This window comes from Dendrobates tinctorius, unplaced genomic scaffold (genome assembly GCF_039654945.1).
Source record: "Dendrobates tinctorius isolate UK_male_01 unplaced genomic scaffold, ASM3965494v1 ptg000366l, whole genome shotgun sequence".
Lineage (NCBI taxonomy): Eukaryota > Metazoa > Chordata > Amphibia > Anura > Dendrobatidae > Dendrobates > Dendrobates tinctorius.
In genome coordinates this window covers 3,294,135-3,366,223 of record NW_027362032.1, presented here as the reverse complement: position 1 = coordinate 3,366,223, position 72,089 = coordinate 3,294,135, and the positions used below count along the sequence as shown (strand labels likewise).

The 72,089-nt window shown below is 46.3% G+C and overlaps 1 protein-coding gene across 1 annotated transcript; it reads right to left on the bottom strand.

Annotated features, from left to right (window-relative positions):
• Positions 1-35,768: 35,768 nt before the first annotated feature.
• Positions 35,769-41,568, bottom strand: LOC141075665 (uncharacterized). Its single transcript, XM_073562773.1, has one exon. It carries the CDS (start codon positions 41,391-41,393, stop codon positions 39,135-39,137), a length of 2,259 nt encoding a protein of 752 aa, XP_073418874.1. The 5' UTR covers positions 41,394-41,568; the 3' UTR covers positions 35,769-39,134.
• Positions 41,569-72,089: the final 30,521 nt, after the last annotated feature.

Below are 72,089 nucleotides of genomic sequence, written 5' to 3'. Positions count from 1 at the left end.
CCATCAAGTGTACCTGCAAGTTAAGCTTACCCCCTTAGTCTGAGGGGCAGTTCAGGGGCCCAGGTTCCTCGTCCTGTTTTCACACTACTGCCCCGTGACAGCTGAGGTCACTGCAGTTTAGTCAGGCTGGGAACGCATCCTCAGTGACCTGCCTTAACCGCGATGAGGTCACTTTAGTCACTGATGCTGTGCTCACAGCAGCTCATTCCTCAGTAGTTCTCAGCCTGGATAGTCTCACCTTGGGACCATCCAAGCTTAAAATTATTTATCCCCAGACATGGATTGCAGAGTGGGACAGAATGTCAAACAGGTGAGGGTTTTTTTTAAATTATTACAGGAGACATTCTGTTCAATGGAATGGGTGTTAGGTGAGTACAACTGTGTTTATTTTAAAGTAAAAGTAGAAAAGTGTGTTTGTTTTGATTTATTCTGGCTGTCTTTATTTACACTATAAATATACGATTAGTAAAGGATAAGTTTCTAAAGGTAACATCAACTCCACAAATATTATGTCATGATCCAGACCTCGTTTTGAGTCCTGTATTCCCTCTTTCCCGGTCTGGTCATGTCAGGGGTTAACCTTTCTCATCCTCATCCTCTGGGTTCAGGTTGGCTATTTATTGCCACAGATTCCTGCAGGCTATGTCAGTTATAGTCTTTGCCTAATGATGCTGTAGTTGACTATGATTGCTCTGATTTGCCCTGCAGTGTTTACTGTCTGAACCGTGTCTCTGTTTTCTCCTCGTCCCGTCCTGACTCAGTGTTTCCCTATAAGTGTGTTTGACTCCCTGGTTTTGACTTGGCCTGTATCCAGACCTGTTTCTATCCTTTGTCTTTGGCTTATTTGCTCCTGACCGTCTCTGAGCTTTTCAACTTGTTTGTGACTGTTTGCCTATTCCTTCGGTACCGCGCTACAGCCTGGCTTGTTTGACTATTCTGCTGCCACCTGGTGGTAGCCTTCGCTGCTGCATTTTAGCGGTCTAATACATTACCCCACTTGCCACTGCCTGGCAGAGCCCAAGATTTGGCACATCTTATAGATATGCCTTTTCTGGGTGGCTGCATGCTGCTATTTTTAGGCTGGTTTCACATTTGCGTTTTTTAGCGCTGGAAAAAAACGCACACCTGCGCATGCGTTTTTTCCCCTATATTTAACATGGGTGCGCATACCTGCGCACTGGTCAGCGCAAGTATGCGATTTTCATGCGCTGCGTTTTTTTGGGGTGTGCGATTGGATTTTCCAGACGCAGCATGTTGCATTTTTTGGCCCTGCAAAAAAGCGCATGCGCACATATGCGCACGTTTTGCGCTAAAAATGGCCATTATAGCCTATGGATGCGCATATGTGCGCACTGGCATGCTCATGTATGCGTTTTTTTGCATATGCGTTTTTTTTTTAAACCATGGAATTTAGGGGTTTGGGTTAGAGTTAGGGTTAGTTAAGGGGGTTTAGGGTTAGGGTTATGGTCAGGGTCAGGGTTAGGGTTAGGGTTAGGGTCAGGGTTAGGGTTAAGTATGGTTTTGTTAAGGATTAGGGTCATGGTTAGGGTCAGGATTAGGGTTAAGTATGGTTTTGTTAAGGGTTAGGGTCAGGGTTAGGGTTAGGGTTAGGGTTAGGGTCAGGGTTAGGGTTAGGGTTAGGGTTAGGGTCAGGGTTAGGGTCAGGATTAGGGTTAAGTATGGTTTTGTTAAGGATTAGGGTCAGGGTTAGGGTCAGGATTAGGGTTAAGTATGGTTTTGTTAAGGGTTAGGGTCAGGGTTAGGGTTAGGGTTAGGGTTAGGGTCAGGGTTAGGGTTAGGGTTAGGGTTAGGGTCAGGGTTAGGGTCAGGATTAGGGTTAAGTATGGTTTTGTTAAGGATTAGGGTCAGGGTTAGGGTCAGGATTAGGGTTAAGTATGGTTTTGTTAAGGATTAGGGTCAGGGTTAGGGTCAGGATTAGGGTTAAGTATGGTTTTGTTAAGGGTTAGGGTCAGGGTTAGGGTTAGGGTTAGGGTCAGGGTTAGGGTTAGGGTTAGGGTCAGGGTTAGGGTCAGGATTAGGGTTAAGTATGGTTTTGTTAAGGATTAGGGTCAGGGTTAGGGTCAGGATTAGGGTTAAGTATGGTTTTGTTAAGGGTTAGGGTCAGGGTTAGGGTTAGGGTTAGGGTTAGGGTCAGGGTTAGGGTCAGGATTAGGGTTAGGGTGAGGGTTAGGGTTAGGGTTAGGGTTAGGGTCAGGGTTAGGGTCAGGGTTAGGGTCAGGGTTAGGGTTAGGGTTAGGGTTAGGGTCAGGGTTAGGGTTAGGGTTAGGGTCAGGGTTAGGGTTAGGGTTAGGGTTAGTTAGGGTTTAGGGTTTGGGTTAGGGTTAAGTATGATTTGGTTAAGGGTTAGGGTCAGGGTTAGGGTTAGGGTTAGGGTCAGGGTTAGGGTTAGGGTTAGGGTCAGGGTTAGGGTTAGTAAAGTCATGGTTTGGGTAGTGTGAGGGGCCACCTAAAAATCTTGGAAAAAAACGCAAACGCGCTAAAAACGTGCTAAAAACGCATACAAACGCATAAAAACGCTGCGTTTTTTTCATGCATGCTCATAAAAATGCTTGAAAAAAACGCAGCAGTTGTATGCTTATGTATGCGTTTTTTCAATGCGTTTTTTTGCGGGAAAAACGCGCTGCAAAAAAAAGCAAGTGTGAAACTAGCCTTAGCCTGATAATACCATCCCCCAGCTGTCTGCTTTACCTTGGCTTGTTGACAAGAATGGGGGGACCCCATGCTGTTTTTTAAATTATTTATTTAAATAATAAAAAAACAGGAAGGGGACACCTCTGTTCTTGATAAACAGCCTTGCTGAATCTAACAGCTGAGGGTTGCAACCCACAACCGTCATTCTTGCCTGGCTGGTTTTCTAAAATACAGGGGAACTCACAACATTTTTTATAATTTAGTGAATATAGTTGTGCCGGAAGCCTGCCTATCTTAATTACCAGATAGGTGATATGTGTCTTTGCAATATGTAATTCTAAACCTAGTTTCTTCCATTGTTCCGCAGGCATTTTGTCCCCAATTCCAAGAGTTCACTCTTGGCGATATTGACCTTATAACCTGAGTATTCCCCAAATTTCCGTATAAACTGAAAAATATTTCCTAATTGTTACAGTGGCAGGGACAAAAACAAGATCATCTGCAAATAAGCTATCTTAGTGCTGCTAGCGCCCACCTCAATTCCCTCAAATAAATCTGACTCTTCCAAATACCGAGCAAAAGGTTCCAATGCCAAGTTGAATAGCATTGCTGACATTGGGCACCATGCCTGGTCCCTTTATATAAATGAAATGGCTCAGAGAGGAAGCCTGGCATGAGTATATTCTAAAATTGCCCTTTATGTTGAACGAGTCCAGAGTCTCCCCAAGCCAGTCCAGCAAATATCATATTCTCTGCATCCAGAGCCAGCAGAGCCGGTCTCTATCCTGACTGGCTGCAGTGACCCACCCCATCTAACACAGTTAGTACCTTTCGTATGTTTTTCACCGCCATCCTACCCTTAACGAATCCCACTTGTGCAGGGTTCACCAGTTGGGGTAATACTACTGCCATTCTGTCTGCCATTATTTTTGACATAATCGTCTGGTCTACATCAATAAGGGAAATGGGTCTATAAGAGCAGGCCTCAAGGGGATCCTTGCCTAGTTTGGGTATGACTTTAATTTGTTTCTTTAGATCTTTCTGGTATGACCCCCATTAAGAGAATGGTGTTGTAATAATTTGTTAGCAGTGAGGCGATGTTCCCTGAGGGTCCTATAAAACTCCCCACTAAATCCGTCTGGACCTGGTGCTTTCCCATTTTGAAGATGACTTATGGTTTGTCTCACCTCTCCTGTTTTTTCTACATTAATTACATCTTGTTCTTGTGTTGGCTTTCGAAGAGTGACTTGTTGGAGGCATTTTTTACCTTCTGCCAAATTAGTATGTGAGGGTTTATATAATTCTTTGTAAACATTTTGTAGTTTCTTTGATTTTTCTGGGGTCGGAGGTTACAGTTCCCTGACCATCTCGTAATCTATCTATTGGATTCACCTGCAGACGTCCTTTTGCCGGCCTTGCCAGCAATTTCTCCGCTTTGTTCCTTTCATGAACTGGGGGTGTTGGGTTGCCCCCAGTTCGTTAGCGGATTTATTGTATCCCACTTTCCAGTTCCGGTTTGGAACTTGCAGCTCTCTGGTGCCCCCTTAACCTCAGTTCAGTCAGGGAACTACACCTATGATAAGTAATTGCCAGAAGGGCCGCCTTGCTGTGCACTGGCTATTGGGTACCCTGCAGTGAGGGTGCTATAACTATTCCCAGTCTCAGGCGGGAAATCCACTTATGAATCTCCGTCCATCACTGCCAGAGTCTCCCCAAAGCCCAGAACACTTCGCTGCCACCAGCTCCTGATTTTATGATTAATAATGGGTCAGGAGCCAACCAATCAGTAGCACTGACTTAGTCGGAGGTCGTGGCAATAAGTTATTAGAGCAAGGAAAACAAGGCTAGTAAATATTATAGCTTTTACTCCAAAAAGAAATAGGCAGTGTTTACAAAATGATATTACTAATGAGACAATTACAATATATACAGACAATTATAAAACTAAAGGGATTAAAGTGAAGACTTACATAATTCAGTTACTGGCAAGCCATGAGGAGTGCGGGAGGGGAGACGTCCCAATGCACCAGGTCAGGTTGCACAGCCTCTGGTAGGTGACTTCCCAGGAAACGACCCCGTCTTAAGTGAGCTTCAATATCTTATGCCCTCTGTCCATGACATCACTGAGGGGGGTGGAGCTATGGGATGTACTCCCCATTTTCCAAAGTTACTAAGAACTTGCTAAAATCTCATAACCTGTATAAGTGATCTCATGTGTTTGATGTACGCTATGCATATACACGGTGGATTCTGTGAACTTGTGGAGGTTTTCCTCTATTTATGCAGTGGGTACAGAAAGTATTCAGACCCCTCTAAATTTTTCACTGTTTGTTTCATTGCAGCCATTTGGTAAATTCAAAAAAGTTCATTTTTTTCTCATTAATGTTCACACTGCACCTCATCTTGATTGAAAAAAGCATAAATGTAGAAATTTTTGCAAATTTATTAACCCCTTAACCCCCAAGGGTGGTTTGCACGTTAATGACCGGGCCAAATTTTACAATTCTGACCACTGTCACTTAATGAGGTAATAACTCTGAAACGCTTCCATGGATCCTGGTGATTCTGACAATGTTTTCTCGCGACATATTGTACTTAATGTTAGTGGTAACATTTCTTTGATATGACTTGCGTTTATTTGTGAAAAAAATGTAAATTTGGCGAAAATTTAGAAAATTTCGCAATTTTCCAACTTTGAATTGTCATGCCTTTAAATCACAGAGATACAGCACACAAAATACTTAATAAATAAAATTTCCCACGTTTACTTTACGTCAGCATGATTTTGGAACCAAAATTTTTTTATTACGAAGTTATAAGGGTTAAAAGTTGACCAGCGATTACTCGTTTTTACACCATTTTTTAGGGACCACATCACATTTGAAGTCACTTTGACGGGTCTATATGATAGAAAATACCCAAAAGTGACACCATTCTAAACACTGCACCCCTCAAGGTGCTCAAAACCACATTCAAAAAGTTTTTTAACCCTTCAGGTACTTCACAGAAATTTTTTGAATGTTTTTTAAAAAATGAACATTTAACCTTTTTTCACAAAAAAATTAATTCAGGTCCAATTTTTTTTTACTTTACCAAGGGTAACAAGAGAAAATGGACTGCAAAAGTTATTGTACAATTTGTCTTGCATACCCCATATGTGGGGGTAAACCACTGTTTCGGCGCATGGCAGAGCACGGAAGGGAAGGAGCAGTTTGACTTTTTCAACGCAAAACTGGTTGGAATTGAGATCAGACGCCATGTCGCATTTGGAGAGCCCCTGATGTGCCTAAACAGTGACAATCCCCCACAAGTGACCCCATTTTGGAAACTAGACCCCCAAGGAACTTATCTAAATGTGTGGTGAGCACTTTGAACCCCCAAGGGCTTCACATAAGTTTATAACGTACAGCCGTAAAATTAAATAATATTTTTTCCACAAAAATTATCTTTTCACCCCCAATTTTTATTTTCCGAAGGGTAACAGGACCCTAAAAGTTATTGTGCAGTTTCTCCTGAGTACGCTGATACCCCATATGTGGGGGTAAACCAGTTTGGGCGCATGGCAGAGCTCAGAAGGGAAGGATAGCCGTTTGACTTTTTCAACGCAGAATTGGCTGGACGCCATGTCACATTTGGAGAGCCTCTGATGTGCCTGAACAGTGAAAACCCCCCCACAAATAACACCATTTTGGAAACTAGACCCCCTCAAGGAACTTATCTAGGTGTGTGGTGAGAACTTTGAACCCCCAAGGGCTTCACATAAGTTTATAACGTACAGCCGTAAAATTAAAAAATCATATTTTTCCACAAAAATGATCTTTTCACCCCCAATTTTTATTTTCCCAAGGGTAACAAGATCCCAAAAGTTATTGTGCAATTTGTCCTGAGTACGCCGATACCCCATATGTGGCAGAAAACTACTGTATTGGGCACACAAACTATCCCTGACACTGGAGTGGCTTATAAACTTACACAGTATATAGTCTGAGGTCTGGGATCTGCCAATATGGGGCTAGTTTTCTGACTGTTTCGGATAACACGATACATGATTTTAGTTTAGTTTTTGTCTAGTCTCGCTTGAATCTAGGTCAATATTAAATAGTCTCCTGATGACGCCTTTGGTGATCACAATGAAACCCATAGAAATGAGAGGCTTGGAGAGTGAGTGTGTATACGTCACCTCACCCTATATACAGTACTGAACTTTGTGGCAGGGATGTGGAGTCGGAGTCGTGGAGTCGGTGCTGATTGGAACAGTGAGGAAATTGGTTATTGCCGCCAGAACCCCTAAAATTGATTCCATTTTGAAGAGACGTGCTGGAAAAGGGCAATTGTTGATCAACTAAAACCGTTTCTTATAGATATGGCGAACCCTCAGGTAACCCTAAATGAAGGTCAATGGACACAGGTGGCTGAATTGAAGGAATTGCTTAATCACCCATTTACTGTGACTAAAAAATTACAAGCTGAGGATTTAACTCCTGGCATTTTCATGAGGGAGCGGAAGAACTTGCTATTTTGCTGTTTAATCGCAGATGGCATTTCTGCTTCAATGAAACGGAGAGACACAGCTATTGGAAAATAAAATTTTTCTGGCAGCTGTTTATGTGGACCCAAGTCATCATATATTGCTTGATGATCAACAGCTTACTAAAGGAAAAGAAGCTCTGACTGAGGTAGCAGTTAGGAAGAGTGGCCTACAGGAGGACTGCTAGGCGCAAGAGGACTCGGGTCCTGACAGTGCTACTGCTGCCATATAGTCTCTTATTGCACTACCAGCCTTCTCTTTATATCTTCATCCTCATCAGATGAGGAGTTTGACTTTGACAAGTATTTGTATGACATGGAGCAGGCAAAGCGTTGCCGCAAGGAAAAAGATTTCACTCTGTCTCCTATAGCAAGCAGATTGACCATATTTCAGCAAAATGTTTCACTTGCTCTCAAAGGAATAGAAAAATTCAACCATTCATCAAAACTGACTGTGCATGAGGCAATTCCTTTATACCCGGAAATTGTTAGAGATGTTCCCATGTGGTTACGGCTTTGCCTCCAACCCAAGTTACTGTAGAGAGGTTGTTCTCTAGCCTTAAAATTATTAGGTCAGATTTGAGGTCATCTATGAAGGAGGATCTGATGGAGGCAATTCTATTTCTTAGAACAAATTCATAGACTGCACAAATGTTATTTAGTATGTTTTTGTTGAAAACTGTTTTTTGCCACTTATAGTTTATTACATAGTGTTATATATATATGTAATCGATATTACATAGTGTATTACATGTTTACAATTTATTACAGTTTTTTGTGTTCTAAAGTTGTATTCCAATAAATATTATGTTCTATCTAAATATCTTGATTATTGTATCATAAAAATGATTTAATGTCTGATGTTCACATTGTACTAGAATACATTTTTCACTTAAATATAAGCAATATATGTGGGAGTCGTAGTCGTGGAGTCGGAGTTGGAGTCGGTGTAAGGGAAATTGTGGAACCGGAGTCACAGGTTTGGCTTACCGACTCCACAGCCCTGCTTTGGGGTACATGTTTTTTTCTATTAGTCACCTACTGACTAACCTTCAGGGGGTGAATTATGGGTATAGTTTTATATTTGGAATTAACCCTCAACTGTTGAGGTGGGGTTTTTGTCACGCAACTGGTCATGTGGGGTTTCCTATACCCCAGTGTTTAGAAATCTCTTATTTTTACAGAAAATGCAAGGATCACGTTTGTTTTAATCGTTTTCGTATTGATGATTGATTACACATGAGTAGTGTTGAGCTTTCCGATACCGCAAGTATCGGGTATCGGCCGATATTAGCTGTATCGGAATTCCGATACTGACTTCTGATACTTTTTTCATATCGGATACCGGAATCGGAAGTTCCCATAATGCTATCAGCCCGCTCACTTTGATTCAGCAATTGGGAATCCTCAGAAGTGTGGGCACATCCTGTTAGGCATGTAGACATGTTAACTATTGGCATGGCTGTGATTGGCTGCTGAAATGATGTCATGATGCACTATAAAAGCCACCGCCGCCATTTCTGGTCACTCTGCTGTGAATTCAGTTAGGGACAGGCTGCTGTTGAAGACTGTGAGGGACAGTTAGAAATAGCGATTCTCAAAACAATATTGTGCTTTACCCAGGCTACATAAATCACCACTGTAGCTTGCTTTTCCCTAGCAGCAGTGTTCACAGCTGTCTGCAAGGGCTGTGTGAGTGCAGCTCACGCTGTGGAGTGGGTCCTGCAGCCACGTCTGGTTGTAGGCCGCCCAGCGTGCCTCACTGCTGCCTCATACATATTTTTCTTTTTGAGCTGCTAATTTAAAAAATTCTATCTAGTGTGCTTCCATCCGTATCCATATACGTTGGTTGCAAACACTAGTAGTAGACAGCGGAGCCTTTCTGCTGCCTTTCAGTGCTAGTGCCCACTTAGCTGCACTGTTCACGGCTGTCTGAGAGGTCTCTGACTGTGTGTGAGTGCAGCTCACGCTGAGTAGTGTGTCCTTCAGCTACGTCTGGTTGTAGGCCGCTCAGCGTGCGTCACTGCCTCACACATATTTTTCTTTAATTGCAGCTCATTTTTTCTTCTCCTATTATTGTGCAACCATCCATATCCATCTACATTGGTTGGTTGCAAACACTATATAGGGGTAGATAGAGGAGCCTTTTTTCTGGCTTGTGCCCTTCAGCTGCAGCCAGATTAGTATTACCCAATTTTTTGGAGCCTCATCTTTTGTGTTGTAGGTTACCTGCCTGCATTGTTATAGCTCCAGAAAGTTGGTGATACTCTGACTTTCAAATCTTTGGTCACATCCTTTTAGTTTTTTTCCCCCAAAAAAACAACAAAGTTCACCAAACACTACATTTGAAAGTTGTGTAGGCCACATTAGCTCCCATTAAAGTGTAGTCGACACACACACTTCATAAAATTAGTGTTTCTTATACCTGTAACCAGCTGTTCAGGAATAAGCACACTAAGGCCCCCCTTTGTACTTTTCTACCTATCTTTCTCAGTCTAGCAAGATGAAGAAGGCAGAGAGTAAGGCACGTGGCCGTGGGCGTGGAGTTTCAGCAGGGAGAGGACGTGGGGATTCTGCAGGGAGAGGATGTGGGGATTCTGCAGGGAGAGGACGTGGGGATTCTGTGCCTGCTGTTGGCACCAGTGAGTCAGCATCCCCCAGTTTTAGCAGGCAACAGTCCTTTATGCGCAGCTTTGTAGGACCTCACCGTACCCCACTGCTGCGGGAGGAGCAAATTGAAGCCGTTGTCGGATGGATGGCAGCTAACGCATCGACTTCAATTACTTCCACATCCTCTCAGGGCCAGAGCACCGAAGAGCAACCATCTGCCTCTTCACCACCTGCCAAAGTGCCCAGGCAGTCAGAGAGCCCTGGACAGGAGCCATCACAGTCTCTACTTCTGTTCTCAGAATCTGTTGGTTTGGAAAGAGGGGGCCAGCGAAGCAGCATTCCAGAATGTGAAGAAGAGGGAGTGTGCAGTGATGCGCAACTTCTTTGTCCCTCTGAATCTGAAGAGGAGGGTGGACCAGTGCCTATGGTCAGCACACCTCAGTACACATCAGATGATGACGAGACTCAGTTACCACTTTCTGGTGTGTACGGTGCTGGCGAGACAACCCAGGAGAAGCAGGTGTTTGAAGAGGGGAGTGTAGATGATGAGGTCCTTGACCCATCATGGCGTGAGGAACAGGAAGGTGGTGGGAGCAGCTCTGAGAAAGAGATTCCCCGAACGGCCAAAACCGGAGGGAGAGGGATGGGGCAGACTTGGTTGCCTGTAGCCTCCACTTCGGCACCCGTTAGGAGCATTCCACTTTCAAAAGGCAAAACGGGCGCTCCCAAGACTTGAAGTGCGTGGTCCTTTTTTGACACAGTTGCAGATGACATTTGCTTTGTCAAAAGCAAGCTGTGTCATCAGAGTCAAAAGAGGGAAAAATGTCAGCAACCTCAATACCACTAATATGTGGAAACATGTGCGGACCAAGCACGAGGTGGAGTAACACAGACACACTGAAGACGTAGGCCAACGTACAGCACCACCTACCACCTCTTCAGCTTGTGTTGGGGCCTCTTCCTCCAGCTCACACACAGCTGGTTCGGCTTCCTCACAGGATCACCAAGGAAGAACCTCTGGCACTGTTGTCTGGAGACCCTGTGACATTCCACCCACAGCACCACGTTCCAAGTCATCCTCACACTCCCAGGCCACTCGGCAGCCATCGGTAGCACAGGCATGGGAGAAAAGGCGGCCATACTCGGCAAACCATCCCCGAGCACAGGCTCTGAATGCTGGCATTGACAAACTACTGGCCCTTGAAATGCTGTCATTCAGGCTGGTGGAGACTGACACCTTCCGGGACTTCTTGGCATTGGCAGTCCCACAATACACCGTGCCCAGCCGCTTTTATTTCAGCAGGCGAGCCGTCCCTGCCCTGCAGAAACATGTGGAGGCAAACATAAAACATGCGCTACTAAACGCCGTCAGTAGCAAGGTCCACCTGACCACTGATGCGTGGACCAGTAACCATGGACAGGGACGATACCTTTCCCTCACTGCCCATTGGGTCAATGTTGTGGAGCCGGGTACAGATCTGGAGAGTGGCGCTCTACGTGTTCTGCCAACTCCACGGATTGCAGGAATCCAGTCTGTACATATTGACTCCTCCTCCTACTCAAGTTCCTCTGAAACAGCGCAGCAGGAGCCTGTTACGACCGATATGAGCACAGCCGTGGCCAAATGTCAACAGGCCGTACTCAAATTAATTTCTTTGGGGAATCGAAGCCACACAGCGCAGGAGCTCTGGAATGCCATCAAGCAGGAGAGCGACGTGTGGTTTGTGCCAGCGAATCTCCAGCCGGGCTTGGTAGTGTGTGACAATGGCCGAAATCTGGTGGCAGCTCTTGGCCTAGGCAACCTCACTCACATCCCATGTCTGGCACATGTGCTCAACTTGGTCGTGCAGAGCTTTCTGAGGGACTATCCGGATCTTGATGCACTGCTGCACAAGGTCCGCATAGAGTGCGCTCACTTACGTCGTTCCAGCACGGCAAGATCGCACATTGCTGCTCTGCAGCGCCGATTACACCTTCCGGAACATCGCATCATATGTGACCAACCCACCAGGTGGAATTCAATGTTACATATGTTGGAGCGGTTGTGTGAGCAGCAGGCAGCAGTCATGGGGTACCAGCTGCATCAGGCGCAAACAAGTCGCAATGTGCGCCGGTCACACTTCAGCACCACTGAGTGGGCCTCTATGAAGGACATCTGCCTCGTTTTGCGTGCCTTCGATGATTCCACGTGGATGGCGAGTGCAGATGATGCACTAGTCAGCATGACTGTCCCCCTTATCTGCCTTCTTCAAAAAACACTGCAAGCACTAAGGGAGGAGGTTTTGGAAGAGGTGGAGGATGAGGAGTCCCAAATGCCATCTGCTTCTGGACAGTCTGCGCTACGTGCTTCCTCACAAAGGCCTAGGCAGGGGACACTTTGTGAGGAGGACGAGGAGGAGTCGATGGAGGAGGAAGACATCTCTCCACAGGAGGGAGGTACACAAAGCTCTAGTCAGTATTTACAGCGAGGGTGGGGTGATGCAGAGCAGGCAGAGATCACGCCTCAAGCAGGGGACAGCGGTTCTTTGGCAGTTGGGAGTCTGCAGCACATGGTTGACTTCATGCTGCAGTGCTTGAGAAACGACCGCCACATCGCCCACATTCTCTACACGGCTGATTATTGGGTGTACACCCTCCTAGATCCTCGATACCGGGACAACTTGCAAACCCTCATACCAACGTTGAACCGGGAATGTAAACTGCGGGAGTACCAAGACACACTGGTGCAGTCCATCATGTTTTCCATTCCACCCGACAGCAGTGGTGCTAGTGCTTTACAAAGCACCTCTATGAGTCAAGCCAGTGGAGGAAACTCGGCACAAAGCGGGAGCAGAGGCAGCGCCTCAGCACAAGGCAAGACCAGTATGGCCCAAATGTGGCAAAGTTTTGTGTGTCCGCCACAATTGTCTACACCATCACTGACGGCTCCAGTCAGCAGGAGGCAACGTTTCCGTCAGATGGTGACAGACTACATGTCTTGCCCTGTGACTGTACTCCCAGATGGCTCTTCCCCCTTCAAGTTTTGGGTCTCTAAGCTGGATACATGGCCAGAGCTTAGCCAGTATGCATTGGAGGTGCTGGCTTGCCCTGCTGCCAGTGTATTATCGGAATGCGTCTTTAGTGCTGCAGGTGGTGTACTAACAGACCGTCGCATGCGACTTTCTTCCGATAACGTCAACCGGCTTACTTTTCTGAAAATGAACAAGGCCTGGATCTCCCCAGAATTTGCCAGTCCTCTTCCCGACTAAATAATTGGATGGCAACTGTATCCAGGTCTCCTGTTGTGTTCATGTTTCTACCACCTGAACTATAATCCCTGGGCTTCAACACAGCCAGTTGTCGCTCAGATGTGTCGTCTGCACAGAGAAAAACACTAGCTCCTGTGTTAGTGGGGTTCAGTAACGCCAGCTGCTCCCCTGCTGTGTGGACGGCAAAGTCTCCTGCTCCATCCACCTTTAAACTACTACTGATTTTTAACCCTGCTCCACTTAGGCCTCTGGCTCCACTGTCTCTAGTATTTCCCTTGGCCTCCAACCCCACCAGTGACAGCTCTTAAGTGGCGTCTGCATAATCCACCCTTGTTCCAGTGTTACTTGGCCTCAGTCACGTCAGTTGATCCCCTGATGTGTGTCCGGCAAGGTCTCCTGCTCTGTCCACATTCCCATTACTAGTAGTGTGAATGAGGACAGAGCAGGAGACCTTGCCGGACACACATCAGGGGATCAACTGACGGGCCTAAGCCCAAGTAACACAGGAACAAGTGTGGATTGTGCTGACTCCACTTCAGAGCTGTCACTGGCGAGGTTGGAGGCCAGGGGAAATACTAGAGACAGTGGAGCCGGAGGCCATAGTGGAGCACGGTTACAATCAGTAGTAGTCTACTACCTCTATAAAACGTGCTGCAAGTTGGCCTCAGCCTGCTCCATGCCTTATCCTGGGCTCCAACAATGTCAGTTGGTGTTCAGAAGTGCCGTCTTCACAGAGATAAACACACTCGCTACGGTGTCTGTGGGGTTCAGTAATGCCAGCTGTTCCCCTGCTGTGTAGACGGCAAAGTCTCCTGCTGCCTCCACATGCCAACACCATCAGGCCTCAGCCTGCTCCATGCCTCATCCTGGGCTCCAACAACGCCAGTTGGTGTTCAGAAGTGCCGTCTTCGCAGAGAAACACACACTAGCTCCTGTGTTAGTGGGGTTCAGTAATGCCAGCTGTTCCCCTGCTGTGTAGATGGCAAAGTCTAGTGCTGCCTCCACATGCCAACACCATCAGGCCTCAGCCTGCTCCATGCCTCATCCTGGGCTCCAACAATGCCAGTTGGTGTTCAGAAGTGCCTTCTTCGCAGAGAAACACACACTAGCTCCTGTGTTAGTGGGGTTCAGTAATGCCAGCAGTTCCCCTGCTGTGTAGACGGCAATGTCTCCTGCTCCATTTACATGCAAACAACTACAGATTTGTAACTGTGCTCAACTTAGGCCTCTGGCTCCACTGTCTCTAGTATTTCCCCTGGCCAACAACCCCGCCAGTTACAGCTCTGAAGTGGCGTCTGCACAATCCACACTTGTTCCTGAGTTACTGTGGCTCAGTCCCGTCAGTTGATCCCCTGATGTGTGTCCGGCAAGGTCTCCTGCTCTGTCCACATTCACATTACTAGTAGTGTGAATGAGGCCATAGTGTAGCACGGTGACAATCAGTAGTAGTCTACAACCTCTATAAAACCAGCTGCAAGTTGTCCTCCGCCTGCTGCATGCTTCATCCTGGGCTACAACACAGCCAGTTGTAGCCTGGAAGTGCCGTCCGCACAGATATAAACACTCGCTCCTGTGTTAGAGGGGTTCAGTAACGCCAGCTGTTCCCCTGCTGTGTGGATGGCAAAGTCTCCTGCTGCCTCCAAACTCACACTACAACGCTTTTTCTCCTGGCTCCAAGTAGGCCTCAGCTTGCTCGGAGCATTGATCCTGGGCTACAACACAGCCAGTTGTTGCCTGGAAGTGCCGTCCGCACAGATTGAAACACTCGCTCCTGTGTTCGTGGGGTTCAGTAACGCTGCCTCCAAACTCACACTACAACGCTTTTTCTCCTCACTCCAAGTAGGCCTCAGCCTGCTCGGAGCATTGATCCTGGGCTACAACACAGCCTCTTGTAGCCTGGAAGTGCCGTCCGCACAGATAGAAACACTCGCTCCTGTGTCTGTGGGGTTCAGTAACGCCAGCTGTTCCCCTGCTGTGCGGATGGCAAAGTCTACTGCTGCCTCCAACATCACACTACTACTGACTTTTAACCGTGGTCCACTTAGGCCTCTGGCTGTACTGTCTCTAGTATTTCCCCTGGCCTCCAACCCCGCCAGTCGCTGCTATGATGTGCCGTCTGCACAATCCACACTTGTTCCTGTGTTACTGGGGCTCAGTCACATCAGTTGATCCCCTGATGTGTGTCCAGCAATGTCTCCTGCTCTGTCCCCATTCCCATTAATAGTTGTGGGAATGTGGACAGAGCAGGACACCTTGCCGGACACACATCAGGGGATCAACTGACGTGACTGAGCCCCAGTAACTCAGGAACAAGTGTGGATTGTGCAGACAACACTGCAGAGCAGCAACTGGCGTGGTTGGAGGCCAGGGGAAATACTAGAGATAGTAGAGCCAGAGGCCAAAGTGGAGCACGGTTACAATCAGTAGTTGTGTACAACCAATATAAAACTCGCTCCATGTTGGCCTCAGCGTGCTGCATGATTGACCCCTGGGCTTCAACATCGCATGTTGCTGCTCAGAAGTGTGTTTGTCACGGGTACTCCCTCCTGCCCAGCCGGGTTCAAGCATCGTCAGCTGTTTCTCGGCAGAGCCTTTGGCCTAGGTACCTCCTTCTTGGTATCCGAGTTCCAGCAACGTCTGCTGGTCCTTGGTAGTGCTTTTTAGCACAGGTAACTCCTGCTTAGAAACCATGTTCCAGCACCGTCAGCTGGTCCACGGTTGTGCCATTGGCTCTTGTTCCTTTTGCTGCCACTCCGGGTTCCAGCACCATCAGCTGGTTCTCGGCAGTGTCTTTGGCACGGGTACTCCCTCCTGCCCAGCCTGGTTCCAGCACGCCTGCTGTTTCCGGGTAGTGTCAACGTCACTTTGCCACTGATACGTTGTCCTGTCGTGTTGCTGTCGGGTTAGCCGAGTCTATGGTGCCTGCAGTTTCAGTGCTTCCTATGTGGGCTGCGGGTTCTGGTAAAAAAGGTTGGTTCCATAGTGCCAATAGGACAAGCACCCCCTGTAGGACTGTGGTTTTCGGTAACTGCGGCCGGATCGCGGCCTTGCAACTTTGCTTTTCATAGGTACCTTCTGCTACCCATCCGGGTTCCAGCACCGTCAGCTGGTTCTCGGCAGTGCCTTTGGCTGAGGTGCCTCCTTGTCGGTATCCGAGTTCAAGCAACGTCTGCTGGTCCTTGGTAGTGCTTTTTAGCACATGTACCTCCTACTTAGTAACCATGTTCCAGCACCGTCAGCTGTTCCACGGTTGTCCCATTGGCTCTTGTTCCTTCTGCTGCTACTCTGGGTTCCAGCACCGTTAGGCCTCTTTCACACATCAGGTTTTCGCCGTCAGGCGCGATCCGGCTCTTTTGACAAAAACCGGATCCGGCAAAATGCAATGCTGGATCCGATTTCCCCCCATTGACTTGCATTTGCGCCGGATTGCGCCGGATGGCCATGCGTTTCATCCGGTTTTCGCCGGATCCGGCATTGTGTCGCAATCCGGCGTCTGGAAAAAACGGCTACTGTAACGGCGCGTCCGGCTTTTGCACACAATGAAAGTCTATGAGCGCCGCAATGCGCCGGATCCGGCGAAAGCCAGATCCAGTGGCCGGATCCGTTTTTTTAGGTCTGAGCATGCTCAGTAGCTCTGCCCACATCACACATATATAAAAGCATGACAGTGGGACCCTCAGCCACACCCAACATGCCACCAAAGATAGCAACCAGGCGCAGGAGAAGGCAGGAGACCACTGCAGCACCATCAGCACCACCACCACCCCAAATGGAGCAGCAAAGCAACCAAGCTGAACAACGGGAGGGGAGTCCAGCAGCAGATGAGAGACGGTAATTATCAAATCCCCCATTCCTCAAAACTAGGGCCATGGAATATCAAGATATTCATTGGCCCTTTGTTTCTCTTTATTCAACAGCTGCCCAAGAGATGCAGCAGCAGCAGCAGCACTGGCAGCAGCAGCACTACCCACAGCCATGGAGTCTGGCCAGCAACATGACAGCACATCTTCTTCTGGGAGCCCTCCCTCGCATCGTCAGCGTTTGACGGTAAGTTTTTATTTCCAAAATCCATCATCTCTGTAATATATGTCTATTCATTGCCTTTTATTTCAAAACAGGAATCACAAGCTGAAGAGGAGCTCTGAGAAGAAGAAGGAAGGGGTGGACAGACACTTGGAGTGGGCTCACAATTGGTAAGTTTTTTGCATCAAACGCAGAAACACAACATCACACTACACACAACACATAGAAAACAATGTTCTGCAGACCACACACAGCAAACAAATGCCTACATCCAAAGACATAACATTTTTTGTTTTCTTCTCTAGTCTTCCCAATCTGGTGCTCGGCCAAGAGGTCCTCGCAGTGCCTCCCAGGGTCGTCGGCGACAGCAACGCGGCGGTCGCCAGCGTGTAAGTATAATATTTAAATTTTAAATTTTGGTACACTTTTTATTTCATGTCTTAAGTGTGGTGACTAATTTTGCTATTTTTCTCTTTTACTTTAACAGCCTTCACAGCGTGCTCCCAACTCAGACGGTGAGGATGGAGGAATTGATGTGGACCACCTCATTGATCTCGTCAGAGAAAGGGAGCCGCTATGGAATATGGCTGACCGCCGCCATGCTGACCTGATTGTTACCCGACGACTCTGGGAGGAAATCTGTTCGCTCCTTGTGGGCCGCTGGGAGGACCTCGATGCTCGGGCCCAGATTAAAGAGCGTAAGTATATACAGTACCAGTTGCTTGATGTAAACCAATGTTTCCAGAACTCCAGTCCTCGTGGTCCCCACGGATCATGTGTTCAGGATTTCTATTTACTATGGAAATCCTGAAAACATGACCCCTGGGGACCATGAGGACTGGAGTTTGGGAAACACTGATGTTGTATACTAACCACTTTGTCCTTTCTCGTTTCAGGGGACAGAATTGTGAAGCGGTGGCGGTCTGTGAGGGATCGTTTCAAGAAGGAGTTCAATAAAGAGATGCGGGCCCCGAGTGGATCTGGAGGACGCAGGAGCAAGTACAAGTACGCACGAGCCCTGTCGTTCCTCCGGGATACAATGGTCACCAGAAGGTAAATATTACACACCACATGTGAAAAAAAAATGTTTAGATGTAACAATTTTTTTTCAGCCAGGGCCATACCATGTCACTATTTTAATTGTTTTTTTTCTCTTTATTCCACAGCACGGTGAGCAGCACTCGGGAGCCTGCACGATTGGACCCTTCTGAGGCGATCCCTGAGGAGACCGGCACCGAGGGACACTTCGACCGCCCCGGTACATCTGCACCTTCCCAGCCTTCCCACACATTCGACCCATCTGTCCCATCCACCAGCACAGGAGCATTGTGGCCGCCTACATTACATGAAGCTGCTGGGGAGGAGATCGCTTTCCCTTTACCCCACCCTTCTGCCCCTGCCACCTCTAGTACACCTGCGGGTACTGGGCGGCAGCGGCAGAGGAGTCAGGAAAAGACTTATGCGCCAGAGTTCTTGCATCTGAATGCATCTTTCCAGAACTGTCTAAAAGTCTTGTCAGAGCAAATCTCCGCAGGCTTTCAGCAGATCAACTCCAGCATTCTGGAGGTGAAGACACTTCTGCAAACCATGCATTCAGAAGCAAGATCTTCGCCAAACCACACCTTTTTCAGGTCTGTTGTGGAGCGCATGGAAATGCTCTCTCCTACCCAGCAGATGCATGTAATGCATTCATGCCACTGTGCTCTCCAGCACGTTACCTCCCAACCTCCTCCTCCCACCCCAGTAGTTCCTCCACCTGCACCCCCTCCAGCCACTTTCCATCCTCCCCCTCCTATTACATACCATCCACCTCCCCAGCACCAGCCACCTCCCCAGCACCAGCCACCTCCCCAGCACCAGCCACCTCCCCAGTACCAGCCACCTCCCCAGTACCAGCCACCTCCTCAGTACCAGCCACCTCCCCAGTACCAGTCACCTCCCCAGTACCAGCAACCTCCCCAGTACCAGACAACTCCCCACTTCCAGCAACCTGCCCCGTACCAAACTCCTTCCCCCTACCAAACTCCTTCCCCATACAACTTGCCATCAACATCATCTGCTCCTACAGTCCCTGCCCAACCCTCCACTCCACCGCCCACCACCTCTTCTGCCTCCCACATGTCCACCCATTCTGTAGCTTTTTACACACCTTCACCTCTAACTGTTCCTTCCCCACCACGATCCCAGTCCTCTCTCCACACTCCCAGTGTCGAAGTGTCCCGCAGCCCCTCCAGCAGTATTTCCACCCCACACTACACCGAGTTATAATGTTTTTTTTTAATAAAAATGCCCATTTGGTTGGTTTAAAACATTTATTAAAAAAGTTTTTTTAACTTTAACCCCTTCACTACCAAGGGTGGTTTGCACGTTAACTACCGGGCCAATTTTTACAATTCTGACCACTGTACCTTTATGAGGTCATAACTCTGAAACGCTTCCGTGGATCCCGGTGATTCTGACATTGTTTTCTCGTGACATATTGTACTTCATGTTAGTGGTAAAATTTCATTCATATAACTTGCGTCTATTTATGAGAAAAACGGAAATTTGGCGAAAATTTTGAAAATTCCGCAATTTTCCAACTTTGAATTTTTATGCCCTTAAATCACAGAGATATGGCACACAAAAAAGTTAATAAGTAACATTTGCCACATGTTTACTTTACATCAGCACAATTTTGGAACCAAAATTTTTATTTGTTAGTAAGATATAAGGGTTAAAAGTTGACCAGCGATCTCTCATTTTTGCAACACCATTTTATTTTTACGGACCACATCACATTAGAAGCCACTTTGAGGGGTCTATATGATAGAAAATACCCAAAAGTGACACCATTCTAAAAACTGCACCCCTTAAGGTGCTTAAAACCACATTCAAGGAGTTTATTAACCCTTCAGGTGCGTCACAGGAATTTTTTGAATATTTAAAAAAAATTAACATTTAACTTTTTTTCACAAAAAAAATTACTTCAGGTTCAATTTTTTTTATTTTACCAAGTGTAACAGGAGAAATTGGACTGCAAAAATTATTGTTCAATTTGTCCTGAGCACGCTGATACCCGATATGTGGGGGGGAACCACTGTTTCGGCGCATGGCAGAGCTCAGAAGGGAAGGAGCGCCGTTTGACTTTTTCAATGCAAAATAGGTTGGAATTCTGATCGGACGCCATGTCGCGTTTGGAGAGCCCCTGATGTACCTAAACAGTGGAAACCTCCCCCACAAGTGACCCCATTTTTGAAACTAGACCCCTAAGGAACTTATCTAGATATGTGGTGAGAACTTTGAACCCACAAGGGCTTCACAGAAGTTTATAATGTACAGCGGTACAATTAAAAAATCATATTTTTTCCACAAAATGATCTTTTCACCCCCAATTTTTATTTTCCCAAGGGTAACAGGACCCTAAAAGTTATTGTGCAATTTGTCCTGAGTATGCTGATACCCCATATGTGGGTGTAAATGACTATTTGGGCACATGGCAGAGCTCGGAAGGCAAGCAGCGCCATTTGACTTTTTTGGCTGGAATTGAGATCAGACACCATGTCGCGTTTGGAAAGCCCCTGATGTACCAAAACAGTGGAAACCCCCCACAAATGACACCATTTTGGAAACTAGACCCCCCAAGGAACTTATCTAGATGTGTGGTGAGAACTTTGAACCCCCAAGTGCTTCACAGAAGTTTATAATGCCCAGGCGTGAAAATAACAAAAAAAAATTTTTTCCACAAAAATGATATTTTTGCCCCAAAATTTTTATTTTCCCAAGGGCAACAAGAGAAATAGGACCCCAAAAGTTGTTTTTCAAATTGTCCTGAGTAGGCTGATACCCCATATGAGGGGGTAAAACACTGTTGGGGCGCATGGCAGAGCTTGGAAGGGAAGGAGCACCATTTGACTTTTTCAAAGCAGAATTGGCTGGAATTGAGATCAGATGCCATGTTGCGTTTGGAGAGCCCCTGATGTGCCCAAACAGTGGAAACCCCAAATTCTAACCCTAACCCTAGCCCTAACCCTAGCCCTAATGGGAAAATGGAAATAAATACATTTTTTTAATTTTATTATTTTTCCCTAACTAAGGGGGTGATAACGGGGGGTTTGATTTACTATTTATGGCGGTTTTTATGTTTGGCGGCTGTGGCACGCTAAAAGACGCTTTTTATTGTAAAAATAGTTTTTGCATCACCACATATTGAGAGCTATAATTTTTCCATATTTTGACCCACCGAGTCATGTGAGGTCTTATTTTTTGCGGGACGAGTTGACGCTTTTATTGGTATCATGTTCGGGCATGTGACATTTTTTGATCGCTTTTTATTTCGTTTTTTGGGACGCAGAATTTACAAAAACCAGCGTTTCATGAATTTCTTTTGGGTGGTGCGTTTACGCCGTTCTGGGTGCGGTAAAATTTATAAGGCGGTTTTATTCTTCTGGTCAGTACGGTTACAGCGATACCTCATTTAGGTCGTTTTTTATGTTTTGTCGGTTTTATGCAATGAAAACGATTTTATATAAAAAATAATTATTTTTGCATCACTTTATTCTGCAAGCTATAACTTTTTTATTTTTTCGCTGATGATGCTGTATGGTGGCTCGTTTTTTGCGGGACAAGATGACGTTTTCAGCTTAAGGGGTTCGCTTAAGGGGTTAACTATTGGGACAGTTTTATAGGGCGGGTCATTACGGACGCGGCGATACCAAATATGTGTACTTTTATTGTTTTTTTATTTCCAAAAAATGAATTTATTGGGGAATATTTTTTTTTTTTTTTAATTTATTTGGCGATATTTTTTTTAAATTATTTTTACACTTTTTTTTTATTTTTTTTTTACTTTATTAAAATGTCCCAGGGGGGACATCACTGTCCTGTGACAGATCGCTGATCTGTCACATCACAGATCACTGTGACAGATCAGCGATCTGTCACAGGCACTGCACAGGCTTCCTCATGCCTGCGCTTTGCAGGCACTGAGGAAGCCAGCTTCCTGCAGGCCCCCGGAGGTCCCCGTCGCCATATTGGATCAGGGGACCTGCAGGAAAGGAGCCCCCCCCGCAGCAGCGCTGCACATTGCGCTGCTGTGGGGGGCTCAGGGAAGCAAGGAGGGAGCCCCCTCCCTGCCAATGCTTCCCTTTAACCCCCGGTACACCGCGATCGTGTTTGATCGCGGTGTGCAAGGGGTTAACGTGTCGGGGGCGGTCCGTGACCGCCCCTGACACATTGTGCCGGGTGTCAGCTCTGATAATTGGCTGACACTCAGCCGCGATCAGCGGCGCTCACCACGTGGGCGCCGCTGATCGCGATGACGTAATATTCCGTCCATGGTAATTAGGTCCATGGTCACATGGACGGAATATTACGTCATTTGTAGGTAAGGGGTTAAAAACATTTTACAAAAAAAAAAAAATTTAAATAAAAGTTAACTTATCGTTTTACAATGGTTGTCTGTCATTTCTTTCTGCAGCGAAATATGTTTAAAAAAAAAGGTAAATAATTTCAAAGGTCAAAAGGTAAATTTTACCTTTTTGCCACAGTTGTGTTCCTGGTTGTGTTTGAAGCAAAGTATTTCACCTAAAAAGTTGTGTTTATTGTTGGTGATTTCCTAACAATGTAGACAACTTTTGCTAAAAGGTGAAATACTTTGCATAAAATGCAACCAGGTACACACCTGTGGCCTAAAGCTAAAAATAGAGACCATGACAAGATAGCCAACTTTGGTTGGCAAAGGTATATACTGTTGGTACAGAAGGTACACAAGTTTGGTTAAGGGCACAAATCTTTCACACTCTGTCATCCTGCCAGTGTACTCTGCCTTGAGGTGACATAAAGTATTGTGCAAAATTGTCCCTCATTACTGAAACCGTCACAGAACTTCTAGTGGTAATGTCCTGGTAATCTTGCAAGGTGGTTTCTTCAGAGGTGTCCTCAATGGAAATGGGTTCCTTGCAGATAACAAAATTGTGGAGTACCACGCAAGCTTTGATCACCTCGTCCACAGTTTCTGTCTTGAGGTTGATCGCAGTCAATAGGACCCGCCATTTGGCTGTCAGAATACCAAAGGTACATTCAACCATTCTTCTTGCTCTTGTGAGGCGGTAATTAAAAATGCGTTTTGTTCTTGAGAATCCTCTGCTACCGTATGGTTTCAAAAGGTGTTCTGACAGCTGGAAGGCTTCATCCCCTACACAGACAAATGGCATAGGTGGACCAGATGTTTGCGGCAGCGGTCTAGGGGATGGGAACTGGAAGGTGTTTCCATACAGTTTACACCCCATGGCAGACAGTTTGAAAACTTGAGAGTCATTGGAGCGGCCATAGGCCCCAATATCAACAGCAATAAATTTGTATTCCGCGTCAGCGATGGCCATGAGGACAATTGAAAAATATTTCTTGTAATTGAAATATTCCGATCCCGATCCGGCTGGCTTTACAATGCGGATATGTTTCCCGTCCACAGCGCCCAAGCAGTTCGGAAACTGACATATCTGTTGAAACTTTTCTGAAATTTCAAGCCACCTCTCTGTTGTGGGCTCTGGTAAAAACTCTTCAGCTAAGGAGTCCCACAGTGCACGGCATGTGTACTTCACTATTCCAGATATGGTGGAAATCCCGAGTCTGTACTGGAAATGCAGTGACGAAAGGGATTCTCCAGTTGCAAGAAATCTGTGGGGAATTAAAAAACAATCAATTAGTTTAAAATCACAGCATTACATACCAAAACTCAGCTACCACCAACAAGATTGCAGTGAAAGTGTGCTCTGATGCGAGGCATATCCAATAAATGTGGCTTACCTTAAAGTCACCAGACGCTCTGTGGGTGAAACAGAGAAGCGGCAATAGGTGTCCGATTTTCTTATGAGGTGTGCAATGCGCTCCACCAAGTAATCAAAATTCTCCATTTTCATCCGAACATATCCAAAAAATTTATCCGGGTTTCGTCTAAGGTCCATGCAGAGTGTAGAATAGACCCCACGCGTCATTCTCTTGGCTGTGATGGAGTGGATCCACAAACGTCATCTACGATGCCTGATGCACTGCTGTCTCGCTCTCTCCTTCTCCAGAACAATCACCCTCAAACAATTCGCCTCCGCTGTAAAATCCGCCAAATTCTTCAAAATATTTCCAATCACAACATCCATCTTCGCCAGTAACTTGCTCTTCTTTCCAACCTGCACTTTCTCCTCTACAACCTGTCAAAGAAGGGCTGTAGGAACACGCTATATATAGTTTTTCAGTAGCCAATCCCGTTCGGAAGGCCACAAGGGGCGATTTTAAAAACCGGATCCGGCGTAATCCGTCGAAAAACGGATCGAAAACCGGATGAACCGGATGAGACGGATCCGGTTTTAGCTGTCAAGCGCAAGACGGATCCGGCAGAAAAACTGATCCGTCACATCCGGTTTTACAAAACATTTGCCGGATCCGGCGCTCCGGCACGACGCCGGAACGCGCCTGACGCCGAAAACCTGATGTGTGAAAGTAGCCTTAGCTGGTTCTCGGTAGTTCCATTGAGTTTTGTAGCTTCTGCTACCCATCCGGGTTCCAGCACCATCACCTGGTTCTTGGCTGTGCCTTTGGCCTAGGTGCCTCCTTGTCGGTATCCGAGTTCCACCAACGTCTGCTGGTCCTCGGTAGTGCTTTGGAGCACAGGTACCTCCTGCTTAGTAACCGTGTTCCAGCACCGTCAGCTGGTCCACGGTTGTGCCATTGGCTCTTGTTCATTCTGCTGCCCCTCCGGGTTCCAGCACCGTCAGCTGGTTCTCGGCAGTGTCTTTGGCACGGGTACTGCCTCCTGCCCAGCCTGGTTACAGCACGCCTGCTGTTTCCGGGTAGTGTCAACGTCACTTTGCCACTGATACGTTGTCCTGTCGTGTTGCGGTCGGGTTAGCTGAGTCTATGGTGCCTGCAGTTTCAGTGCTTCCTATGTGGACTGCGGGTTCTGGTAACAAAGGCTGGTTCCATAGTGAAAATAGGAAAAGCACCCCCTGTAGGACTGTGGGTTTCGGTAACTGCGGCCTGCTCGCGGACGCGACACTTTGCTAATCATGGGTACCTTCTGCTACCCATCCGGGTTCCTGCACCGTCAGCTGATTCTCGGCAGTGCCTTTGGCCTAGGTGCCTCCTTGTTGGTATCCGAGTTCCACCAACGTCTGCTGGTCCTCGGTAGTGCTTTGGAGCACAGGTACCTCCTGCTTAGTAACCGTGTTCCAGCACCGTCAGCTGGTCCACAGTTGTGCCATTGGCTCTTGTTCATTCTGCTGCCACTCCGGGTTTCAGTACCATCAGCTGGTTCTCGCCAGTTCCTCAGCCTTCTTTTAACTTCTGCTACTTTTCAAAGTTCAAGCTTGTGGAAATGGTTTTTGATTCTCACTCTGGATCTCCCTGACAATGACCCTGAAGACGATGACCCTGAAGACCACACAGAAGTATACCTAAAAGATGACCCTGAAGAAGATGACCAAGAGGACAAAGAACAGGAAGACAACCACCAAGATGCAGAACAACAAGAGACAGAAGACCAAGAAGCATAAAAACCAAAAGCAGAACATTAAGCATAAGACTAAAATTCTGAGCAAATGAGATTATCAAATTTATAAGCAGAAGAAGATTAAGCAGTGTATGGGGGTGAGTCCGTTCCTCCTCGTGGTGCCCCTGGAAAAGGCCAAACTGAACGCGGACAAATCCTGTTGTAAATCTTTTGTGACAGGCTGAACGGAAGGTGTAATCTTCAAACTTTTATAGATAACAACTACAGTAATGCATGACACAAATAAGAATATGAAGAAAAATAGGAAGAAGATGAAGAAGTAGAATATGAAGAAGAATAAAAGAAGAAGATGAAGTAGAATATGAAGAAGAATAGAAGAAGAAGACGATACTGCTGCTGCTGCTGAAGATGATGAAGAAGAAAGTGTGGGAGAAGTAAAAAAGAAGGTGAAGAGCATGGAAGTAGTGAAACATACATATCTGACAAAAAATTAAAGACTTTAACATAGTCAATATCTTTTTAACTACGAATTTCTTTAAAAAAAAAAATCCTGCTATTCCATTTGATTGGGCTAAACCTCTATGGCTTTAATGTCTCCTACACCTCCCTCAATACATTCTACATTATTATTAGTTGTTTTTCTTCATGTAGAATTAACCGACAGGGAAAGAAAGGGTTTTTTAATTCCGATATTTTTGTTCCATTGACTTGAATGGGACTTCCGGGATCGGAATCGGCGATACCCGATACTTTTTTTAGATGGGCCGATCCATTCCGATACGATATTTTTCAGTATCGGGTGGTATCGCTCAACACTACACATAAGTATAGCAAATTTTTGACACCAAGTATCACGAACAATCAGAAACTCAGTTATAAATTTGTGCAAAAATAAAGAAGTTTTCAAACTTTGAAAATGTGTAAAAAGAATTACATGAGTGGTGATGTGGGGTTCAGCAAGGCCAAGACAACACTTAACGACAGCTAGCTCTGTTGTGTGGCTGGCCAGAAGAGAGAGGCCTTGACGACATCCTGTTGACAAGGAAATGGATGGAAGCTAGTGAGACACATATCCTCATACCCGCATTTTTCAATGAATGTCAGCCGAACAAAAATTCCCTGGGGTGTGTCAAATTCCAGCTCACCAGTTGAGGGTTAATACAGTTTAGTTTTATCCTTTTGGCAGCAAACATGAGGAATGACAAGAGACAATCCATTTAAGAAGATTCAAGTTTGGTTAAAACTGTTCCAACATTAAAGACTCTATAGAAACAGGGTCTGTTCCTTTTGATTGGCGGCAAGCAAATGTGGTACCAATATTCAAAAAGGGGTGTAAAAGGGAACCTGGAAACTATAGGCCGGTAAGCTTAACATCTGTTGTGGGTGAAATTTTTGAAGGGTTTCTAAGGGATACCGTTATGGAATATCTCAATGTTAATAAATGTTTAACTCCATATCAACATGGATTTATGAAGGATCGCTCCTGTCAGACTAACCTGATCAGCTTCTATGAGGATGTAAGCTCTGAAATGGACCAAGGAGAATTATTGGATGTCATTTATCTCGACTTCTCTAAAGCATGTGACACTGTCCCACATAAAAGATTGGTCAGTAAGATGAGAAAGCTTGGGCTAGGGGAAAATGTGTGTAGATGGGTAGGTAGCTGGCTTAGTGATAGAAAACAAAGAGTGGTTATTAATGGGGCACACTCAGATTGGGCCAGGGTTACTAGTGGGGGACCACAGGGTTCTGTATTGGGCCCCCTACTATTTAATATATTAATGATCTAGTGGATGGCTTACACAGTAAAATATCAGTATTTGCAGATGATGCAAAACTATGTAAGGTAGTTAACACAAAGGAGGACAGTTTGCAACTACAGACAGATTTGAGTAAATTGGAGAATTGGGCTGAAAAATGGCAAATGAGGTTTAACACAGATAAGTGTAAGGTTATGCACATGGGAAGGAGAAACAGATGCTACAATTACTTACTAAATGGGAAACTGCTGGGGAAATCAGACATGGAAAAAGACTTAGGCATCTTAGTCAATAAGAAGCTAAATTGGAGTGCCCAGTGTCAGGCAGCTGCCACCAAAGCAAATAGGGTCATGGGATGCATTAGAAAAGGTCTGGGGACACGAGATGAAAACATAATTCTCCCTCTGTACAAATCACTCGTCAGACCACACTTGGAGTATTGTGTGCAATTTTGGACGCCGATGCTCAAGAAAGACATTACTGATCTTGAAAGGGTTCAAAGGCAGGCTACTAAAATGATAAATGGAGTTGGTTCACTACAATATCCAGGAAGGTTATCAAAATTAGGTCTATTTACTCTAGAAAAGAGAAGACTTAGGGGAGACTTAATATATATGTACAAGTATATCAGAGGGCAATACAGAGATCTCTCCAATGAACTGTTTGTACCAAGGACTGTGACAAGAACAAGGGGGGCATTCTCTTTGTTTGGAGGAAAGACAATTTCTGCACCAGCATAGAAGAGGGTTCTTCACGGTAAGAGCAGTGAGGCTCTGGAATTCTCTTCCTGAGGAAGTAGTGATGGCCAACTTACTGAATGAATTTAAGAAAGGAATGGATGCTTTTCTTGTGAATAACAGTATAGAAGGTTACGAATAACAGAATATTATAGGTAGATGGTTGACCCAGCTTAGGGGAAGGAATTTTTTTCCCTATGGAGAAAATTGACTTCTACTCTGTGGGTTTTTTGCCTTCCCCAGGATCAACAATGCAGAACAGCTGCACTAAAAATGGGCTGAACTAGATGGACATAAGGTCTTCCTTCAGCCTTCAAAACTATGTTACTATGTTACTATGTTATTATGAACATAAAAAAGGCTTCTCCCCTATGTGACGTCTCTGATGTTTATTAACAGTTGATTTCCAAGTAACATATTTCCCACATTAAAAAAATGAAAATGGCTTCTCCTCTGTGTGAGGTCTCTGATGTCTAACAAGAATCACTTTCCGGTTAAAACATTTCCCACATTCTGAACAGGAAAAAAGGCTTCTGCCCTGTGTGCGTTCTTTGATGGCGTTCAAGAGCCATTTAAAACATTTCCTACATTCTGAACATGAATATGGCTTCTCTGCTGTGTGAATTCTCTCATGTGTAACAAGACTTGAATTTTGAGTAAAACGTTTCACACATTCTGAACATTAAAAAGGCTTCTCTCCTGTGTGAGTTCTTTGGTGCTTAACAAGATTGACTTTCAGGCTAAAACATTTCCCACATTCTGAACATGAAAAAGGCTTCTCCCCTGTGTGAGTTCTTTGGTGCTTAACAAGATCCCCTTTCTGGTTAAAACATTTCCCACATTCTAAACAGGAAAAAGGCTTCTCCCCTGTGTGAGTTCTATGGTGATTAACAAATTGTGATTTACGTGCAAAACATTTCCCACATTCTGAACAGGAAAAAGGCTTCTCCCCTGTGTGAGTTCTCTGGTGCTTAATGCAATTTGATTTATTGCTAAAACATTTCCCACATTCTGAACAAGAAAAAGGCTTCTCCCCTGTGTGAGTTCTATGGTGAGTAACAAGCAGTGATTTGTGTGTAAAACATTTCCCACATTCTGAACAGGAAAAACGCTTCTTTGCTTTAGGAGCAGTTTGTTTTTTATTGCCTCTTTTGTGACTTTGATTTTCCTTTGTAGTCAGTAATGAATCAGAAGATGGGACCTGTTTCATAGGATCAGATGACAGATCTTTGCTGTGAATGGATAATGAGATATCTGGACTAATGGCATTCACTTCAGTTGTATCCTGTGAGATCTCAAGATCATCAGATTTACAAATTGAAGATGTCAGCTGTCCCTCTGATATCCTGGTACAGTTATCTGCTAAGATAAAAAACAATTTTCTTTAATAAAATATCATTGAGTTTTATATTTTTGAACATTTCTACTTAAAGAAGTTGTCCACTACTGTAACTTTGTTTTTCATATATCTTGCTATTATGTGCCACTAAAAACCCACTGTGTTTATTTTAGCAATATTACCTATTATCATCCTCTCGCAGCACATTTTCAGTGCTGGCTCCAGCTCTCATGGGGTAAATCGACAACTTTCTTTCTCCCGACTTACTGTGCTCTAATACTACAAGTTCCATGATGCATTGCACTGGCCTCTAAGCCAGCACCTAGCACACCCACTCCAAAACACACCCAAACCCCTCCCTCCTCTATCTTCAATCTGAAGCATCTTATTGTAAGGGTCTGTGAACACGTTGTGGATTCTACTGCGGATCCGCAGCAGATTTGGCCCTGCGGATCCGCAGCCAATTCTCCTGCGTTGTACAGTACCATTATAGTCAATGTAAAACAAAAAACGTTGTGCACATTCTGCAGAAAAACTCACTCGAGAAGTTCATTGTGGATCTCTGAATGATCCATTGTTGTCCTAAATGACTAATTGTGATAAATATAATCATATAATTTGTAATGTAAAATGTCTATGTGTCTGGAACATTCTAGAAAATCCCTTTGTCACACAGCTGCAGCCGCCCTCCTTTTTGGTTTCTCACTTCTTAGCAGCTGGCTGTGTGTGTGCTCTCCGCTTGCATCTTAAACATGATACTGTCCATTTCCTCTCAAAGTCCCTCCATCCCCCCTCCCTGCAGCAGCTAAGTGAAAAAGATGTTTCTTTGTTTAAAACCAGGGGCTTGAATGCAGCTATGGGAAGTATTAAAACAATTCATATTGCGGAAACCATACGCAGCAGAGATATAAAACCCACATTTCTGCGAAGGGCACAAGGCCAGCTTACTAATTCCTAATTTTCACAGTTATAACCTCTCCAGAACCTGAGATATGGATTGCTCCCAAACGGAGTGTCTTAAGTATGGCATGCTTGGTGTCTTCGGATTCTATTTGGTAAATCACAAACAGTGATGCCCTATGTGTGTTGGTACGGGTTTTTCTCGTTTATAGTTATTCTAAGTTTTGCAGCCAAATCATAACTTGGAGAGAGGGAGGTTGGACCTCTCCAGACCGCCCATTTCATGAGGTCACAGACCCTAGTCTATAGGTATTCCCTAGCAAATTCCAGTCAGTTGGAGCTACAGAGTCCGTGCTGACAAGAACCCCCAGATGAGTGGAGACGTGTGGCTCCTCCTTCTCCCCCCACATGGTCTGCCTGATATCGACTGAACACATGTGAGTGTTACTTTCTGCCATTTAATCCCTTTGTTTTATATTTGTATTGTACATATTTAATGTCTCAACTTTATAGCAACTTTTATCTGTATAATTACTGCCCTTTCGGGAATAAATGATAAAATTCTATTAGTTTGCCTCCATGCTCTAAGAAACGAACTATGCGCCTTTTTTAGATATTCGCTACTAATTTGGGGTTTGCCGCGGACCCTCTTAATTAACTCTTTGATTAAGTAAAGCGTAGCTGGTGGCAGTGTGGTGTGCACGGCTGGCTAGGCTAGCTGGCAGTACAGACGGGTCTTACATGCTGAATGAGGGGCTGCAGCCACAGCATTGATATTCCCTTACTGCAGTAGTCCAGTGGCCCGTGCACAAGCAGCCCGTCCAGCGACTAATTATCCTAGGTGCAGTTCCCTGACTGACCTGAGGGTAAGGAGGACGCCGGAGAGCTGCGAGTTTCGAAGTGTAACTGAGAAAGTGGGATATACATAAATCCCCACAGTTCTTGGAAGGTTGTTAGCAGTGGTGGGGCATCCAAAATACCTCCCTGCAGTAAATTGTTAGAGCAAGATTAGCTTGCTGCATTTTTGTCACGTGGTGCCGGTGGTGGGATAACTAAGATAAGCCCCCACTGTGCCTGTGATAGCCGTGTGTCGGCAGTGTGTCACGTCCCTCCGTCCGCTGACCTGCTGGTGCCAGTGGTGGGATCGTGACGTTTTGGTGGCACCGGCCGCGCCGTTCGTCACAATTTGGTGGCAACGGCGTGCCTCCTGCTTGCTGTTCATCACATATTGGTGGCAGCGGTGGGCTGTTCATGACATAATTTTTAAGAATTCAGCTGGAAACAGCCATGTATAAGGACATTGTTCTGGCATAAAAGGCATGGAATCGCATCATAAGAAAAAAACAGACTTGAAGGAATGGGGAGGGAACAGAATGAAAGCTGTTACCAGGCGCCAATCAATAGGATTAGATGTAAATAAAATTGTACAAAGTGCTGAGTGCCAGAGTCGGTGAATAAAAGTTATTAATGTGCACATACATTATGGTAAGGACTTGTGGAAATATTTGCAATTAATATGTAGATGAACGAATACCGACACTGTGTGAAAGGGTGTCAGGACAAAGGGAGAAATAATGAGGAGAAAAAAATAAAATGTGAAAAAAATGAATGAAAAAAATAAGGATAATGTAAAAAGTGAAAATGCAAGTACAAGTGAGTCTAAGAAGATGAGATACAGTAGATCTGTCAAATACTGAGCTCAATTCCCTCAATATCCATGGGTGAATGTCATCTGGGCCAGAGGATTTGCCACTGTTCAGTTTGCTCAGACGCTGGCGACCATCTCTTGTGTTACACTAGCTACAGTAGGGTTCAGTATAACAGCAGTCCAGTATGACTAACCCGATTAATCCCTGTTTTTGGTATAAATTAAATTACGTGTCACACAATTTACCAGTTGGTGCAGTAATAATAATAATAAATTTTATTTCTATAGCGCCGACATTCCGCAGCACTTTACATTTCAGACGGGACTTGTACAGACAATAGACATTACAGCATAACAATAATCACATAGATTATAACAGATACCAAGAGGAATGAGGGCCCTGCTCGCAAGCTTACAGTCTATGAGGAAAAAGGGAGACATGAAAGGTGGGTGGCAACAGTTGCCCTGATTGTATGGACCAGCCATAATGTTAAGTGGGTAACAGTACGGATGTAGAGGGCTAATGGATGCATAAAGCATGTGGGAACATGATGCAGGGAACCTGGTTATGGTAAAACTTTTGGCTGTGCCACACAGGGATAGATTAGGTTAATGTGTTGAGGCGGTAGGCCAGTCTGAATAAATGCGTTTTCAGGGCACACTTAAAATTGTTATTCTAAGAAAACCACCAGACTCCGCATTCATGATCTGCGGGTTTTTGAGTCTGTGTATTAGAATAATTGAAAGGCGGTGATCACAATAATAGCTGTGTGGAGGTCAATCGGTGAGGGCAATCATTCTGTGAAGAGACAGGTGGGAATCCGATGACCCTTATCTAAGGGTGAGGCCAGGACATGTTGTACATGCATTTCTCCTTGAAAGCCTGAGAAATATGGGTCGTTCGAGACATTGTTCAGAAGAACAGAGTACTTTGATTAAAAAGTTGATTGGAGTTGGTAAAACTTATAAAGAAGTGCAGACAATGATCGGCTGTTCAGCTAAAATGATCTCCAATCCTTTACCATGGAAAGCCAAACCAGAGAGACATGGAAGAAATTGGAAGACGACCATTCAAATGGATGGAAGAATAGCCAGAATGGCAAAGGCTCAGCCAATGATCGGCTCCAGGATGATCACAGACAGTCTCATGTTACCTGTGAGGACTGTGACAGAAGTGCAATGCATGCCGTAAAGAAGAGGAGGTTAGGTTGCGCTGTACGTCGCAGACACGTAGTGAGGAAGCCACGACGAGCGATGCATCCTCAGCCACAACTGTACCTCTGACCAGCAGCAGCCGCGGGTCAGCAGTTCACAGAGGTGGCAAGGGCTACCTGGCCTGGATTACCGTGTTTAGCTATTTGCAGAGGTGGTGCAGAGTTTAAAATCTAATTTTTTGTTGCTAATACTGTGCTCCTACACTATCTGAGCAACATGACTGTGAAAAAGGGAAACCGTGATGGAAGGGGAATTAGACTTGGTGTTCACGGTGTACGTCGGGTAGCTGGTAATGTTTGTGAAAGCACTAGTGAAGCAACATCACATCCTATGCAAAGACAACTGATAACATGTTACTGGACAGGCTACACCACTACCTTTCTTTGGCAGACGTCCAGCAGTATGCCTTAACGATGATACCCAGAAAGAGCATGTACTCGAGTGGATGGCAAGTGTAGATTCAATTGGCCTCTCCTCCTCTTCCTCCTAAATCACACCCAGTACAGTGCACAGATGTGGCACCAAAATTCCCCTTGCTTCCCCCCGCATCCCAACTATCCAACTGTTCAACTGACTGTGCTGAACCACAGATGGGTGAGTATGAAGAGCTCTTCACACATTCTATGCAGTTTTCATCAGAAGTGTACTCAAAAGCTTCGCAGAGTCAAGAGGAAGGAAATCTGCACCGATGCCCAAAATTTTTTTAGCTGGATCCGGGGCAGGACAAAATAGGGTCCGAACAGCATCCTGACCCTCATCAGCAGATGTTAACCCCAGGGGGGCATGGTCCTGATGAGACTCATATCTGAGGTTCATGTGGACTGTACTGTGCTGTCAGGGCAAGAAGAGGATGAGGGTGACTCCAATGGCGAGGAATGTGATAACACAGAGGATGATGATGATGATGAGGTGTTAGATCCCAGTTGGTGTGAACAAAGAGACACACAGGTGAGTAGGTCATCTGAGGAGGAAAAATAGGTTAGGTTGCGCTGTATGTCACAGATACATAGTGACACGGGTGAGTAGGTCATCTGAGAAGGAAGAAGAGGAGGTTAGGTTGCGCTGTATGTTGCAGACACGTAGTGAGGCAGCCACGATGAGCAATGCATCCTCAGCCACAACTGTGCCTCTGACCAGCAGCGTCTGCGAGTCTGCAGTTCACAGAGGTGGCAAGGGCACTGCAAATTATGAGCCAACTCACGTAATCTGCCAACTTTGCAAAAAACATTGAGCCGAGGTAAAAAGTGCAATAATTTGGCTACTACATGTATGAACTTTCACATGCGCAATCAACATAAGGGCTCTAAACGTGAACCAGGAAATTATAGGCCAGTAAGTCTAACCTCCACTGTTGGTAAAATATTTGAGGGGTTTCTGAGGGATGTTATTCTGGATTATCTCAATGAGAATAACTGTTTAACTCCACATCAGCATGGGTTTATGAGGAATCGCTCCTGTCAAACCAATCTAATCAGTTTTTATGAAGTAAGCTATAGGCTGGACGTGGTATATCTTGATTTTCCAAAGCGTTTGATACCGTGCCACACAAGAGGTTGGTACACAACATGAGAATGCTAGGTCTGGGGGAGAATGTGTGTAAATGTGTAACTTGCTTAGTGATAGAAAGCAGAGGGTGGTTATAAACGGTATATTCTCTAACTGGGTCGCTGTGACCAGTGGGGACCGCAGGGGTCGGTGTTGGGACCTATTCTATTCAACATATTTATTAACAATCTGGTAGAAGGTTTACACAGTAAAATATCGATATTTGCAGATGATACAAAACTATGTAAAGCAGTCAATACAAGAGAAGATAGTATTCTGCTACGGATGGATCTGGATAGGTTGGAAATCTGGGCCAAAAGGTGGCAGATGCGGTTTAACAATGATAAATGTAAGGTTGCTGTGCATTACCATTGTGTGAACAGCGCCACATACAAGTCTTCATTGTGCATTAATATACCAAGCATCCGTCCCTCCATACATTGGTAGTTTGTGAACGGTTGTCTCATCGGTATTCTTGCACCTGTGTTGCCCCCATCCTAACTATATGGGCTCACTCACCCTGATAGTGCATTTGTTTGGAGGTCTGGGCAGGTCAGCATCTCTGCCTTTTTGCTGTGGTTTTGAACATTTGACATTTGCCTGAATTTTTATATCTACACGATTTACACAAATTATATTTTCTTGTCTTAACTCTATACTATTTAACATTATAAGTTGTGTATTTCTGTAATTATCTGTATGTATACATGATTAATTACCTCTTCTGTCTCTGTAAAAACAATCCCCTTTAACCCCTTTCTGACATCGGGTGTAAATGTACGCTGATGTCGGTCTACTTCCTTTGATGTGGGCCCTGCCGCTTTTCTCGCTCATGATGGGCCATAAGTGGTCAGCGCTCATAGCAAGTGAGCAACTCTGCTACATACAGGTGATCTGATCATTGCATGTATGTAGCAGCGCTGATCGGGTTATAGCAGCTTCTAGCCTCCAATTGAGACTATAGAAGCATGCCTGTGGAGACATGGGGTGGTCAGCGGGCGCCCCAGTCCTCTGGCCGAGACCACATGGATCAGGGATCATCCCACTGAACGCTACTCAGACAACACACGGTGAGGGTAAAACAGTGTGGCAATGCTTTATTGAACCACAAAACAGGCAGATAACACATAGAACAGTCCCAGCAAAATACCCAACAGAGTGCACATTACAGAGTCTTATCCTTCCGCTGATTCGCTCCCAGGATCGCTACCCCACCTGTGGCACGCACAGAGAGGAGGTAATGACAAGCGTAGGAAGATGACAGTCCATACAAGGTAAAAGGCCAGTTGATCCGAGGATGACAACCTGGCTTCTCCAAACTTATCTATGGTTCAGCGATGATCAATGGAGCAGATCTGTATTCTTCCAACCAAGGCTGAAAATCCCTAGGTTGTTTCCTATAGAATGATAAATCCGTGTCCCTCGTAATGGAGCCATGATGTAAAATGGCTGCTGTCCTGTCTCTGGTCCTTTTGAGATGTATAGATGTCTTGGCAGAATCTCTATGGCTGTTTCTCTCAGTCTCTTTATACAGAGGCATGTAACCTATTTTTAGACTTAACAAGTGTCCCTCATTCAGTATTTACATAAAGGGTAAGAATGGAGATGAGATTATTATAGCATTACTTGATTATTTAAACTATTTGCATAGTTTTTCCCTCTGCTTTAGAAGTCAACAAACTAGCTCCATAACACAATGCATAATTAGCATATCAGCAAAGATCACTAGTGATCAAGGATAAGCGCACAATAAAAGTCAATATTACCGGCTTACACAAAGAAAAGTCTGCTTTCTTGACCAACCAGAAATCAACTCAACACTTAATTTTGAAATTATTCACACAATTGGATACTCCAAAAAATTATTTTTGACTCCAAAATATGGTATAAGAATTGTTTTATTATTTATTAAACATATTAAAAATATATATTAATACATTAATGAAAAAGGGAAGGTACATCTAAAATGAGGAACTAACAGAAGCAATAGGTTTATCCACAAAAACCACCATAATTCAATATTAATGATATTAACATATGCTCCTAGACCAATATGGTGCAATGCAAGCAATCATATAGATTTGTAACAGCCTAAGGCTAAAGCGGCTATAATTACTATGGACTTCAGTGCAATACTCAGAAAGCTACCAGTTAAGCCCTCTTGACCGCCACTTAGTGCACTAAAAAGAGGATTAGACGCTGATCTTATAAACACATGTATAAGGCTGCCAAACCGACATGCCACAATTAGTACTAATGTAACAGCATACTATCCTCCCCAATCGAGCACCAGCCTTAAGCACAGTGTCCTAAAATAAGCATACCTAATGGTGTGTGGAATCCCCCGGGCATTCCTCTGCCCCGACGCGCGTTTCGTTACCGCTTCATCGGGAGGCGCGGTCATGATGGGGGTGTGCTAGTTTAAATAGTCAAGATCTCTATCATGATTGGAGGAATGATGTGGGCTACAGCGCATGTCCAAATTCTTCGATATCACCCAGGGCTAAACGCCCAATCATCATTTCAGATCATTACGGCGCATGCGTCAGTTTACCGTCCCTGCTCTCAAACAGGGGAGGTATCCGGCGATCACGTGATCCGTGATCCCGCGTCATCAATTAAGATGACGCAGACCTCACCTAAGAGCACTAAGGAACGCCTTCTACCTCTCCAGCTAGGATCCGAATCACGCATGGGCACCACTAAGATGATGATAGATGGACAAGTTTTCCCTGAGTGGTACATATTGGACCGTCTGAAAACTGAGTTTAGTCTAGGACAATTTGTCTGCAATTCTATTTACCGTATATACTTGTGTATAAGCCGACCCAAGTGTAAGCTGACCCCCTAGTTTTGCCATAAAAAAGTGGGAAAACTTATTGACTCACGTATAAGCCTAGGGTGGAAAATGCAGTAGCTACTGGTAAATTTCAAAAATAAAAATAGATACCAATAAAAGTAAAATTAATTGAGACATTAGTAGGCTAAATGTTTTTGAATATCCATATTGAATCAGGAGCCCCATATAATGCTCCATCCAGTTCATGATGCTCCATACAAAATACGCCCCATATAATGCTGCAAAAAGGTTAATAAAGGCCCCATAAGATGCTCCATAGAATAATATGCCCCATATGCTGCTCCATAAAAGTTATGGCCCCATAAAATGCCCCATAGATTATGCCCCATATGCTGCTCTATAAAGGTTATGGCCCCATAAGATGCTACATAAAGGTTGTGGCCCAATATGCTGCTCCATAGATTATGCCCCATAAGATGCTTTATAGATTATGCCCCATATGCTGCCCAATAAGATGCTCCATAGAATACGCCCCATAAGATGCTCCATAGAATATGCCCCATATGCTGCCCCATAAGATGCTCCATAGATTATGTCCCCATATGCTGCCCCATAAGATGCTCCATAGAATAGGCCCCATATGCTGCCGCTGCTGCAAATAAAAAAAAGACATACTCACCTCTCGTCGCTGGGGGCCAGGTGCTGGTGTGCTGAGCACGCAGGGACACTGGCAAACTATGGGGAACATGTGCCGGTGTCACCGCTGGCTCAGGACCCGGCACCTGAGATGTTCACCTGTCCCCGTTCCAATGCTGCTCGCTGCTGTCTGCCGAGTACTCTGTCAGTGGCGTTGAGGCAGCAGAGGGAGCGCAATAGCTATGACATCACGCCCTCTGCTGCCTGAACGTCACTGACAGAGGACTCGGCTGACAGCGTCAAGCAGCGTTGGAACGGGGACAGGTGAATGTAGCATATACTTACTCCCTTGTGGCGCGGTCTCTGCAGCCCCGTTCTCCCATGACTGCCTTCAGCAGTCACGTGGTACCGCTCATTAAAGTCATGAATATGTGCATATTCATGACTTTAATGAGCGGTACCACGTGACCGCTGATGGAAGGCGCCTGAGAGCGTGGGACAAGCAGGGGGGCTGCAGAGACACGCCAGGGGGGTCAGTATGATCTGACACCACCCGCTCCCCCTTCTCCGCTGACCCCCTGGCGTATATGACTCATGTATAAGCCGAAAGGGGGACTTTCAGCCCCAAAAAATGGGCTGAAAATCTCGGCTTATACGCAAATATATACAGTAACAGCAGTTACAATACCAAACTAGACAACCAAACAAGAGACAACCCATTTAAGAAGATTCAATTTTCGCTAAAACTATTCCAACACTAAGAACATAAAAAAGGCTTCTCCCCTAAGTGACACCTCTGATGTTTATTAACAGTTGATTTCCAAGTAAAATATTTCCCACATTAAGAAAAGGAAAAAGGCTTCTCCTCTGTATGACTGCTCTGATGTCTAACAAGAAGCGCTTTCCGGTTAAAATATTTCCCACATTCTGAATATGGAAAAGGTTTCTCCCCCATGCGAGTTCTTTGGTGCCTAACTAATTCTGATTTGTTGACAAAATATTTCCCACATTCTCAACAGGAAAAAGGCTTCTCCCCTGTGTGAATTCTCTGGTGATTAACCAATTGTGATTTCCGGTTAAAACATTTCCCACATTCTGAACAGGAAAAAGGCTTCTCTCCTGTGTGAGTTCTATGGTGACTAATAAGATGCTCTTTCTTGTTAAAACATTTCCCACACTCTGAACAGGAAAAAGGCTTCTCCCCCGTGTGAGTTCTATGATGGTTTACCAATTGTGATTTCTGGTTAAAATATTTCCCACATTCTGAACAGGAAAAAGGCTTCTCTCCTGTGTGGATTCTCTGGTGCTTAACACAATCTGATTTATTGTTAAAACATTTCCCACATTCTGAACAGGAAAAAGGCTTCTCCCCTGTGTGAGTTCTCTGGTGACAAATAAGATGCTCTTTCTTGTTAAAACATTTCTCACATTCTGTACAGGAAAAAGGCTTCTCCCCCGTGTGAGTTCTATGATGATTAACCAATTGTGATTTTTGGTTAAAACATTTCCCACATTCTGAACAGGAAAAAGGCTTTTCCCCTGTGTGAGCTCCATGGTGATTAACCAATTGTGATTTCTGGTTAAAACATTTCCCACATTCTGAACAGGAAAAAGGCTTCTCTCCTGTGTGGATTCTCTGGTGCTTAACACAATCTGATTTATTGTTAAACCATTTCCCACATTCTGAACAGGAAAAAGGCTTCTCCCCTGTGTGGATTCTCTGGTGCTTAACACAATCTGATTTATTGTTAAAACATTTTCCACATTCTGAACAGGAAAAAGGCTTCTCCCCTGTGTGAGTTCTCTGGTGACAAATAAGATGCTCTTTCTTGTTAAAACATTTCCCACATTCTGTACAGGAAAAAGGCTTCTCCCCCGTGTGAGTTCTATGATGATTAACCAATTGTGATTTTTGGTTAAAACATTTCCCACATTCTGAACATGAAAAAGGCTTCTCCCCTGTGTGAGTTCCATGGTGATTAACCAATTGTGATTTTCGGTTAAAACATTTCCCACATTCTGAACAGGAAAAAGGCTTTTCCCCTGTGTGAGTTCCATGGTGATTAACCAATTGTGATTTCTGGTTAAAACATTTCCCACATTCTGAACAGGAAAAAGGCTTCTCCCCTGTGTGGATTCTCTGGTGCTTAACACAATCTGATTTATTGTTAAAACATTTCCCACATTCTGAACAGGAAAAAGGCTTCTCCCCTGTGTGAGTTCTCTGGTGACTAATAAGATGCTCTTTCTTGTTAAAACATTTCCCACATTCTGAACAGGAAAAAGGCTTTTCCCCTGTGTGAGTTTTTTGGTGCCTAACCAATTCTGATTTATTGATAAAACATTTCCCACATTCTGAACAGGAAAAAGGCTTCTCCCCTGTGTGAGTTCTCTTGTGACTAATAAGATTCTCTTTCTTGTTAAAACATTTCCCACATTCTGAACAGGAAAAAGGCTTCTCCCCTGTGTGAGTTTTTTGGTGCCTAACCAATTCTGATTTATTGATAAAACATTTCCCACATTCTGAACAGGAAAAAGGCTTCTCCCCTGTGTGAGTTCTTTGGTGCCTAACCAATTCTGATTTATTGATAAAACATTTCCCACATTCTGAACAGGAAAAAGGCTTCTCCCCCGTGTGACTGCTCTGATGTCTAACAAGAATCGCTTTCTGGCTAAAACATTTCCCACATTCTGAACAGGAAAAAGGCTTCTCCCCTGTGTGAGTTCTTTGGTGCCTAACCAATTCTGATTTATTGATAAAACATTTCCCACATTCTGAACAGGAAAAAGGCTTCTCCCCTGTGTGAGTTCTATGGTGATTAACCAATTGTGATTTCCATTTAAAGCATTTCCCACATTCTGAACAAGAAAAAGGCTTCTCCCCTGTGTGAGTTCTATGGTGAGTAACAAGCAGTGATTTGTGTGCAAAACATTTCCCACATTCTGAACAGGAAAAACGCTTCTTTGTTTTAGGAGCAGTTTGTTTTTCAATGCCTCTTTTGTGACTTCGATTTTCCTTAGTAGTCAGTAATGATTCAGAAGATGGGACCTGTTTCATAGGATCAGATGACAGATCTTTGCTGTGAATGGATGATGATATATCTGGAGTAACAGCAATCACTTCAGTTGTATCTTGTAGGATCTCAAGATCATCAGATTTAAAAATTGAAGATGTCAGCTGTCCCTCTGATCTCCTGGTACAGTCATCTGCTAAGATAAAAAAAACAATTTTTTTTAATAAAATATCCTTGAGTTTTATGCTTTTGAACATTTCTACTTAAACTGTCCATAAAAATGGCATCTCCTATTCGGTGTGCTGGGGAGTTCTGTAACGCGGCTCCCCCTTTTCAGCGACGCGATCGGCATACACTGTCTGATCCTTAACGGATCGGCTTGGGGATGACCAAAGTCTATGGGGTTGGTACAAGTTCCGTTTGTCGACTTAGTCCATCGGCATTACCATTTTGTTTGCCGGGTCTGTAGTGGATGGTGAAGTCTAGAGATTGTAGGGCTAAACTCCACCACAACAATCTGGCGTTGTCTCCAGAGACCCGACTAAGCCACACTAGGGGTCCGTTAGGAGGGAAAACTGTCGTCCATACAAATATGGTTGTAACTTCTTGAGTGCCCATACTACTGTTAGGCACTCCTTCTCGATGGCCGCATAGCTTACTTCGTGGGGCAACAGTCTCCGCCTCAGGTAAGCTACCGGGTGGTCTTGACCGTCTGGCCTGACTTGGCTCAGCACTGCCCCCAATCCAAACATAGAAGCGTCTGTGTGAACAAGGAAACGTTTAGTTGGATCGGGTGTGGCCAATACCGGGGTATTTGTGAGGGCGTCCTTTAGCTGGCGGAAGGCTTCCTCACACTCGGGGGTCCAGGTTACCTGGCGGGGGAGGTTCTTATGGGTCAGATCAGTGAGGGGCTTGGCTACGCTGCTGCAATTGGGGACAAATTTCCTATAATACCCGGCGGTCCCTAGAAACACCATGACATAGGTTTTAGTGCGTGGGGTGGGCCATTTGGCTATGGCCTCAATCTTGGCTGGTTCTGGTCGCTGTTTCCCACTTCCCACCCAATGTCCTAAATACTGAACCTCTGCTTTACCCACGTGATACCGGCCTTGTGGATCCTGTCCAATACTGTCTCTAGGAGATTTAGATTCTCATCCCATGTCACTCTGTAGATGGCGATGTCATCCAGGTAGGCACAAGCATAGTCCTGGAGACCATCCAGAAGCCGGTCAGCCAGCCTCTGGAAGGTTGCGTGGCATTCTTCATCCCGAATGGCATAACTCGAAACTAGAATAAGCCGAACGGGGTGACAAATGCAGACTTGGGAATAGCGTCAGGACTTAGGGGGATCTGCCAATAGCCTTTGCATAGATCGATGGTGGTCAAACACTTTGCCCCGCCAGCCGGTCTAACAACTCATCCACACACGGCATGGGATACGCATCAGTCACCGTTTTCTCATTTAGCTTGCGATAGTCTACACAAAACCGGGTAGTCCCATCCTTCTTGGGCACTAACACTACGGCGGATGCCCAGGGACTGACTCTTCAATGACCCCTAAACGCAACATCTCTTGTATCTCGTTGCATCCCTTCTCGTACAGACTCAGGGACGCGGAAGGGGGGTTGTCTCAGGGGGGTCTGATCCTGGGTCTCAACCTTGTGTTGTGCCAGGCGGGTGTACCCCAGTCTCTCTGAAAACATCTTCTGTCGCTGCCTCAACAACGTCTCCACCTGCTGTCTCTCCCGGGACCCTAGGTTTTCTCCCATGTATACTTGGTCCCATGTTTTAGACCGAGTCCTCTCCCCTAAGACATCAGGCAAGGGGGAGTCCTGCTAAATCCTCTGCCTCGGGTGCACAGATGGCCACTACCTCTTCAGGGCGCTCCCGGTAGGGCTTCAACATATTCACGTGGAACATGCGGATAACCCTGGGGTCGTCTCAATCGGCGACATTGTAGGTGGTGTCGGCTATTTTCCCCACTACCTGGTAGGGCCCCTGCCATGCAGCTTTGAACTTGTTCTGCCTAGATGGTTCTAATACCAGGACCTTCTGTCCTATCTCAAAGATGCATTCTCTGGCCCTCCAATCGTACCATACGCGCTGGCGCCGTTGGGCCGCCTGCATGTTCCCACGTACAGCCTGAGTCAGCTCCTGTAGGCGGTCCCGGAATTCCAACACATAGGGCACAATAGGTATCCCTTCTATGGTTCCCTCCCCTTCCCAGTGTTCTCGCACTAAGTCTAGGGGTCCCCTTACCCACCTGCTGTATAACAGTTCGAACGGGGAGAACCCTGTGGATTCTTGGGGCACCTCCCGATAGGCAAACAGGAGGTGTGGCAAGAATTTCTCCCAGTTTCTGTAGGTCCTGGTAAAAGTCCCAATGAGTTGTTTTAATGTTCCGTTAAAACGTTCACACAACCCATTGGTTTGCGGGTGGTACGGGGCGCTTCTAATGGACTTTACGCCGCACAGCTTCCACAGTTGGTTGGTCACCTCTGCTGTAACTGGGTACCCTGGTCGTAGATAACTTCCCGGGGAAATCCAACCTGTGAGAAAACCTGGAGCATGGCAGCTGCCACTGTCTCTGCCAGTATGTTAGGTAATGCAACCGCCTCTGGATACCATGTGGCATAACCTACCACTGTCAATATATACTTTTTCCCTGATGGACTGGGTTTGGCTAACGGCCCTATCAGATCGACCGCTACTCAGCTAAATGGCTCCTCCACAATGGGGAGGGAGTGTAGTTTGGCTTTGCAGTGATCTCCCCTCTTGCCAATGCGCTGGCAACTGTCACAGGTCTGGCAGTACTGACGAACATCATAGGTTACCCCCGGCCAAAAGAAGTTTTGTGTCAGACGATGCCTGGTGCGACTGACGCCGAGGCGCCCGGCCAAGGGTATGTCATGAGAGATTCGCAGTAGCTCCTGCCTATACTTCTTGGGAACTACTAGCTGTCGTTTTATAGTGGGGCTCGTCCTTGTGTGGCGCTGCTCTGTAACCCGGTAGAGGAGTCCCTGATGCCATACAAACTGTTCCCCTTCCTGTGCCTTCCCACGATACCCCTGTAATGAGGAATCCTCAAGTACCTCCCTTTTAAACTCAGCTGGGGTGGCCCAAGAAATGTGTCTGGCTATGGGGGCACACTGCTGCTCAAAGTCCTGCAGAAAGGCATCAATGTCTTCCTCTGCCTCCCCCAACTGTCGGAAGGCATTATACTGGATTTTTTTGTGGCTTACTGCTGACGGTACCTGGGCAGAGGTTAGAGCTCTCCTGCTCGCTGACTCTCCTCTCTCCGCTCTGCCATCTCCATCTTGGCTAGCTCTATCTTGGCTGGCTCTACTTTGGTCCGCTCTGCCATCTCCATTTTGGCAAGCTCTATCCTGGTCCGCTCGGCCATCTTTTCCTTCAGACCAATACGCACAACAGCCATCACCTCTCGTACGATCTCTACTGCAGGGTTTGGGCCATAGAACGCCAGTCTGCTCTTTACCTCCCTCTGGAATTCAGTCTCTTCCACATTCACATTGGGGGGTGCTGCACTGTCGTGTTTCATGATGGCTGCTATCAAATCCGCTTTTGTTTTGTTGCTGGCGATTAATCCTCAAGCTTCCACCAGGTCTTTTAATGTATTCCTCTTTAACTTCTGGTAGTTGTTTTCCATTCAGTCCTTTACTCCTATAGACGGGTTGTCACATCCCACTGCTGCAACCAGTGTAACGGGGTCTTCTGTGCTGTAATACCTCTTACATTATCACCCCGTTTCTCAGGAGGTTCACTCTGGTTTTCCTCACTTCTGAATGAAGGACGCTGGTTCAAAAGGCTTTGTAACATGGGAACATATAAAAGATCACTGCTACTCCATGTATTTCCAGTGTGACAACATTTTACTCATCGGTCTCAGAATATATATACATACAGAGGGCAGGACAACCAATGTGTGTCGTGCCAGTAGATAACAGGCTCCAATTAAGACGCCAGACGTACATTACAATAGCCGTGGGATTTACAAAGGTCGGGGAAGGTCAGAAGTGGGATGTCTTGTTTACCTCTGCCCCGGGGGTCACAGCCAGTTGGTTGCTGCTTTAAGGGCATACATCTCCTATTCGGTGTGCTGGGGGGTTCTGTAACACCCACTATTATTACCCACAATGCCCATCATTGCCAGCCTTATGCCTCCATGACTGCTTTACAATCTTCCACACAGAACCACGTTTTTGAACTGTTTTGACATTCAAGCATTTGGATTATTTAGTGACAGACACATTTGAGTAGAGCTGACTTAACAATTTCCGGGGGTAGGTGGGGGGAGGTCTCCAGAGACACAAGCTGGGCACAATATATTGGGCACTACAATGACATTTTTGCTGTGAAACTTCTACTATGAGTTTCTAGAAATCATCCATGTAGGGAAAATGGTCACTATATCCATAGATGAATTCCCAGAGGGGTGTCATTTCCAAAAAGGGGTCACTTCAGGGGGGGATTCTGTTGTTCTGGCACTTAGTGGCTCTCCAAAGTCCCACAACAGCAGAATCCCCCTGAAGTGACCCCATTTTGGAAATGACACCCCTCTGGGAATTGGAAATTACACCTTCTGTGAATTCATCTATGGGTGTAGTGACCATTTACCCATCTACCTATTTTCCAATGTAAAATCTGGGGTTAAAACAACATTTTAGTGGTAAAAATGTACCATATTTTTCAGACAATAAGACGCACTTTTTCCCAAAAATTTTTTGGGGCAAATGTGGGTGCGTCTTATAGTAGGAATATACTTACAAATGCTGCATGGAGGGCTCCGCCGGCATCTTGTCAAAGCCTGAAGACCCCCGCAGTTCCATTGCTGTAATGCAATGGTCTCGGGAAAAATGGCCACTGTAGGCGGCGCATGCTCAGATTCAGATCTTGTCCCGAGATCTTGTTGCCGAGATCTGAAACTGAGCATGCACCGCCCCCAGCTGCTATTTTTCCAGAGGCCACCGCATACAGCTGCTATTTTCCCGGAGGCCACCGCACAGCAGCAATGGAGCTTCAGGAGCCTCCAGCTTTGACAAAATGGCAGAGGTGCCCCCTACGCAGCAAAGAGCGCCACCTCCCCAGCACAGAGCGCTGTGACCACTCTTGCACCTGTACTGATTCCCCAGGTAAGCTGAATTCGGACTGTAAGTCGGACCCCCATTTGGCACATTTTTTCCCCTATTTTCCTTTTGAAAATTTGGGGTGCGTCTTAGGCTACTTTCAGACTAGCGTTCTGAGGAACAGAGCAGGGCTGCCGCTAAGCTCCTCCCCTGGCCGCGCCTCCTCCGGTCAGCTCCTCCTATGGGCGCATGATGCTGCATGCAACTAGCGTACCCTACATTTAGCGTTGGGTACGCTGTCCATGTGCAGATATGATTTTGCCGGCGATTGTGCCCTTTTGGCTCTGCGCCGAGCACACAAAAACTCACTGTGTTGCTTTTTTTTATTTCCACGGTTCTACGTTATAAACTTCTGTGAAGCACCTGTGGGTTCAAGGTGCTCAATACACATCTGGATAAGTTCCCTAAGGGGGTCTAGTTTCCAAAATGGGGTCACTTGTTGGGGGTTTCCACTGTTTAGGCACATGAGGGGCTCTCCAAAAGCGACATGGCCACCGCTAATTATTCCAGCACATTTTGCCTTCCCTTCCGAGCCCTGCCATGTGCCCAAACAGTAGATTTCCCCCACAATATTATAGGCATTATCAACAATAACATCAACGCTATTATATGCATTATGTAATAATGGGGGGCAGGTCAGTGAGGGATCAGGGACCTGTCATAAGCCAATACAGATGAATATGTAATCAGAGCACCACATAAAGCCCCGCCCACAGCCCCGCCCCAGAGCATGAGAATCTCATTAACTGAAAACTACAAATACAGATTAAACAACAGTAAACCAGAGTTGCATTCATTTATGGTGGACCATTGGAGCTACTATGGATCCTGACCAGAAGATTAGAGAAAATAATATTGCTCCCCATTTCAGGAGAGATTGTGCAGTAATCTGAATTCCTTAGGATCAGAAACAATGTAATTGGTTGTAAGTTCTATAGAAAAGGGCTTTCAATGCCCAAAGTCATTTGAACAGTTTTGGGTGGAGAAGAATGTTGTGGTCTAGAGGCAAAATGGTGATCATGGTAATATGGCCGGACTACATCACCGATAAAGCAGCCACAGCCGGTGACTGAGAGGAATCTGTGACTTCTCTGCATTCAGTGGTTACTACTCACCTGGGTAGTCATATGTGGGAATCTCCTCTTTACACCACTCATCACCCCTCACATATGTCTCTGTAGTATTAATATGGGTCAGATCTTCACCCTGAAACAAATATTGTAAAAGTCACCGACAGATGGAGAAGTCCCATCTATGATCAGCTCTAATCCTGCCATCTCCACCGTTCTCATTACACAAATGTGGCGCCCCCAGGAGTATGGTCGCCACAGTGGCATTGCCTTCCTCCTAGGGAGTGTGATGTCATGCTTGGAAGCAATAAAGGATCTCTCTAGCAGTTAACCACAACACACAACACAGTTTCCATTCCAGGCCAGCAGAGGGAGCTCTGAACCAAAACTGGGGGAGGAGCTACTCTCTGGGGGCCAGGAAGGAAAATTAGGGAGTTCTTGTGAGGAGGGCAACGTGTGTGGACATGGAGGAGAAGAGCTGGGGGATTGAGCAGAGAGTTCAGGCTCATTCCCAGCTATAGCGCATGGTCTGAAGCCCGGTCTCCAAGGCTGTACAGACACTGATGGTCCTGCAACAGAAACCGGAGGAATAGGAAGCTGTAAATGCTCTATTCCCACATAAGACTCGGAGGCACAACAGCGACATGTGAGCCAGAAGAGGAAGGCTACAGCTGTCTGCCATACGAGGGAGTTCTAAAGAGAATAAGCAAGTGGAACTTCAGTGTAACACAGTGCTGCAAGTACCTAAAAATAAGTGCTAGGAAGGAGACTACACAACCCATCTGCATAGAGAGATTCCTAAGTTGCTCCCAGGCTAGCCAGCTCCTGTGCCATCTGTAATCTGGACCCTGGACTGCATTTGCCAAGCAAAGTAAAGGTAAAGAAACTGCACCCTGTTGTGTCCTTCCCTTCTTCCTGCAACTCCGTCAGCACTGCTTCATCCCTGTGCCAGACACTGCATCCTCTTCCTCAATACCTATCCTCACTGCCCTGGGATTACTGCCCTACCTGTGGAGGGCCACAACATCATTGCTGCACCACACCATCTGTCCCAGAGGAACTGTCTGCAGCGTCGGCTTAACATCTTCATTGCCGAACACCACAGGTGGCATCACGAATCATTCACTCATAAACTTTATTCCATCACTTAACCCCTTCTACATGGGCGCCCAGAGACACGGACCGGGTCACCGCTGCTGTGACATTCCCCTTTGAGAGACCAGCCCGGTACCGAGTACCCCACTGCCCTGGCAGGGTGACCCACAAGTATAAAACATATAATACTGGTGGATAAAACAACACTGAGCATAAGACCTTCACAGCCGTCTACACATCATAGGGGAGATCTCCTGACACCTTCTCTCCATCTACCTGATGATCCTGAGGAGCACTGGGATCTTCTTGTTTACAGTCCTGTGGAAGAAGAGGACGGGGACATCTCTCTGGTGTTGTCCTCTTACTGGATAAATCTGGAGGAAACACATACAGGGACTGAATTCATTCTCTACATACAGATAATTATAGGCCGTGTGTATTTAGTCCTGTCTATTACCTGGTGATGTGAGGGGCTGAGGAACCTCCATTATGACGTTCTTGTACAGATCTCTGTGTCCTTCTAAATACTCCCACTCCTCCATGGAGAAATAGACGGCGACATCCTGACATCTTATAGGAACCTGACACATACAATGATACCGTCATCCCCCGATCCCTTCATAGTGTTACTGTATAATGTCCCAGCATTCCCAGCAGTGTCACCTCTCCAGTCAGCAGCTCAATCATCTTGTAGATGAGTTCCAGGATCTTCTGGTCATTGATGTCCTCATGGATCAGGGGGTGAGGTGGAGGCCCCGTGATTGGGCTCAGGGGTCTTCCCCATCCCTCAGACACAGGGTCCTGACAGCGATCACTAGAGGTCTTCTTCACCACTGTGTAATCCTGGTAATGGAGAGACACATTAATAAATCTCACTACAGACATTTCCAGAGTCCTCACCTCTCCAGTTCTGTCCATCTGTTATTCCCATAGATAAGAATGATGTAATGTGACGTCATCAGAATCTCTCACCTCTCCAGTGAGACGGAAGAGGATCTCTAGGGTGAGGTGTAATATCCTCTCCGCCATCTTGTCTCTGTCCATATCCATCCTTGATGGGTAAATCAGGAAAATTCTCTTTTGTAGAAGATCTTCACTGAGAGGATCCGATATTGTAGAGACCTGAATGAGAAGAAGATGATCCGATGTAACATCATAAGAATCCTGTGTAATAATACAATTACTGGAGATAATAAGGGAAACATATGAGATTTATTATCTTACAGGGTTTAGTTTTCTTCCCTGACATCTACTAATAAAACCTATATATTTAGGCCACAGACAACAAGCAGTTTCCTCCTCGGAGTCGGCAGCTGAACACGTTCCTCATAGACTCATCTTCCATAACGCTAATTCTCGTCTCATTACTGACACTGGAATCGGCATTAGCAATACTGCAGGAGAGATTCATTACACGCGACATGAGAAATAACTCCTTCATGATGAGGACGACATCTTCATCTTCTACTGCGGCTCTAGAGACAGATTTGGCCAGAGTCGGTCACTGCCTCCATCCCCACCGGCCGTCTATATGAAGGTTTCCCGTCTTCCCCGCACTGGAATCTTCTCTCACGTTAGATCTCAGCTCTGAGTCACACACAGAAGTTTGAGGCTTTTCTAAAAGATTTTTTGTTTCCACAAACACAACGGACAGAAATGATCTGATCCCAAAGTCTCCATGTACAGTGATTTATGGGGATTATTTCTGGCCTTAGGCTTTCCTATATTACAAGAAAAACTCCAGAAAAAGCCGATATTAAAATGTTTCTCAAGAAAATTGGCTCCAACAATTCTTGTAAAAAGAAAAAGAAAAACATAAAAAAGCAGAAGACACATTTTATTATATTTTAACAAGTGAAACATTTTTTTTTTACAAATTAACTCTTTTGTGCCCCAGAACATAGATGTACACCGCAGGGACGGCACAGATGAGGCTTCAACAAAAACCCTGACAGTTTAACCACTTGCTGCTGTGAAAAGCAAACATGACATCTAAGAAGGTGTGACAGAGTTTGGCTGAATGCCCCCCGCCTCCAAGTACTCGATAGTATGGGGCGGCCTAGTGACTCCGATACTTACATGCCTAATAATGGTGTCTGGGCTGCAATGTATGAAGGTCTATTGGGCCGGGCCAGAGGCAGCGTCCAATAAGTTACCTTATAACGCCCCCATACACATTAGACTAAAGTTCCATGAAAGCACTGATTTCGGGGGGTTTGGCCGACCATATAATGTATTTGGGGGCCTCCCGACAGATGATGTCAGGGCAGAGAAGGATCTGACATCCTGAATTTCAGAGGATAATCCGTTTGTTCTTCCTGTAGATAATCCTCCTCTAGAGGAGTCTGGAGGCGACTCTCTCATACAGACCACAGGAAAGCTGGAATATTTGTGTGTATGGGGGAGTCGGGAGAGATCGCCGTCTGACAAATGTCCGCTCAGCAACCTCTGGTCTCATGTGTATGGGGCCGTTAGTATTACACTGACAGGCAGTGATGATACACGGCGCTACAGTAGTACAGGGCATCACCGGAGCCATCAGAGGCTTGTATGTTGTGTGATCGCACTGATCAGAGGAGTTTAAAAAAGGTTTAAAGGGGGGAAAATATCACAGTTTCAGCAACAAGAAACATCCATCACTATATGGAAAGCAGAGTCACTGCACAATGTTAGTTACGTCACGTCCATAACTACTTTATTATACTCTATTATCCTGTACACAGTGGAGTAGATAGAAATCACAGGTCCCACAGCAATAGCTGGAATTGGACCCTCCAACGTAAAGAAAAAAAATCTATCTATCTATATACACTGTTCAAAAAAATAAAGGGAACACTTAAACAACAGAATATAACTCCAAGTAAATCAAACTTCTGTGAAATCAAACTGTCCACTTAGGAAGCAACACTGACTGACAATCAATTTCACATGCTGTTGTGCAAATGGAATAGACAACAGATGGAAATTATTGGCAATTATCAAGACACCCTCAATAAAGGAGTGGTTCTGCAGGTGGGGACCACAGACCACATCTCAGTACCAATGCTTCTGGCTGATGTTTTGGTCACTTTTGAATGTTGGCTGTGCTTTCACACTTGTGGTAACATGAGACGGACTCTACAACCCACACAAGTGGCTCAGGTAGTGCAGCTCATCCAGGATGGCACATCAATGCGAGCTGTGGCAAGCAAGTTTTCTGTGTCAGTCAGCGTAGTGTCCAGAGGCTGGAGGTGCTACCAGGCGACAGGCCGGTACACCAGGAGATGTGGAGGGGGCCGTATGAGGGCAACAACCCAGCAGCAGGACCGCTACCTCCACCTTTGTGCAAGGAGGAACGGGAGGAGCACTGCCAGAGCCCTGCAAAATGATCTTCAGCAGGCCACAAATGTGCATGTGTCTGCACAAACAGTTACAAACTGACTCCATGAGGATGGTCTGAGGGCCCGACATCCACAGATGGGGGTTGTGCTCACAGCCCAACACCGTACAGGACACTTGGCATTTGTCACAGAACACCAGGATTGGCAAATTCGCCACTGGCGCCCTGTGCTCTTCACAGATGGAAGCAGGTTCACACTGAGCACATGTGACAGCCGTGACAGAGTCTGGAGACGCCGTGGAGAGCGATCTGCTGCCTGCAACATCCTTCAGCATGACCGGTTTGGCAGTGGTCAGTAATGGTGCGGGGTGGCATTTCTTTGGAGGCCGCACGATGTTGGGCTGTGAGCACAACCCCCATGGAGACACAATTGTGCCTTTACCTGGAGATAAATTCCCAGTGGGGGCAATTTCCAAAATCCAATAACTTAAGTGGGGAATTCAGCTCTTTTCACACTTAAGGGATCTGTATATGGAGTCTACAAACTACAGTGGGGAAATAAGGATTTGTTACGCTGACAATTCTGGGGCTAAAGTCACATTTTTGTGAGGAAAAAAGTAAAATTGTCATTTTTTCCTTCCACATTGCTTATATTCCTGTCACACTGTCCAAATTCAGATATTGTCCTGTCAGAAAGGAGAATACAGGGAGAGGAAGGGTTAATAGGGCTCACAGGAGGAACCGGCCCAGAAAGCAGAAGATCCAGGAGTGTCCGCCACATATATGACTGCTCTGTGCACACAGGACCTGTGATGAGGTCACAGGAGGGGAGGAGTCAGGGGTCACATGATCAGGGGCCTCAGTGTGTGCAGGACTCAGTGTGCTGGAGCGCTCCCGATAATCAGCTGCGTGTGTCGCGCTGTGTGATAGTCACAGCACCTGCATGGAGGGCGACACACGCAGCTGATTATCGGGAGCGATCCAGGGATCCGGGGTCCCGATGCAGCTATTCGGTAAGCGATATTAGCCAATAACAACTTCTCCGACGATATTCGCTCATCTCTAGTAATAACAGCTCAAAGAAATTCACCGAACTTTTCATTAAGTTTAATAGCAAGACCCTATTAAATATTGAGCACCAGCAGCATGAAGCATTGACAGCGGCATGTAAAAGTGTGGGCGCCCCTGGTCAAAATGACCGTTATTGTGAGCAGTAGTAAGATGAAGATGAAATGATCTCTAAAAGGCCGAACCTCTAAGATGACACATGGCCTTTGTATCTTAGGCAAAAATAATAATAAAAATATATATATATATATTTATATATATATATATATGAGAGACACACATTTATTACAATTTCATAATTGCAAAAAGGAGAAAGGGCATGCAAAACTTTGGGCACCCTTGGAGATTTGTGTACTGAGATAATTTTGACCAAGATTTCACACCTTAATTAGCATGTTAGGGTTATGGTGAGATCACATGGTGACCAGGAGCTACAGTCTGAGGAAAGGGCTAAAAAGCCTTCACTAGTCCCCTGTACAGCTGTATAGTGAGGCCCAGGCTTTATAGTGAAGGGACAGGAGTGAGGGCCTGCTCCCAGGAGCTACAGTCTGAGGAAAGGGCTAAAGAGCCTTCACTAGACCCCTGTAAAGCTGTATAATGAGGCCCAGGCTTTATAGTGAAGGGACAGGAGTGAGGGCCTGTGCCCAGTAGCTACAGTCTGAGGAAAAGGCTAAAAAGTCTTCACTAGACCCCTGTACAGTAGTATAATGAGGCCCAGGCTTTATAGTGAAGAGACAGGAGTGAGGGCCTGATCCCAGGACCTACAGTCTGAGGAAAGGGCTAAAAAGCCTTCTCTAGACACCTGTACAGCTGTATAATGAGGCCCAAGCTTTATAGTGAAGGGACAGGAGTGAGGGTCTGTGCCCAGCAGCTATAGTCTGAGTAAAGGGCTAAAAAGCCTTCACTAGTCCCCTGTAAAGCTGTATAATGAGGCCCAGGCTTTATAGTGAAGGGACAGGAGTGAGGGTCTGTGCCCAGGAGCTACAGTCTGATGAAAGGGCTAAAAAGCCTTCACTAGTCCCCTGTAAAGCTGTATAATGAGGCCCAGGCTTTATAGTGAAGGGACAGGAGTGAGGGCCTGATCCCAGGAGCTACAATCTGAGGAAAGGGCTAAAAAGTCTTCACTAGACCCCTGTACAGCTGTATAATGAGGCCCAGGCTTTATAGTGAAGGGACAGGAGTGAGGGCCTGTGCCCAGTAGCTACAGTCTGAGGAAAAGGCTAAAAAGCCTTCTCTAGACCCCTGTACAGCTGTATAATGAGGCCCAGGCTTTATAGTGAAGGGACAGGAGTGAGGGCCTGCTCCCAGGAGCTACAGTCTGAGGAAAGGGCTAAAGAGCCTTCACTAGACTCCTGTACAGCTGTATAATGAGGCCCAGGCTTTATAGTGAAGGGACAGGAGTGAGGGCCTGTGCCCAGGAGCTACAGTCTGAGGAAAGGGCTAAAGAGCCTTCACTAGACCCCTGTACAGCTGTATAATGAGGCCCAGGCTTTATAGTGAAGGGACAGGAGTGAGGGCCTGATCCCATACCTACAGTCTGAGGAAAGGGCTAAAAAGCCTTCTCTAGACCCCTGTACAGCTGTATAATGAGGCCCAAGCTTTATAGTGAAGGGACAGGAGTGAGGGCCTGTGCCCAGCAGCTACAGTCTGAGGAAAGGGCTAAAAAGCCTTCACTAGACGCCTGTACAGCTGTATAATGTGGCCCAGGCTTTATAGTGAAGGTATAGGAGTGAGAGCCTGTTCCCAGAAGCTACAATCTGAGGAAAGGGCTAAAAAGCCTTCACTAGTCCCCTGTACAGCTGTATAATGAGGCCCAGGCTTTATAGTGAAGGGACAGGAGTGAGGGCCTGTTCCCAGGAGCTACAGTCTGAGGAAAGGGCTAAAAAGCCTTCACTAGTCCCCTGTGCAGCTGTATAATGAGGCCCAGGCTTTATAGCGAAGGGACAGGAGTGAGGGCCTGTTCCCAGGAGCTACAGTCTGAGGAAAGGGCTAAAAAGCCTTCACTAGTCCCCTGTACAGCTGTATAATGATTCCCAGGCTTTATAGTTGTGGCGCCCCTGAGGCTCAGTCGCCACAGAGGTACTGCACCTCCTCTCTCTCTTCATGATGTGTGGTGCCCCACCACCCAGGTAAGGTGGGAACTCCTTTCCATACTCCAACACCTGCACCCCACACAACAAGGTAGTTCTGCACAACCACAAGCGGCTTTGTACTAAGAGAGTAGCAGAGCACCTTTGGTGGTTCCCTGCTTGGAACACTGGACGTGCTGGGAGGTGGGTGGAGTTAAGATACATAAAAAGAGTGGGAAAGTGTAGGATTACAGAGCAGTCCGAGGTCAGTCAGACAGAAGGTCGGCGGAGTAGGAGGTCACTCTGAGAGGAGTGAGGATCCCTGGAAGAAGGGATGGAGGAAGGAGTGCTGCAGCTGCCTCAGTGATCTGAGCCAGCTGGTACGGGAAAGGAAAGGAGGAGAAAGACGTGAACTAAACCCTAAGCTTCCATAAGAGAGAGATTAGTACAGAACGAAGGAGTATAGAGAACAGAGAGAAGTGGGTTGGAAGAGGAACCCTGCCTACAGGTTCTCAGCGCAAGGCTGGGGCCCGGACCCCGAGGTTGTATGGACACTTATGGTACTGCAGCAGACACCGGTGGAGTAGCTGGCTGTAAATGCACTACTCCCATCTAAGACTTGGGGCACAACAGCGACTGTATAGAGAGCCGGGACTCAGGAGAAGGGAGTCCGCGAAGCAGGCTACAGCTGTCTGCCGTACAAGTAGAGTTCTTGGGAACATCAGTCAGGAAGAACTCCAGTGTAACACGGTACTAGGAGATCTTCACACTTTAAGGCGCTATAGAGGAGTCGCTCAGGAAGGTACATGTTGGCGGAGTGCTAGAGAGGAGAGTGCTAACTTGCCCGGGGGGGGGGGGGTGATTGAGTCTCTGACCCGGAGGACATGGTACGGAAGCAGGCACTACAGACTGTGAGAAAAGCTTTGGAACTACATTCCTTCCTGCGTCCGCCTGCCTGGCACTGCTACATCCCCTGCGCCAGACACTACACCATCTAAGTGTCATCACATCTACACTGCCCTGGGGCTACAGCTTCACCTGTGGGGAGCTATACCATCTAAGCTGCAACACACCACCAGCCCCAGAGGATCTGCATATCCAACGAAAGAAAACGATGATTAAAAGGCTTTTTTTACTAATATAAAGAGAAACTTTATTGTTTAGAACCATAGATAAAATATTACATATCACCAATTAGGGGATTAAGGGGAAGTAAACATACACATATGTATATTGTGATTACACATCTAAAAAGACGCACATAACCAGCACCTGAAGGTGTAACCTATACACCTCCAATTATATGACTATCAAAAATTGACAGTTTTGCTGAAAAATAGCACATCAATCTCAAAGTGGACACTACAATATTATGTCCTCATATCCTACAGCTAATTTAGAAAATTCATATTATAGATGACTATTATATCATGCCTCCACCGCCGAGAAGCTAACCGTTATATATAATGGACGTAATCACTTATAATAATAGATCTTATATGGTGTGGTACCTAAATGTAGCCACTTATCCTGGCTAATCACCCATAATGTTATCTACAATACCGCCAGCAAGTGGCCACTAAACATACCATAGTGATTATCACCGGCAACAGCCGCTATGTACAAAAAATCACATCACACCATAATGGCCATTACCAGCAATGGCCGCTACATATGTAGATTAACGTCCTTACTAAACTAATTATTACCGGCAGTGGTGGTCTGGAGGTGCACAGGTGCCTGGGTAGCGCGTCCGCCCCGACGCGCGTTTCGGACCCGCCTTTTTCAAGGGGCCTAGCCGGTATGTACACCGGCGTCCTTAAATAGTGTACCCGGACGCCGTGAAATCGGCGTTACCGGAAGTCATGTCCGCGGCCCGGAAGTGACGCGCTCTGTCACCAAGGCAACCACAACACCGGTCAGCATCGGCGTCACACAGTGGGAGTGGCCGGGGCGGGCCAACCCCACCATGTAGAGACGCCACATGCGGACAGGGGCAGCGGTGACAAGGGGACAGGCGCGTACAGGGCCGCTGGCACCGACCCATAGCTACACGGAAAACATACAAAGAACACATTTATTGTAATATACACATACTACCAATTATACACAGGATCAGCAACCATCTATAAGGACACTACCATATATATTTTTTCTATAAGATATAACAATTATTACACCATCAACAATAATCCTTGCATATCATTATTAGACTAAGGATATATATAATATAAACATCATGATCCTTGCTGACTTCTTCATTTCTTGGCAACAATTATTCACCCACAAGGGGCTAGAATATATATGATGTCCATAGATATATGGTTCACTTTGTCCATCCTTATAGATCCCAACACTAAAGTAATAAAATAAAACATTAAAAGAAAAATTAAAAGAGTGATATCACAAATCATAGGCGATGTTTACCCACAGAGCAGTATTCATAGGAATGGGGCATAACTGATGTTTTCATTGAGTCCAGATGGATGGACTGATCCAATTGTCCATATCCATCTGGACTCAAGTTGGGCCAACTTCTTGGAAATCCCACCCCCACGGATCCCTGTCTCGACCATGTCGATACCCCTCACCCTAAGGAGGCTGCCATCGCAGCCATGGTATCTCCGAAAATGGCGTGGAATGGTCTTTAATGATGTTATATCCTCCGCGGTCGCTGCAGCCTCTATGCCCAAAACATGTTCCCGCACTCTAACCTTTAGCTGTCTAGTAGTCATACCCACGTAGATCATATTACATGGGCAGACAGCATAATATACTACATTTTTACTAGTACATGTGATATATTTTTTTATTTTAAACTCCCGGGATCCATTTTGGGTAACAAAAACTTCTGTGCGATCAATGTTTGGGCAAGTGACGCAGCGACCACACGGAGTACTACCACAACGACCAGCCATTTGATCTAAGAAGGTGACCATTGGCTCACCCACATAGTGGCTTTGCACCAACTTATCGCGCAAATTCCTTGATCTTCTGGCCGCGACAGCAGCCCTATCCGGCAGGAGACTCGACAAGACCGGATCAGCCTTCAATATATGCCAGGATTTATCTAGAATCTTCCGCATACGCGGGAAGTGTGAATGATAATTGGTAACAAACCTCACTTTACCCGATTCTTTCCTGGATTTTGTACCATATAGGAGTGTGTCTCTTGACGAGTATCTGGCCCTATTAAATGCCTTTTTGATCATTCGGTTACTGAAACCTCGTTCAAGCAGCCTTTCCTTTAAATCTTCCGCCTGCCTGAAAAAGTCTTCATTGGTCAAGCACAACCTGCGTAATCGCAGGAATTGTCCGGTGGGAACCGACTGGACCATATGTCCCGGATGGGAAGATGATGCGTGGAGTAACATATTGGTAGCAGTTGGCTTACGGAAGATATCCGTTTGTATCTCACCCCTATGATCTTTCTTCAAGACTATATCTAGGAAATCTATTGATACCGGATCATATTTATAGGTAATGTAGATATTTAAATCATTATTATTTAAGGATAGCATAAAGGACTCGAGGTCAACCCTAGACCCCTGCCAGATCAACAGTATGTCATCGATGTACCGCGTCCAAGAGAGGACGCGGCACATCGGCATCTGCTGATCTGGCAGGGAGAGGTCTCTCTCCCACAGCCCCAGGAACAGGTTAGCATAAGCAGGGGCAAAAGATGCCCCCATAGCTGTTCCCTGGAGCTGTAGGAAGAAAGACTCCTTATGCAACTTTTAAGCGAGCATAATACTAAAATTATTACTCAATTAGATGGATCTATTCAAAATCTTGAAGAAGAACTCAAATCTATTGGTACGGTTGAAAAATTGAAAACCTTTCATAGTAATATGGATAAGACTTTGGAAACTGTTGTAAAGAAGATACAGGCTACACAGTTGAATAAAATTAACCGTGATCGTCGAGATTACGAAAATAATACAGTATATTTATGGAGGAAGTTTCCATCACATGGCCATCAATTAGGTCATACTCCATCTCAAACGTCAGTCTCATCTCTAAGTGACATGTCAGAAAGATCAGGGTCATCTATGACTACTGGATCAGGATTGATGAGACTTAATCAAAGAGAACGCACGTTTCATCCATACAGACGTCATGATCGCTCTCCCGTATCTACTAGATATGGTAACAAGGTAAATAACCTTAGTGATCATAAATTTACTGTGATTGATTTGAAGTTATTGGAGAAGGGCCTTTCATTTTCTCCATCTGCATCCTTTGATGCATTTTTGGCAATTAAGGATTTACATCTGTTTGCCCGTTCATTGATTTACAAAAAACATTTTTTTGATGGCAACCTCTCGAATTTATTTCCAACAGAGGAAGAACAAATAGCGTTGCAGACATTGGAGGATCTAGCCACCGAACACAGTGTTCCAGAGGGAGGTAAGGTTCCACCCTCGATACGGCCCAAATCTAAGAGGTTTCCCCTTATATCATCATGTCCCAATGTGGACTTATTTGTACAAATTGTAAGTAAAGAATTTTTAGAAATTCCAAAATATATTCGTGGTGATAACCTTACAAAAGAAGAACGGGGACGTCTGCGTGTCCTTCAAGACTTAAGGGATGTAGTTTTTAAACCGGCGGACAAGGGGAGCAATGTAGTAGTTTGGCCAAAGGTGTTATATGAAAAAGAAGCCTTTCGCCAGTTAGATAATAAAATCTGCTATAAAAAACTCACATTTAACCCCTTGTCCGCCTATTCCCTACAACTACATACTATTATTAATAAAGCAAGGGAAGCAGGAAGCATCACTAAGGAGTTGGCTGATGCCCTGATGGTTGTGGAGCCAACTATCCCGACTTTTTATTTACTCCCTAAAGTCCACAAGGACGCGCAGACGCCCCCAGGCCGGCCCATTATATCGGGTAGAGGTAATTACCTGGAGCATGTAAATAGGTGGATAGACTCCAAACTGCAACCGCTAGTGGAGGGGTTGCCATCATTTCTTAAAGATACGGGTGAGCTGTTGAGACGTGTGGATGGCTTGCATTTGGAAGATGACATGATGCTGGTGACAGGAGATGTTGAATCCCTGTACACCAGCATCAGGCATGAGGATGGCATTAGGGCTACAACATTTTTTCTTGGTATGTCCAATTTACCTGTGGAGATTAAAGAATTGGTGATCGAGTTATTGCGTTTTACTTTGACGCATAACTTTTTCGTTTTTAAGGGGTCTTTCTTCCTACAGCTCCAGGGAACAGCTATGGGGGCATCTTTTGCCCCTGCTTATGCTAACCTGTTCCTGGGGCTGTGGGAGAGAGACCTCTCCCTGCCAGATCAGCAGATGCCGATGTGCCGCGTCCTCTCTTGGACGCGGTACATCGATGACATACTGTTGATCTGGCAGGGGTCTAGGGTTGACCTCGAGTCCTTTATGCTATCCTTAAATAATAATGATTTAAATATCTACATTACCTATAAATATGATCCGGTATCAATAGATTTCCTAGATATAGTCTTGAAGAAAGATCATAGGGGTGAGATACAAACGGATATCTTCCGTAAGCCAACTGCTACCAATATGTTACTCCACGCATCATCTTCCCATCCGGGACATATGGTCCAGTCGGTTCCCACCGGACAATTCCTGCGATTACACAGATTGTGCTCGACCAATGAAGACTTTTTCAGGCAGGCGGAAGATTTAAAGGAAAGGCTGCTTGAACGAGGTTTCAGTAACCGAATGATCAAAAAGGCATTTAATAGGGCCAGATACTCGTCAAGAGACACACTCCTATATGGTACAAAATCCAGGAAAGAATCGGGTAAAGTGAGGTTTGTTACCAATTATCATTCACACTTCCCGCGTATGCGGAAGATTCTAGATAAATCCTGGCATATATTGAAGGCTGATCCGGTCTTGTCGAGTCTCCTGCCGGATAGGGCTGCTGTCGCGGCCAGAAGATCAAGGAATTTGCGCGATAAGTTGGTGCAAAGCCACTATCTGGGTGAGCCAATGGTCACCTTCTTAGATCAAATGGCTGGTCGTTGTGGTAGTACTCCGTGTGGTCGCTGCGTCGCTTGCCCAAACATTGATCGCACAGAAGTTTTTGTTACCCAAAATGGATCCCGGGAGTTTAAAATAAAAAAATATATCACATGTACTAGTAAAAATGTAGTATATTATGCTGTCTGCCCATGTAATATGATCTACGTGGGTATGACTACTAGACAGCTAAAGGTTAGAGTGCGGGAACATGTTTTGGGCATAGAGGCTGCAGCGACCGCGGAGGATATAACATCATTAAAGACCATTCCACGCCATTTTCGGAGATACCATGGCTGCGATGGCAGCCTCCTTAGGGTGAGGGGTATCGACATGGTTGAGACAGGGATCCGTGGGGGTGGGATTTCCAAGAAGATGGCCCAACTTGAGTCCAGATGGATATGGACAATTGGATCAGTCCATCCATCTGGACTCAATGAAAACATCAGTTATGCCCCATTCCTATGAATACTGCTCTGTGGGTAAACATCGCCTATGATTTGTGATATCACTTTTTTAATTTTTCTTTTAATGTTTTATTTTATTACTTTAGTGTTGGGATCTATAAGGATGGACAAAGTGAACCATATATCTATGGACATCATATTATATATTCTAGCCCCTTGTGGGTGAATAATTGTTGCCAAGAAATGAAGAAGTCAGCAAGGATCATGATGTTTATATTATATATATCCTTAGTCTAATAATGATATGCAAGGATTATTGTTGATGGTGTAATAATTGTTATATATTATAGAAAAAATATATATGGTAGTGTCCTTATAGATGGTTGCTGATCCTGTGTATAATTGGTAGTATGTGTATATTACAATAAATGTGTTCTTTGTATGTTTTCCGTGTAGCTATGGGTCGGTGCCAGCGGCCCTGTACGCGCCTGTCCCCTTGTCACCGCTGCCCCTGTCCGCATGTGGCGTCTCTACATGATGGGGTTGGCACGCCCCAGCCACTCCCACTGTGTGACGCCGATGCTGACCGGTGTTGTGGTTGCCTCGGTGACAGAGCGCGTCACTTCCGGGCCGCGGACATGACTTCCGGTAACGCCGATTTCGCGGCGTCCGGGTACACTATTTAAGGACGCCGGTGTACATACCGGCTAGGCCCCTTGAAAAAGGCGGGTCCGAAACGCGCGTCGGGGCGGACGCGCTACCCAGGCACCTGTGCACCTCCAGACCACCACTGCCGGTAATAATTAGTTTAGTAAGGACGTTAATCTACATATGTAGCGGCCATTGCTGGTAATGGCCATTATGGTGTGATGTGATTTTTTTGTACATAGCGGCTGTTGCCGGTGATAATCACTATGGTATGTTTAGTGGCCACTTGCTGGCGGTATTGTAGATAACATTATGGGTGATTAGCCAGGATAAGTGGCTACATTTAGGTACCACACCATATAAGATCTATTATTATAAGTGATTACGTCCATTATATATAACGGTTAGCTTCTCGGCGGTGGAGGCATGATATAATAGTCATCTATAATATGCATTTTCTAAATTAGCTGTAGGATATGAGGACATAATATTGTAGTGTCCACTACTGTCAATTTTTGATAGTCATATAATTGGAGGTGTATAGGTTACACCTTCAGGTGCTGGTTATGTGCGTCTTTTTAGATGTGTAATCACAATATACATATGTGTATGTTTACTTCCCCTTAATCCCCTAATTGGTGATATGTAATATTTTATCTATGGTTCTAAACAATAAAGTTTCTCTTTATATTAGTAAAAAAAGCCTTTTAATCATCGTTTTCTTTCGTTGGATATGTTATATTTGGTGATAGGCATAACTAATCCGAGTGGACACATGGGGACTCAACCTAATTATATATAATGATTGTTACCATGTGTCCTAGTCATACTTGGTATATTTGGCAGAGGATCTGCATGCAGCGTCGGCCTAACATCTCACTTGCCGAACACCACAGGCTGCGTCACAAACTATTCTATTTAAACTACATTACAGACTACCATTGATTTGGGCACCCAGGGCCACGGACCAGGTCACCGCCGCTGTGACACATCCCTCTGACACCGGCAAGGTACCGAGTACCCCACAGCCCTTGGTGGAGGGCGACCCATAGTGAACGGACAGGAGTGAGGGCCTGTTCCCAGGAGCTAAAGTCTGAGGAAAGGGATAAAAAGCCTTCACTAGACCCCTGTACAGCTGTATAATGAGGCCCAGGCTTTATAGTGAAGGGACAGGAGTGAGGGCCTGTGCCCAGGAGCTACAGTCTGAGGAAAGGGCTAAAAAGCCTTCACTAGACTCCTGTACAGCTGTATATTGAGGCCCAGGCTTTATGGTGAAGGGAATGAGTGAGGGGCTGTTCCCAGGAGCTACAGTCTGAGGAAAGGGCTAAAAAGCCTTCACTAAGCCCCTGTACAGCTGTATAATGAGGCCCAGGCTTTATAGTGAAGGGACAGGAGTGAGGGCCTGTGCCCAGGAGCTACAGTCTGATGAAAGGTCTAAAAAGCCTTCACTAGATCCCTGTACAGCTGTATAATGAGGCCCAGGCTTTATAGTGAAGGGACAGGAGTGAGGGGCTGTTCCCAGGAGCTACAGTCTGATGAAAGGTCTAAAAAGCCTTCACTAGATCCCTGTACAGCTGTATAATGAGGCCCAGGCTTTATAGTGAAGGGACAGGAGTGAGGGCCTGTTCCCAGGAGCTACAGTCTGAGGAAAGGGCTAAAAAGCCTTCACTAGACTCCTGTACAGCTGTATATTGAGGCCCAGGCTTTATAGTGAAGGGAATGAGTGAGGGGCTGTTCCCAGGAGCTACAGTCTGAGGAAAGGGCTAAAAAGCCTTCACTAAGCCCCTGTACAGCTGTATAATGAGGCCCAGGCTTTATAGTGAAGGGACAGGAGTGAGGGCCTGTGCCCAGGAGCTACAGTCTGATGAAAGGTCTAAAAAGCCTTCACTAGATCCCTGTACAGCTGTATAATGAGGCCCAGGCTTTATAGTGAAGGGACAGGAGTGAGGGCCTGTTCCCAGGAGCTACAGTCTGAGGAAAGGGCTAAAAAGCCTTCACTAGACCCCTGTACAGCTGTATAATGAGGCCCAGGCTTTATAGTGAAGGGACAGGAGTGAGGGCCTGTGCCCAGGAGCTACAGTCTGATGAAAGGTCTAAAAAGCCTTCACTAGATCCCTGTACAGCTGTATAATGAGGCCCAGGCTTTATAGTGAAGGGACAGGAGTGAGGGCCTGTTCCCAGGAGCTACAGTCTGAGGAAAGGGCTAAAAAGCCTTCACTAGACCCCTGCATAGCTGTATAATGAGGCCCAGGCTTTATAGTGAAGGGACAGGAGTGAGGGCCTGTGCCCAGGAGCTACAGTCTGAGGAAAGGGCTAAAAAGCCTTCATTAGACCCCTGTACAGCTGAATAATGAGGCCCAGGCTTTATAGTGAAGGGACAGGAGTGAGGGCCTGTGCCCAGGAGCTACAGTCTGAGGAAATGGCTAAAAAGACTTCACTAGACCCCTCTACAGCTGTATAATGAGGCCAAGGCTTTATAGTGAAGGGAAGGAGTGAGGGCCTGTGCCCAGGATCTACAGTCTGAGTAAAGGGCTAAAAAGCCTTCACTAGACCCCTGTACAGCTGTATAATGAGGCCCAGGCTTTATAGTGAAAGGACAGGAGTGAGGGCCTGTGCCCAGGAGCTACAGTGTGAGGAAAGGGCTAAAGAGCCTTCACTAGACCCCTGTACAGCTGTATAATGAGGCCCAGGCTTTATAGTGAAGGGACAGGAGTGAGGGCCTGTGCCCAGGAGCTACAGTCTGAGGAAAGGGCTAAAAAGCCTTCACTAGACCCCTGTACAGCTGTATAATGAGGCACAGGCTTTATAGTGAAGGGAAGGAGTGAGGGCCTGTGCCCAGGAGCTACAGTCTGAGGAAATGGCTAAAAAGACTTCACTAGACCCCTCTACAGCTGTATAATGAGGCCAAGGCTTTATAGTGAAGGGAAGGAGTGAGGGCCTGTGCCCAGGATCTACAGTCTGAGTAAAGGGCTAAAAAGCCTTCACTAGACCCCTGTACAGCTGTATAATGAGGCCCAGGCTTTATAGTGAAAGGACAGGAGTGAGGGCCTGTGCCCAGGAGCTACAGTGTGAGGAAAGGGCTAAAGAGCCTTCACTAGACCCCTGTACAGCTGTATAATGAGGCCCAGGCTTTATAGTGAAGGGACAGGAGTGAGGGCCTGTGCCCAGGAGCTACAGTCTGAGGAAAGGGCTAAAAAGCCTTCACTAGACCCCTGTACAGCTGTATAATGAGGCACAGGCTTTATAGTGAAGGGAAGGAGTGAGGGCCTGTGCCAAGGATCTACAGTCTGAGGAAGGGGCTAAAAAGCCTTCACTAGACCCCTGTACAGCTGTATAATGAGGCCCAGGCTTTATAGTGAAGGGACAGGAGTGAGGGCCTGTTCCCAGGAGCTACAGTCTGAGGAAAGGGCTAAAAAGCCTTCACTAGACCCCTGTACAGCTGTATAATGAGGCCCAGGCTTTAGAGTGAAGGGACAGGAGTGAGGGCCTGTTCCCAGGAGCTACAGTCGGAGGAAAGGGCTAAAAAGCCTTCACTAGACCCCGTACAGCTGTATAATGAGGCCCAGACTTTATAGTGAAGGGAAGGAGTGAGGGCCTGTGCCTAGGATCTACAGTCTGAGGAAAGGGCTAAAAAGCCTTCACTAGACCCCTGTACAGCTGTATAATGAGGCCCAGGCTTTATAGTGAAGGGACAGGAGGGCCTGTGCCCAGGAGCTACAGTCTGAGGAAAGGGCTATAAAGCCTTCACTAGACCCCTGTAGAGCTGTATAATGAGGCTCAGGCTTTATAGTGAAGGGACAGGAGTGAGGGCCTGTGCCCAGGAGCTACAGTCTGAGGAAAGGGCTATAAAGCCTTCACTAGACCCCTGTACAGCTGTATAATGAGGCCCAGGCTTTATAGTGAAGGGACAGGAGTGAGGGCCTGTGCCCAGGATCTACAGTCTGAGTAAAGGGCTAAAAAGCCTTCACTCGACCCCTGTACAGCTGTATAATGAGGCAAAGGCTTTATAGTGAAGGGACAGGAGTGAGGGCCTGTGCCCAGGAGCTACAGTGTGAGGAAAGGGCTAAAGAGCCTTCACTAGACCCCTGTACAGCTGTATAATGAGGCCCAGGCTTTATAGTGAAGGGACAGGAGTGAGGGCCTGTGCCCAGGAGCTACAGTCTGAGGAAAGGGCTAAAAAGCCTTCACTAGACCCCTGTACAGCTGTATAATGAGGCCCAGGCTTTATAGTGAAGGGAAGGAGTGAGGGCCTGTGCCCAGGATCTACAGTCTGAGGTAAGGGCTAAAAAGCCTTCACAAGACCCCTGTACAGCTGTATAATGAGGCCCAGGCTTTATAGTGAAGGGACAGGAGTGAGGGCCTGTTGCCAGGAGCTACAGTCTGAGGAATGGGCTAAAAAAGCCTTCACTAGACCCCTGTACAGCTGTATAATGAGGCCCAGGCTTTATAGTGAAGGGACAGGAGTGAGGGCCTGTGCCCAGGATCTACAGTCTGAGGAAAGGGCTAAAAAGCCTTCACTAGACCCCTGTACAGCTGTATAATGAGGCCAAGGCTTTATAGTGAAGGGACAGGAGTGAGGGCCTGTGCCCAGGATCTACAGTTTGAGGAAAGGGCTAAAAAGCCTTCACTAGACCCCTGTACAGCTGTATAATGAGGCCCAGGCTTTATAGTGAAGGGACAGGAGTGAGGGCCTGTTCCCAGGAGCTACAGTCTGAGGAAAGGGCTAAAAAGCCTTCACTAGATCCCTGTACAGCTGTATAATGAGGCCCACGCTTTATAGTGAAGGGAAGGAGTGAGGGCCTGTGCCCAGGAGCTACAGTCTGATGAAAGGTCTAAAAAGCCTTCACTAGATCCCTGTACAGCTGTATAATGAGGCCCAGGCTTTATAGTGAAGGGACAGGAGTGAGGGCCTGTTCCCAGGAGCTACAGTCTGAGGAAAGGGCTAAAAAGCCTTCACTAGACCCCTGCATAGCTGTATAATGAGGCCCAGGCTTTATAGTGAAGGGACAGGAGTGAGGGCCTGTGCCCAGGAGCTACAGTCTGAGGAAAGGGCTAAAAAGCCTTCATTAGACCCCTGTACAGCTGTATAATGAGGCCCAGGCTTTATAGTGAAGGGACAGGAGTGAGGGCCTGTGCCCAGGAGCTACAGTCTGAGGAAATGGCTAAAAAGCCTTCACTAGACCCCTCTACAGCTGTATAATGAGGCCAAGGCTTTATAGTGAAGGGAAGGAGTGAGGGCCTGTGCCCAGGATCTACAGTCTGAGTAAAGGGCTAAAAAGCCTTCACTAGACCCCTGTACAGCTGTATAATGAGGCCCAGGCTTTATAGTGAAGGGACAGGAGTGAGGGCCTGTGCCCAGGAGCTACAGTGTGAGGAAAGGGCTAAAGAGCCTTCACTAGACCCCTGTACAGCTGTATAATGAGGCCCAGGCTTTATAGTGAAGGGACAGGAGTGAGGGCCTGTGCCCAGGAGCTACAGTCTGAGGAAAGGGCTAAAAAGCCTTCATTAGACCCCTGTACAGCTGTATAATGAGGCCCAGGCTTTATAGTGAAGGGACAGGAGTGAGGGCCTGTGCCCAGGAGCTACAGTCTGAGGAAAGGGCTAAAAAGCCTTCATTAGACCCCTGTACAGCTGTATAATGAGGCCCAGGCTTTATAGTGAAGGGACAGGAGTGAGGGCCTGTGCCCAGGAGCTACAGTCTGAGGAAAGGGCTAAAAAGCCTTCATTAGACCCCTGTACAGCTGTATAATGAGGCCCAGGCTTTATAGTGAAGGGACAGGAGTGAGGGCCTGTGCCCAGGAGCTACAGTCTGAGGAAATGGCTAAAAAGCCTTCACTAGACCCCGTACAGCTGTATAATGAGGCCCAGACTTTATAGTGAAGGGAAGGAGTGAGGGCCTGTGCCTAGGATCTACAGTCTGAGGAAAGGGCTAAAAAGCCTTCACTAGACCCCTGTACAGCTGTATAATGAGGCCCAGGCTTTATAGTGAAGGGACAGGAGGGCCTGTGCCCAGGAGCTACAGTCTGAGGAAAGGGCTATAAAGCCTTCACTAGACCCCTGTAGAGCTGTATAATGAGGCTCAGGCTTTATAGTGAAGGGACAGGAGTGAGGGCCTGTGCCCAGGAGCTACAGTCTGAGGAAAGGGCTATAAAGCCTTCACTAGACCCCTGTACAGCTGTATAATGAGGCCCAGGCTTTATAGTGAAGGGACAGGAGTGAGGGCCTGTGCCCAGGATCTACAGTCTGAGTAAAGGGCTAAAAAGCCTTCACTCGACCCCTGTACAGCTGTATAATGAGGCAAAGGCTTTATAGTGAAGGGACAGGAGTGAGGGCCTGTGCCCAGGAGCTACAGTGTGAGGAAAGGGCTAAAGAGCCTTCACTAGACCCCTGTACAGCTGTATAATGAGGCCCAGGCTTTATAGTGAAGGGACAGGAGTGAGGGCCTGTGCCCAGGAGCTACAGTCTGAGGAAAGGGCTAAAAAGCCTTCACTAGACCCCTGTACAGCTGTATAATGAGGCACAGGCTTTATAGTGAAGGGAAGGAGTGAGGGCCTGTGCCAAGGATCTACAGTCTGAGGAAGGGGCTAAAAAGCCTTCACTAGACCCCTGTACAGCTGTATAATGAGGCCCAGGCTTTATAGTGAAGGGACAGGAGTGAGGGCCTGTTCCCAGGAGCTACAGTCTGAGGAAAGGGCTAAAAAGCCTTCACTAGACCCCTGTACAGCTGTATAATGAGGCCCAGGCTTTAGAGTGAAGGGACAGGAGTGAGGGCCTGTTCCCAGGAGCTACAGTCGGAGGAAAGGGCTAAAAAGCCTTCACTAGACCCCGTACAGCTGTATAATGAGGCTCAGGCTTTATAGTGAAGGGACAGGAGTGAGGGCCTGTGCCCAGGAGCTACAGTCTGAGGAAAGGGCTATAAAGCCTTCACTAGACCCCTGTACAGCTGTATAATGAGGCCCAGGCTTTATAGTGAAGGGACAGGAGTGAGGGCCTGTGCCCAGGATCTACAGTCTGAGTAAAGGGCTAAAAAGCCTTCACTCGACCCCTGTACAGCTGTATAATGAGGCAAAGGCTTTATAGTGAAGGGACAGGAGTGAGGGCCTGTGCCCAGGAGCTACAGTGTGAGGAAAGGGCTAAAGAGCCTTCACTAGACCCCTGTACAGCTGTATAATGAGGCCCAGGCTTTATAGTGAAGGGACAGGAGTGAGGGCCTGTGCCCAGGAGCTACAGTCTGAGGAAAGGGCTAAAAAGCCTTCACTAGACCCCTGTACAGCTGTATAATGAGGCCCAGGCTTTATAGTGAAGGGAAGGAGTGAGGGCCTGTGCCCAGGATCTACAGTCTGAGGTAAGGGCTAAAAAGCCTTCACAAGACCCCTGTACAGCTGTATAATGAGGCCCAGGCTTTATAGTGAAGGGACAGGAGTGAGGGCCTGTTGCCAGGAGCTACAGTCTGAGGAATGGGCTAAAAAGCCTTCACTAAACCCCTGTACAGCTGTATAATGAGGCCCAGGCTTTATAGTGAAGGGAAAGGAGTGAGGGCCTGTTCCCAGGAGCTACAGTCTGAGGAAAGGGCTAAAAAGCCTTCACTAGACCCCTGTACAGCTGTATAATGAGGCCCAGGCTTTATAGTGAAGGGACAGGAGTGAGGGCCTGTGCCCAGGATCTACAGTCTGAGGAAAGGGCTAAAAAGCCTTCACTAGACCCCTGTACAGCTGTATAATGAGGCCAAGGCTTTATAGTGAAGGGACAGGAGTGAGGGCCTGTGCCCAGGATCTACAGTTTGAGGAAAGGGCTAAAAAGCCTTCACTAGACCCCTGTACAGCTGTATAATGAGGCCAAGGCTTTATAGTGAAGGGACAGGAGTGAGGGCCTGTGCCCAGGAGCTACAGTCTGAGGAAAGGGCTAAAAAGCCTTCACTAGACCCCTGTACAGCTGTATAATGAGGCCCACGCTTTATAGTGAAGGGAAGGAGTGAGGGCCTGTGCCAAGGATCTACAGTCTGAGGAAAGGGCTAAAAAGCCTTCACTAGACCCCTGTACAGCTGTATAATGAGGCCCAGGCTTTATAGTGAAGGGACAGGAGTGAGGGCCTGTTCCCAGGAGCTACAGTCTGAGGAAAGGGCTAAAAAGCCTTCACTAGATCCCTGTACAGCTGTATAATGAGGCACAGGCTTTAAAGTGAAGGGACAGGAGTGAGGGCATGTGCCCAGGAGCTACATTCTGAGGAAAGGGCTAAAAAGCCTTCACTAGACCCCTGTACAGCTGTATAATGAGGCCAAGGCTTTATAGTGAAGGGACAGGAGTGAGGGCCTATGCCCAGGATCTACAGTCTGAGGAAAGGGTTAAAAAACCTTCACTAGATCCCTGTACAGCTGTATAATGAGGCCCAGGCTTTATAGTGAAGGGACAGGAGTGAGGGCCTGTGCCCAGGAGCTACAGTCTGAGGAAAGGGCTAAAAAGCCTTCACTAGACCCCTGAACAGCTGTATAATGAGGCCCAGGCTTTATAGTGAAGGGACAGGAGTGAGGGCATGTGCCCAGGAGCTACATTCTGAGGAAAGGGCTAAAAAGCCTTCACTAGACCCCTGTACAGCTGTATAATGAGGCCCAGGCTTTATAGTGAAGGGACAGGAGTGAGGGCTTGTGCCCAGGAGCTACATTCTGAGGAAAGAGCTAAAAAGCCTTCACTAGACCCCTGTACAGCTGTATAATGAGGCCAAGGCTTTATAGTGAAGGGAAAGGAGTGAGGGCCTGTTCCCAGGAGCTACAGTCTGAGGAAAGGGCTAAAAAGCCTTCACTAGACCCCTCTACAGCTGTATAATGAGACCCAAGCTTTATAGTGAAGGGACAGGAGTGAGGGCCTGTTCCCAGGAGCTACATTCTGAGGAAAGGGCTAAAAAGCCTTCACTAGAACCCTGTACAGCTGTATAATGAGGCCAAGGCTTTATAGTGAAGGGACAGGAGTGAGGGCCTGTTCCCAGGAGCTACAGTCTGAGGAAAGGGCTAAAAAGCCTTCACAAGACCCCTGCATAGCTGTATAATGAGGCCCAGGCTTTATAGTGAAGGGACAGGAGTGAGGGCCTGTGCCCAGGAGCTACAGTCTGAGGAAAGGGCTAAAAATCCTTCATTAGACCCCTGTACAGCTGTATAAAGAGGCCCAGGCTTTATAGTGAAGGGACAGGAGTGAGGGCCTGTGCCCAGGAGCTACAGTCTGAGGAAATGGCTAAAAAGCCTTCACTAGACCCCTCTACAGCTGTATAATGAGGCCAAGGCTTTATAGTGAAGGGAAGGAGTGAGGGCCTGTGCCCAGGATCTACAGTCTGAGTAAAGGGCTAAAAAGCCTTCACTAGACCCCTGTGCAGCTGTATAATGAGGCCCAGGCTTTATAGTGAAGGGACAGGAGTGAGGGCCTGTGCCCAGGAGCTACAGTCTGAGGAAAGGGCTAAAAAGCCTTCACTAGACCCCTGTACAGCTGTATAATGAGGCACAGGCTTTATAGTGAAGGGAAGGAGTGAGGGCCTGTGCCAAGGATCTACAGTCTGAGGAAGGGGCTAAAAAGCCTTCACTAGACCCCTGTACAGCTGTATAATGAGGCCCAGGCTTTATAGAGAAGGGACAGGAGTGAGGGCCTGTTCCCAGGAGCTACAGTCTGAGGAAAGGGCTAAAAAGCCTTCACTAGACCCCTGTACAGCTGTATAATGAGGCCCAGGCTTTAGAGTGAAGGGACAGGAGTGAGGGCCTGTTCCCAGGAGCTACAGTCTGAGGAAAGGGCTAAAAAGCCTTCACTAGACCCCGTACAGCTGTATAATGAGGCCCAGACTTTATAGTGAAGGGAAGGAGTGAGGGCCTGTGCCTAGGATCTACAGTCTGAGGAAAGGGCTAAAAAGCCTTCACTAGACCCCTGTACAGCTGTATAATGAGGCCCAGGCTTTATAGTGAAGGGACAGGAGGGCCTGTGCCCAGGAGCTACAGTCTGAGGAAAGGGCTATAAAGCCTTCACTAGACCCCTGTACAGCTGTATAATGAGGCTCAGGCTTTATAGTGAAGGGACAGGAGTGAGGGCCTGTGCCCAGGAGCTACAGTCTGAGGAAAGGGCTATAAAGCCTTCACTAGAC

Coding starts and splice junctions, on each gene's coding strand:
- LOC141075665 (XM_073562773.1), bottom strand. CDS start 41,393: ATGTTCAAAAGCATAAAACTCAAGGATATTTTATTAAAAAAAATTGTT.